This window comes from Saimiri boliviensis, chromosome 17, assembly GCF_048565385.1.
Source record: "Saimiri boliviensis isolate mSaiBol1 chromosome 17, mSaiBol1.pri, whole genome shotgun sequence".
Lineage (NCBI taxonomy): Eukaryota > Metazoa > Chordata > Mammalia > Primates > Cebidae > Saimiri > Saimiri boliviensis.
In genome coordinates, this window is record NC_133465.1 from 72,050,632 (window position 1) to 72,120,210 (window position 69,579).

The 69,579-nt window shown below is 55.0% G+C and overlaps 2 protein-coding genes across 7 annotated transcripts in view; one reads left to right on the top strand and one right to left on the bottom strand.

Moving 5' to 3' along the window:
• Nucleotides 1–729: 729 nt before the first annotated feature.
• On the bottom strand, nucleotides 730–38,018 carry RAB40B (RAB40B, member RAS oncogene family). Of its 5 annotated transcripts, XR_012514751.1 has the most exons (8): nucleotides 37,761–38,018; nucleotides 15,298–15,358; nucleotides 10,290–10,350; nucleotides 8,425–8,502; nucleotides 7,169–7,391; nucleotides 6,504–6,844; nucleotides 5,290–5,467; nucleotides 738–4,415 (listed from the first exon to the last, which is right to left on the bottom strand). XR_012514751.1 is itself a non-coding variant. In XM_039476751.2 (6 exons), exons 1-6 carry the CDS (start codon nucleotides 37,900–37,902, stop codon nucleotides 6,573–6,575), a joined length of 837 nt encoding a protein of 278 aa, XP_039332685.1. In that variant the 5' UTR covers nucleotides 37,903–38,018; the 3' UTR covers nucleotides 5,807–6,572. The 5 variants fall into 5 exon arrangements, 3 of the variants coding, with proteins under 3 accessions (XP_039332685.1, XP_074245191.1, XP_010340551.1); XR_005581402.2 differs by having other exon boundaries at nucleotides 730–5,467; XM_039476751.2 differs by lacking the exons at nucleotides 738–4,415; nucleotides 5,290–5,467 and having other exon boundaries at nucleotides 5,807–6,844.
• A 17,697-nt stretch (nucleotides 38,019–55,715) lies between these two features.
• The window catches only part of FN3KRP (fructosamine 3 kinase related protein), a 14,803-nt gene continuing 939 nt past the window's right edge, over nucleotides 55,716–69,579 (top strand). The window contains exons 1-6 of one of the 2 annotated variants that reach the window (XM_039476716.2): nucleotides 55,716–55,927; nucleotides 60,444–60,595; nucleotides 62,003–62,094; nucleotides 63,721–63,803; nucleotides 65,617–65,739; nucleotides 65,984–66,318. In XM_039476716.2, the coding sequence (XP_039332650.1) occupies nucleotides 55,787–55,927; nucleotides 60,444–60,595; nucleotides 62,003–62,094; nucleotides 63,721–63,803; nucleotides 65,617–65,739; nucleotides 65,984–66,318 (926 nt within the window). In that variant the 5' untranslated portion in view covers nucleotides 55,716–55,786. Of the gene's footprint in view, nucleotides 55,928–60,443; nucleotides 60,596–62,002; nucleotides 62,095–63,720; nucleotides 63,804–65,616; nucleotides 65,740–65,983; nucleotides 67,074–69,579 lie in introns of those variants that run through there. The other variant, XM_039476717.2, reaches the window with a different exon arrangement.

The window sequence follows — 69,579 nt, forward strand, 5'->3', positions numbered from 1 at the left end:
TTTACATTCGGAACAGTGCTGTTGATCGTTAAAATGGACATACGTGAGCTCTGTGGTGTGTAGGATCCGCTTCACAATAAAACTGTTAGAGAACCTTTGAAGAAAGCCATCACCTCGTCCCGTTTCTGCAGTGGAACGTGGAGCAATGATAAGATTTCAGCCTGGGCGCTGCGGCTCACGCCTGCCATCCCAGCCCTTTGGGAGGCTGAGGTGGGAGGATCACTTGAGCCCGGAAGTTCGAGAGCAGCCTGGGCACCTTATCAAGACCCTGTGTTGTGTGGTGCACACCGGCAGTCAGCTCCTCCAGAGGGTGCGGTGGAGGGACCTCTGAGCCCAGGAGTTCAAGGCTGCGGTGAACAGTGACTGCCTGCTGCACTCCAGCCTGAGCAGCAGAGTGAGACCCTGTCTCTGTAAGAAAACAAGAAGCTTCGGGCCGGGCGCGGTGGCTCAAGCCTGTAATCCCAGCACTTTGGGAGGCCGAGGCGGGTGGATCATGAGGTCGAGAGATCGAGACCATCCTGGTCAACATGGTGAAACCCCGTCTCTACTAAAAATACAAAAATGAGCTGGGCATGGTGGCACGTGCCTGTAATCCCAGCTACTCGGGAGGCTGAGGCAGGAGAATTGCTTGAACCCAGGAGGCGGAGGTTGCGGTGAGCCAAGATCGCGCCATTGCACTCCAGCCTGGGTAACAAGAGCGAAACTCCGTCTCAAAAAAAAAAAAAAAAGAAAAAGAAAACAAGAAGCTTCAAGGCAAGGAGTCAAGAAGCCAGCAGATGACGGCGATGGGCTTTGAGCAACACAGGAGCCTTCCTCCGGCAGAATCGGACAGGAAGGAGCCTTCCTCCGGCAGAACTGGAAGGTCAGCACCTGCCTGGTGAAAGGCATCGAGGCTGCACGCCTGCCTCACCCTGGCTACACGGCACCGAGAAAGAGCAGGGGGTGCTGACCAGCTTCTTTGGACCTGACGGCCCCATGGACAAGGCCACCCTGTGGCTGAGGACCAGGACAAGAGCAGGCCCCCTCGGCACACAGGTGGGAGCAGCGCCCACAACCCCCAGACAACCAGCACCCCCCTCCTGCTGGATGTGACTGTCACTGTTTACCAATGACACCTTGCACCTTGCTCTGTTTTCTTACCTTTAGATAAGAAATATTGAGACAGCAGGTCTCAGAGTCACCCCGATTCCTGACAGCATTGAGCAGAGTTGCCTTGCACACTCCCCCAAAGCCTCCATGAAGTTGCCCTCTCCCACACATCCTCCCCGACATGCTCTCCGTGGTGGGGGGTCTCTGTGCTGCAGCAAATCGGGGTGTTCTCGGTGGGTTGGACCACCAGCGGGTGTTGGCGAACAGCTTGGACGGCACCTCTGGGCTCCTGGAAGCGGCCAGTCACCTCGCCTAGAAGAGGGTGAAGGCTGGAGCAACAGCAACCGCTTTGAGACCAGGAGGAGTTTGGAATCCCTCTTTCTGCGACCGTCTCCCTCTGCACAGTGGCTCAGGGCCTCTGTGCCCAGGCAGGGTTTGATCGTTGTCATGGGAGCGTAGAGGAAAAAAACTGTATCAGCTTGAGATCTACACTGTGGCAGGGTAGGGACAGTGGTCTTATTTTTAGTTAATTATGTATTTATTTAGAAACAGAGCCTCACCCAAGCTGGAGTGCAGTGGTGTGATCACAGTTCACTGTAACCTCCACTTCCCGGGTCCAAGCCACTCTCGTGCTTCAGCCTCCTGAGTAGCTGGGACGATAGGCATGCACCACCGTGCTCGGCTCATTTTTTCTACTCTTAGTAGAGACGGAGTTTCGTCATATTGCCCGAGCTGGTCTTGAACTCCTAAGTTCAGACAGTCTGCCCGCCTCGGCCTCCCGAAGTGTTGGGATTACAGGCCTGAGCCACTGAACCTGGCCGGGACAGTGGGTTTGAAAGGCAGGCACAGCCGGGCGTGGTGGCTCACGCCTGTAATCCCAGCACTTCGGGAGGCCAAGGCGGGTGGATCACGAGGTCAGGAGTTCAAGACCAGCCTGGCCAAGATGGTGAAACCCCGTCTCTAGTAAAAATAAATAAAAGACACCAGCCCTTCTTGATAAAGAAAGGTGTGTACGAATCCATAGATCTAAAGCAACAGGCCGTAGCTCTGAACGTTCCATGCAGGAGCCAGAGTCCCAGTCCCCAGCTGAGCTAGGTGGGGGCAGAGGGCAGGGTTTGCACGGGAGGTGGCTCAGCCTCTGCCCCTGGAGTGCCTGGCCTTCACCAGGGCAGGGAGGCGCAGACAGCGCCCAGCGATTGGTGCCTCCCTGCCCCAGCCCTCACTGCTGTCCACCCCCTGCCCACAGGCCCACAGCTGCCACGGTCCTCTGCAGAGACTGCGCAGTTTCATCCAGTGCCCTTCAACAGCTGAGGAGATAGGAAAGGCTCCCCTGGCAGAGGTGGGGGCCCTGTGGGGCCGGGGAGAAGGTCCCCACGGCACACATGGGCGGGAGTGGAGAGTGGAGCACAGGGCTGCTGTGGTCTGAACGGCCTCTCCGTAACTCACGCGTTGCAACTTAGTCGCCAACGTGACAGCGTGAGGCGGTCGGGCCTTTGGGCGGTGGCAGACCCTCGAGAATGGGCTCCGTGACCTCACGAGAGGTGTGAGGGAGCTGCCTCCCTTTGCTTGGTCCTCCCACGACCCCTCCGGCCACTGAGGATGCAGCAACAGGTGCCATCTTGGGAGCAGAGGCTGGGCCTCCCCAGACACAAACCTGCTGGTGCCTTTATCTTGGACTTCCAGCCCAAAGACCCGTTCGAAATCCGCGTCTGCTGTCTGTGCATCACCCGCTCTCAGGTGCTTGGTACGGCGGCCAGCATGCACGGACTCGGAATCTCCTGCTCCCTCCACACCCAGGTCCACTCACCGCCCCGCCCTCCAGGCAGCCACCCGGTGTCAGCTGTGAAGGACACCTGTCCTCCACTGTCCCCAGGTAAAACACCTTGTTCATTTCCCCTAAGACAAGCAGCTTCCATTTTGCTTCTGAAATCCACATCTGACGAAGCTGTTCTCCTGCAAAGGGCAGACCCGGCATCTCTGTCTCTGTGAAAACAAATGTTATCAAGCCTGTAATAGGCATTTTTTCTAGCTTCATTGTTTTGCCTAAATAATTCCTCATCGAAATTGCAAGCTCTCTAAGAAATTATTCTTTTTTTTTTTTTTTTGAGACGGAGTTTCGCTCTTGTTACCCAGGCTGGAGTGCAATGGCGCGATCTCGGCTCACCGCAACCTCCGCCTCCTGGGTTCAGGCAATTCTCCTGCCTCAGCCTCCTGAGTAGCTGGGATTACAGGCACGCGCCACCATGCCCAGCTAATGTTTTGTATTTTTAGTAGAGACGGGGTTTCACCATGTTGACCAGGATGGTCTCGATCTCTTGACCTCGTGATCCACCCGCCTCGGCCTCCCAAGTGCTGGGATTACAGGCTTGAGCCACCGCGCCCGGCAGAAATTATTCTTTACTGCAGTGATTTTCACAGGGCAACTGAAGACATCATGGTGCCGAACACATGCCGAGTCTCAATGTTTGGAAGGAGGATCGCAGACATCTGGGACACAGCCCGGTGCCCATGTTTATATGTGACGGAGAAAGGGACAAAGTTTCTCTGAGGTTTCATTTACGTTCACGTTTTCTGGGTATTCACTACCCAAACACAGTCTCCCGCTTCATACAGTCTGCGCTAGGCTTCGTCTGTGTTTGTCCCACCTTGGTTTGCTGTAGAGCTTTCTGCCGTGAGCATGACTCACCTCCTCGTTGGAGGAGTTTCCTGAGCCTACCGTAACAGATCGCCACAATCTTGGTGGCTTAAAATAACAAATATTTATGTTCTGTTATTCGGGAAGCCGGAAGTCCAGAACCGATACACTGGCCGGGCCATGTCCCTGGGGGCATCTCAGGAGGCTTCTTCCTGCCGTCCCGCCTCTGTGGACTTCTGGTGCCGTTTTCCTGGAGGGCCGGGGGATCCGGGCGGCCTGTGTATTCCGTGAACACCTCCACAGGGCTCTGGGTCACAAAGCCTTGGGAAACTTTATTATTTTATTTATTTTATTTTTTTGAGACAGAATTTTGCTCTTGTTGCCCAGGCTGGAATGCAATGCACAATCTCGGCTCACCACAAACCTCCACCTCCTGGGTTCAAGCGATTTTCCTGCCTCAGCCTCCCAAGCAGCTGGGATTACAGGCGCCTGCCACCACGCCCGGCTAATTTTGTGTTTTTAGTAGAGATGGGGTTTCTCCATCTTGGCCAGGCCGGTCTTGAACTCCCAACCTCAGGTGATCTGCCCACCTTGGCCTCCCAAAGTGCTGAGATTACAGGCATGAGCTACCTTGCCCACCGGGAAACTTTGTTTTATTCCTTCTAGTACATTATTGGTAGTCCTAAGGAGCCTGTCAATTAAAAAACAAGAAAGGGAAGGGAAGAGAAAAATACATGTTTGGCCAGGTTTAATGTGACCAGGGGATCCATTTCCTGACCATCCACCGCCCCTGAGCTGGGAGCAGAGGGAGAAGAGGCCCCGGCTGGGCTTTCTCTACGTGGACTCTGCCTTCCTTGCAGCTGGGGGGTCAGCCCTGACGTCCTCACCTCCACCCGTGGTGAGATGGATGCAAGGGTCCTGGCAGTGTGTCTGCACAAGGCTGCCACGCTCCCTGAGGCACTGTCACCTCAGGGTTCACTTCCCTCCGCAGACCACGTCCCTGCCTCCCCATGGACTTTGTCCCTGTGGCCGCCAGACACCCCCAAGCCTGGCCCCACTTGCAGGGACCAGTGCTCCTGTCTCCTGTCTGGGCCTCGGTTCTACCATCTCTGAATACAGGCATTGTCCCTGATTCTTTCCAGGGTTCTTTAAATTTATTTTTATTTTATTTTTTTTAATTTTTGAGATGGAGTTTCGCTCTTGTTTGCCAGGCAGGAGTGCAATGGCACAATCTCAGCTCACCACAACCTCCGCCTTCCAGGTTCAACTGATTCTCCTGCCTCAGCCTCCCAGGTAGCTCAGATTACAGGCACACGCTGCCACGCCCTGCTAATTTTTGTATTTTCTTTTTTTTGAGGCAGAGTCTTGCTCTGTAGCCAGGCTGGAGTGCAGTGATTTGATCTCTGCTCACTGCAGCCTCCGCCTCCCGGGTTCAAGCGATTCTCCTGCCTCAGCCTCCTGAGTAGCTGGGACTACAGGCGTGTGCCACCACGCCCAGCTAATTTTTGTATTTTTAGTAGAGACGGGGTTTCCCATGTTGTCCAGGATGGTCTTGATCTCTTCACCTCATGATCCGCCTGCCTCATCCTCCCAGGGTGCTGGGGTTACAGGCGTGAGCCACCGCGCTGGGCCCAGAATCCTTTCTCAGCAGGCGCCACAGTTCGAGGATTCAGCCTTGTTCCAAAAGTCACGTGTTACTGGCTGCGATGTCCACACCAGGCAGTGGTGCCGTGAAGTAAAGGCCTATAATAAACATACAAAATTCAGCAGGGTGCAATGGCTCACACCTGTAATCCGAGCACTTTGGGAGGCCAAGGTGGGTGGATCACGAGGCCAGGAGGTCAAGACCAGCCTGGCCAACGTGGTGAAATCCCATCTGTACTAAAAATACAAAAAGCTGGCACTTGTGGTCCCAGCTACTGGGAGGCTGAGGCAGGAGAATCCCTTGAACCCGTGAGGCGGAGGTTGCGGTGAGCAGAGATTTCTCCATCACACTCCAGCCTGGGTGACAAGAGCAAAACTCATCTCAAAAATAAGTAAGTAAATAAATACACAAAATTCAAAAGACCCAGCCACCAACTCTACCAAGAGAGAAACAACTATACATTTTATTGTGGAGAAACATTTTCTTAAATAAGTGTTTTCACTTCGTTCCTTACTGAAGCAGCTCTTCCTTGGCCTGCTGAAATGGTGTTGGCTAAAACATTCAACGTAACTAGAGGTATCTTTGGCATTTTCTTCCCTTAGCTTCATAACTTGTAGAACATCTCGTACAAAAAAAGGTAGATTCACAGAAAAATATGCATATAAATCACTTATTAATCCCAAAATGTAGTAAATAACTAGCAAAAACGTTATCAAATCCGGACACACAGACCGGACAATCTGCCTGCACGGGACCCCTACATCTGCAGCGTTTTATAAATTGGTGCTTTGACGTTAAAAAGGACTTTTACAAAAAGACCCCTCTCGCAATATCGATGGCTCTCAATTCTCGCCACCATTGCCTCTCAAATTTGAACCACTCGAATATTATGCTCTTACAAAAGCAGTTATTTTAAGGAAAAAGTTGCAGCACAATCATCGTGTAAGTAACATTCGACATTTCACGTTACCGAGAGTCGAGCAGAGTACTAATCTTCCCTTTATACACACACATCAAAAACAAGCTTCATGCACACCCACGTGGAAATCCCAAGTCCGACAGCGGCGTGTGTCTCCACCGCCCAGGAGGCCCCGCACGCGCTCCCAAGCGGCGACATTCACGGAGAGGACGCACCGGAATCCACGACGCAGCCGCCCGCTGCCTGGGTGCCACTGAGTTTCTCCCGGAGAGATCGAGCCTTCCTTAGGAAATTTTGCAGCTGTTTCTGGTGCAGTGTTTGGGTGGGCTCTGCGGCGGACGGACGAGCTTCACTTTGTGGAGGCCGCTCCTTTTGTGGGTGGGGCTGGTGGTGAGGGAGTAGGACCGTCCGTGCATCATCCTGGCGTTCAGGCCGTTGGCCATGGAGAAGGACTTGAGGTGGCTTCGTAAGGCGATGGGCAGCGGCAGCTTGTCCACCAGGTGCACCGGCGTGCAGGACACGACCGCCCGGCAGCAGAGGTCTTGCAAGCTCAGCACTTGGGAGAGAAAAGGAAACCACACCTAGTGCATGTGCCTGCTGGGGCTGGAACGAGGGCGGTTCCCACACCTGTCCTCCCGCCTTCGGACTCGGACACCCACGGCCCTGGCCTGTAAATGCAGCAAACCCTGCCTAGATGTCGCCTCTGCCCACGCACAGATTCCAGCAGTTCCTGCGTAAGCTCTCTGACAGAGCTGCAGTCATGACCTGTCAAATGCCCAGCTCTCAGACAGGATGCAGTGGCCTCGAGTCGGGTCCCGGGGGCCGCAGAACCACCCCGGCATCTGGAGGGCAGGCGCACCCGGAATCGCCCCAGGCCTACCCTTGCTCGGCCGCCAGAGCCGGTCCATCCCATGCCGCAGCAGCACGATCCTGGCCAGCTCCGTGAACGACTCCGTGATGTTGAAATTGCACAGAGGGCTGACCTCAAAGAAGGTCACGCCCAGACGCTCGGCATAGGCCCGGGCCTGCTCCGTGGGTACCTGCCGCTTGAACGCCAGGTGCAGGCGATTCCCCACCAGGATCCTGGGGACTCCGGGAGCGTGCTAGCGGGCAGGAGAAAGGCCAGGGTTACCTGAGCAAGACGCTGCTGTCCCTGCAACGTGGGTGCCCTGGGTTGAGGAACCCCCACAAGTTCACTTCCACCCAGAACCTCAGCATGGGACCCTGTGTGGAAAGAGTCTTTGAAGATGTGAATAGTCATGGTGCAGCCACGCTGAATTCGGGCAGGCCTTCATCTAACGACTGGCACACACACACGCACACACATGCACGCACATGCACACACAGGTGCACACACACATGCACGCAGACACGCACACACACGTGCACACACACGCAGATGCAGACACACGCACACACGCACACACAGACGCTCGAACGCACACACGTGCACATGCACATGCAGACGCACACACGCACATGCACACACGCACACACACACGGAGGAGGCCACGTGATGCAAAGGCAGAGACTGGAGCAGAGTGGCACAGGCCACGGGGGGCCCAGGGTTGCTGGCACCTCCAAGGGCCGGGTGAGGCCGCTGGGGGAATCGGTCCTGCCAACACTTTGGTTTTGGGCTCTGGCCTCCAGATCGGCGGGAGAACGCGTTTCTGTTTAGGACGCTGGCCTGCGGTCGTTAGTTATAGCAGCCCTGAGACACTCACACAGTGGGCTTGGTGCTGACCACACCACATCGCCATTGCCAGGTGGGCTGGTCTGCGTGCCCCCAGGCACAAGCCCTGGTCACTGCTTGTCAGCCCAGCCTCACCACAGCAGGGAGGGAAGCAGGCCGCCCAGGGGTCCTGACCCCACGCACAGCGGAGCCACGTCACGGGCGCTTGTTTCATCTGGGCCAGCCTCCTGCGCCTCGGTGAGTCTCTGTGGCTGTACTCACGAGCCCGGTAGAATGCAGGGCTGTGCAGAGGTGAGGCACCCTCCTGGCTGCTGCAGCCCCATCCAGTGCCGTGGCCCAAGCTCCATGGGGACCATGAGCCCTGCAGGGCCTGACCCTGATTCCTCACCTGACATCCTCCCAAGCCCACAGGGACCGTGGACAGTGGCGTTGCTATGCCATACCTCATCGATCTCCTTGATCCATCGATCGATCCCATCGAAAGACCAGCGGTTCGCAATGTCATAGACCAGGATCACACCCTGGGGGAAAGACCACAGGCTCAGCACGCAGAACACAGATGCAGGAATAGCTGCGGCCACTCAGGCAAATACACAACTAGCTCAATAACCACTTTCCTTACGTTAACACAAGATTTATCAACTGAACGTAGCAGTTTTATGATCATTTCCAACGATATCTCATGAGCCCAGTGATAAAGCCTCAACTGTCAAGGTGAGCTGCGGACTAGAACTCACACCCACCGGCCACTCCAGGAACACAGGACGCAAGGGCACCACAGTAATCACCGCCTCTCAAGGAGTGCGGCCCCAGCCACCTGGATAGCCCACGTGCATACACCTGCACACACACACAGGCACTCCTGCACACATCTGCACACAAGTGCACACATGAAGGCACTGATGCACATACACACACAGTGCATGTATTTGCACATGTTACATACACACATGTATGCATTCACACACAGATGCATGCATGCACAGTGCACGTATCTGCACACATGCACACACACAGGCACTCATGCACAGAAGCACACATGCACAGTGCATGTATCTGCACACACACATGTACACACACAGGCACTCATGCAGAGGCATGTCCACACAGTGCACATACCTGCATACAAGTTGCATACACATACCCACAGGCACTCATGCACACACGCATGCACAGTGCACACACACACAGTTTATGTGTTCAGATTCAGGCACATATACAGGGAAGCACACACATACACATTACACACACAGGCACTAATGCACAGATGCACACATACACCGTGCAAGTACCTGCACACACATTGTGTACACACATACATGCAGGCACTCATGCACAGACACACACATATCCAGGAAAGCACACACACATATATATTACAGACACATGCACTCATGCAGATGCACATACATGGTGCAAGTACCTGCACACACGTTGTGTACACACATACACGCAGGCACTCATGCACACACGCATGCACAGTGCACACACACACAGTTTATGTGTTCAGATTCACGCACATATACAGGGAAGCACACACATACACATTACACACACAGGCACTCATGCACAGATGCACACATATACTGTGCAAGTACCCGCACACACATTGTGTACACACATACACGCAGGCACTCATGCACAGACACACATGCACAGTGCACACACATGCACAGTGCACACACATACAGCTCATGTGTTCACACACATATACAGGGAAGCACACACGTACACATTACACACACACAGGCATTCATGCACAGACACATGCACATACCTGCACACACATTGTACGTGCACACACACTGTAAATGCAGGCTTACATCCCTAATGCTGATGAAGGCTTTCAAGCAACCACCCACTCTACAGCACCTGTTTGTTTTGAGACAGAGTCTCCCACTGTTGCTCAGGCAGGAGTGCCGTGATGCGATCTTGGCTCACTGCAATCTCTGCCTCCTGGGTTCAAGCAATTCTCCTGCCTCAGCCTCCTGAGTAGCTGGGACTACAGGTGTGCACCACCACGTCCAGCTAATTGTTTTGTATTTTTAGTAGAGACGGGGTTTCACCATGTTGGCCAGGATGGTCTTGATCTCCTGACCTCATGATCCGCCTGCCTCGGCCTCCCAAAGTGCTGGGATTACAGGTGTGAGCCACCGCGCCCGGCCCATATTTTTAGACTCTTGGCACCAATTTATACATAAGCTTAACTGCTTTATCCTCCAATTACCCATTAAAGGATGGTTAGTTAAGCATTGTAAATGCTATTCAAAGTCAGTTTGATCTCCCAGCTCAGGGGATGCTGTGTTACCTGTGCACCCCGAGAGTAGGAGCGGAATATGGTGCAGAATCTTCCCTGCCCCGAAGTATCCCTGGAAAAGATGTTGGAGACCATTAAGAAGAAATCAGTGCTTCTTCCTGACAACTGGTTCTCGAGCTTCAGAGCCACGGGAAATGCACCACACAGCCGCTGGTCAGTGGCCACTGCGCTGCTGTGCAGACCCCCAACAAAACTGTCCCATGTCCTCAATGTGATCCGGGTAACAAAACTGTCCCATGTCCCTCACATGGTCCAGGAAACAAAACTGTGCCACGCCCCCGATGTGGCCCAGGTAACAAAACTGTCCCATGTCCCTCACGTGGTCCAGGTAACAAAACTGTGCCACGCCCCTGATGTGGTCCAGGTAACAAAACTGTCCCATGTCCCCAATGTGATCCGGGTAACAAAACTGTCCCATGTCCCTCACGTGGTCCAGGTAACAAAACTGTGCCACGCCCCCGATGTGGCCCAGGTAACAAAACTGTCCCATGTCCCCAGTGTGATCCGGGTAACAAAACTGTCCCATGTCCCTCACGTGGTCCAGGTAACAAAACTGTGCCACGCCCCCGATGTGGTCCAGGTAACAAAACTGTCCCATGTCCCCAATGTGATCCGGGTAACAAAACTGTCCCATGTCCCTCACGTGGTCCAGGTAACAAAACTGTGCCACGCCCTCGACGTGGTCCAGGTAACACAACTGTGCCACGCCCCCAATGTGGTCCTGGTAACAAAACTGTGCCATGCCCCCGACATGGTCCAGGTAACAAAACTGTCCCATGCCCCCATTGTGATCCAGCGTGCCACGCTCCCAACATGGTTTGGGTAACAAAACTGTCCCACGCCCCTGACGTGGTCCGGGTAACAAAACTGTCCCACATCCCCGACGTGATCCAGGTGTCGGGATGTCCTTCCAGGCTCATGCTCTTCTCTGTCACTTAAAAAGTCAGACTAGAAAAAACAGTGATGGTTTTAACAGAATTCTCAGACATTTAAATACATTTAATATAGAGTTTTAAAAATTGGTTGGATTTGGGGATAAAGCTATGTAGAAATGAGCGTGGGTCTACACCACGGGAGAGAGGCCAGTGGGATCCCTGTTCTTCTGGTTAGACTGTAACAGCTCACACGAGTCAGCCCTTCAGATGCGCCCTAAAGCGTAGGAAGGAATACAGGGAACTGACTGGCATGGACTGAGGGCAGGGCTTAGTTCTTAGGTGATGGCACGCACAGCAGGCACCGGGACCCAGAGAGACCAGAAGGGAGCTCCAAGAAACAAATGAAAGACTGGGTGCAGTGGTTCACCCCCATAATCCCAGCGCTTTGGGAGGCTGAGGTGGGTGGATCACCCCCATAATCCCAGAGCTTTGGGAGGCTGAGGCGGACGGATCACCCAAGGTCAGGAGGTGGAGACCAGCCTGGCCAACATAGTAAGACCCTGTGTCTACTAAAAATAGAAAAATCAGCCATGCGTGGTGCCATGCTCCTGTAGTCTCAGCTACTCAGGAGACTGAGGCGGGAAAATTGCTTGAACCCAGGAGGTGGAAGTCATAGTAAGCTGAGATCGTGCCACTGCACTCCAGCCTGGGGGACAGAGCCAGACTGCGGCTCAAAAAAGGGAAAGAAATGAGCACGGAAAGCGCACTCCGACGGGTCAGTCTCCGGAGGCGGCGGCCTCAGGGGCAGCCCACTCTGTTTCCTGGAGTCTGCAGGTGCAGCCAACACACCCACACACACTCGAGACACGGCCTCACAGATGCACCGTGGCCGCGGCATGGTGCTGCTGTTTTTGTTACAAGCACCCGTGGGCAGTGCCACCCTCGGCACCAGAGAGAAGGGCCTGGGGCTCCAGGGGGCCCAGAGACATTGGCCACTGCTGAAGCCTGGGAGTGGGCGCCTCTGTTCGTGAGAAACAGATTGATGCAGAATTCAAGCCCCAGCAGGACCTCAGGTGCTCAGGCTTCACACGCAGTGGGAGCTGCCCAAAAGCTCAAGGTGGAGGCCACAGCAGGCCAGGTGACCCGCCAGCTTCTCAGGGAGGCCAAAGGGCCAGCACATGCAGTCAGAGTGCGGCACAGCCTGGCGTGCAGTGGGAGCTCTCCCTCTCACCTGGGACAGCCCTGAAGGAGGAGAGCACCACCTCCAGCCAGGGGCGCGGTGCTGGGAGGCGAGGGGAGGTGCGGCCAGGCAGGAGACACAGCTGTGGGCATCAGGAAGGATCCCATCTGGAGTCCATGTGCAGATGAGACCGTGCTCAGAGGACAGTGTGGACGGAGCTGGAAGGTGCAGTGTGAGTGTCTCAGGGGTCAGTGTGGACGGAGCTGAAAGGTGGAGTGTGAGTGTTTCAGGGGACAGTGTGGACGGGGCTGGAAGGTGCAGTGTGAGTGTCTCGGGTCAGTGTGGACGGAGCTGGAAGGTGCAGTGTGAGTGTCTCAGGGGTCAGTGTGGACGGAGCTGGAAGGTGCAGTGTGAGTGTCTCAGGGGTCAGTGTGGACGGAGCTCGAAGGTGCAGTGTGAGTGTCTCGGGTCAGTGTGGACGGAGCTAGAAGGTGCAGTGTGAGTGTCTCAGGGGTCAGCATGGACGGAGCTGGAAGGTGCAGTGTGAGTGTCTCAGGGGACAGTGTTGACGGAGCTGAAAGGTGCAGTGTGAGTGTCTCGGGTCAGTGTGGACGGAGCTGGAAGGTGCAGTGTGAGTGTCTCAGGGGTCAGTGTGGACGGAGCTGGAAGGTGCAGTGTGAGTGTCTCAGGGGTCAGTGTGGACGGAGCTGGAAGGTGCCGTGTGAGTGTTTCAGGGAACAGTGTGGACGGAGCTGGAAGGTGCAGTGTGAGTATCTCAGGGGACAGTGTGGACGGAGCTGGAAGGTGGAGTGTGAGTGTCTCAGGGGACAGTGTGGATGGAGCTGGAAGGTGCAGTGTGAGTGTCTCGGGTCAGTGTGGACGGAGCTGGAAGGTGCAGTCTGAGTGTCAAAGGACAGTGTGGACGGAGCTGACACTGTGCCAAGTGTGAGCAGTTAGGGTCCTTCTGGGCCTGGGGTGATTGTTCACTGGCAGGAGCCCCCTGGCATCTCACCCCGGAGGTGACAGAGAAACATGCTGAGGTGACTCTGCTGATCAGTGGGGTTCAGGGAGGCGTTTGGTAATGTGGACAGCCGGGGCCGGGGTGGAGCTAGGGAGGCTGCAAGCCAGCCCTGATGCCAGGCAGATCCTCAGCAGAACACTGAGCTTGGGACAGGCGTGGGGCTGAGTGGGTCCTTCTGATGGCCGGGGGTCTGCAGGAACGTGTGGTCTTGCGGAGGGAGAGGAGCCCTGAGAACAAAGCTCCGGGCCTGCAGGCCTCAGGGCCGGGAGGGGACAGCAGATGCCCAGCTGGCGGAGGGTGGCATGGGACGGGGGCTGATGGCGACCCCAATGGCCGCCCAGAGAGGGCATGGCCCTGGAGGAGTGGGGGCTTGAAGCCAGGCCGGGCAGGGGGCCCAAAGCTCTGCAGCCAGAAGGGCCATGGTGCTGGGGTACGTTGTGGAGAGAGGCTCCCTGGGACTGGCCACGCTGGACGGGGCAGGGCGGGGGTACTGGTCAGAGAAGGTCCTGAAACTGGAGGTGTATGTGGCTTGGGAGAGGCCCAGGAGGCCCTGGCGAGGGTCACACAGGCTGGCAGTGGTGGGGAAGGGATGCCCGGGAGGGAGCCCCAGGAGGAAGTACCACAGAAGCCCCCTCATCCCCACTGCCCCACGGAGCAGAAACCGCAGGAGCCCCGTCCAGAGCCGGGAGTGTGGAGGGAGAGGCCTGGGCTTGCCCCAGGAGGGAGCGGGGTTCAAACATCTGAGACAGCAGAGCCAACGGTCCTGGCTGGCCGGCAAGTCCTCACCTCCGCACGTCTGGCTCACCTGCTGGCTGGATCACAGCCCCCCTGGCACCAGGACGCTCCGGCTTCCTACTGGGCGTGCAGTAGCATTGCTGGGTGAGGCGTGGGGGACCCAGGAGTGCTGGCTGCCTCAACCACACTGCACTGGTCCCTGCCTGGCACCTTCCCACAAACACCAGGCCACAGGTTCTGACCCCAAAAGCCCTTTCCCAGCCACAGCGCTATGTCCATCATGGGGTCCCCTACTCTGGATGATGGGGACCCAGACAACCAGACCACCGCCTCCTTCAGAGAAGTCCTGCTTCAGTGGGGCTGGGGCTGTGGCTCCTGGAGTGCTCTGCCGGCCGGGGGTGCCCCCCAGGATGCTATCCTGGCTAGGGGTGCTCCATGGGATGCTGTGCCTGCTGGAGGTGCCCCCTGGGGTGCTGTGCTGGCTGGGGGTGCTCCCTGGGACACTGTGACAACGGTGGTAGGGGGAGGTTGCTCCCTGGGGTGCTATGCCGGCTGGGGATGCCCCCTGGGGTGCTGTGCTGGCTGGGGGTGCCCCCTGGGGTGCTATGCCGGCTAGGGATGCCCCCTGGGGTGCTTTGCTGGCTGGGGGTGCCCCTGGAGTGCTGTGCTGGCTGGAGGTACCCCTGGGGTGCTGTGCTGGCTGGGGGTGCTCCCTGGGACGCTGTGACAATGGTGGTAGGGGGAGGTTTTTCCCTAGGGTGCTGTGCTGATGGGGGGTGCCCCCCGGGGCGCTATGCCAGCTGGGGGTATCCATGGGGTGCTTTGCTGGCTGGGGATGCCCCCGGAGTGCTATGCCGGCTGGGGGTGCCCCCTGGGGTGCTGTGCCAGCTGGGGGTGATCCCTGGGGTGCTATCCTGGCTGGGGGTGCCCCCTGGGGTGCTATGCCAGCTGGGGGTGTCCCTGGGGTGCTTTGCTGGCTGAGGGTGCCCCCGGGGTGCTGTGTCAGCTGGGGGTGCCCCCCGGGGTGCTGTGCCGGCTGGAGGTGCCCCTGGGGTGCTGTGCCAGCTGGGGGTGCTCCCTGGGGTGCTGTGACAATGGTGGTAGGGGGAGGTTGCTCCCTGGGGTGCTGTGCCAACCAGGGGGGTTACTCCTGGGAGTGTGGGACGCTCGCGCCTCCTCCAGACTCACCAGAGCTGCAGTTTCACCCGCCGCCCGTCCAGCAGGATGGTGGTCGACTTGTAGTCAATGCCTGTGGAAGGGTGAGAGACGGTGTCAGCCTGAGGCTGCCGCTAAACAACGGGCGCTGGAAGTCAGGACACGCTCACTTCAGGGGAGAAACGCGTTTCTCATCAGCGCGACTTCCAGGTTTACAAGGCAGGTGCCCACCTGCAGGGAAGCCCCCCGGCCTCTGCTGTCCTCAGCCGCCTCGGCCTCTGTGGGGGTCAGGCTCCATCGCCCTGGTGCTTGGGCGCCCCGAAGGGCACTGCAGAGCCCACACGTGACCTGGAGGCCTGTGGGTTTGCTGCCCTGGTCTGGGCTGGTCGCTGCTGCCCACGTCCTCCTGAGCCTGCAGGCCCCAGAGCTCCAACTCAGCTCTGCTTCCGAGGGAACCAGGCGAGGGCGGCAGGTCTGGGAACGCCGAGACCGCGATGCCACACCGGGACAGGGCAGTGAGCAGAGGCGTGGCACCGCACAGGACGCCCGCTCTCGCTGTGTGAGTGCACCAGCCGCTAGGTGCAGGCTCAGGGAGGGGCCTGCATGGCCGTCCAGGGACCCCCATGGCGCAGATTATGGGCTGGCTGGAACCTTCTGTCAACAAGGTAAAAAAAAAAAAAAGAGAGAATGCCTTTCTTCTTCTTTTATTTTTCCGAGACAGGGTTTCTCTCTGCTGTCCAGACTGGAGTGTGGTGGCGTGACCCAGGCTCACTGCAGCCTCCACAGCCCAGCTCAAGGGATCCTTCCACCTCAGCCTCCTAAGGAGCTGTGACTACAGGCTTGTGCCACTGTGGCCAGATAATTTTTGTATTTTTTTGTAGAGACAGGGTTTTGCTATGTTGCCCAGGCTGGTCTCGAACTCCTGAGTTTACATGATCTGCCCAGCTCAGCCTCCCAGTGCCCGCAGTGCAGGCATGAGCCATCATACCAGGAACATTTCTTCTAAAATAAAAACTATAATAAAGGCTGGGCACAGTGGCTCACGCCTGTAATCTCAGCACTTTGGGAGGCTGAGGCAGGTGGATCACTTGAGGTCAGAAGTTTGAGACCAGCCTGGTTAACATGGTGAAACCCCATCTCTACTAAAAATTCAAAAATTAGCCAGGCATGTTGGCTGGCACCTATAATTCCAGCTACGTGAGAGGCTGAGGCAGATGAATCGCTTGAACCTGGGAGGTGGAGGTTGCAGTGAGCTGAGATCGCTCCACAGCACTCCAGCCTGGACTGCAGAGTGAGACGCTGCCTCAAAAAAAAAAAAAAAAAAAAAAAAACACACACACACACACAAAACCACACAAAAAACTACAATTAAAAAAAAACTTTTTGAGATGGGGTCTCTCTTGAAGTGCAGTAGTGAGACCACAGCTCACCACAGCCCCCTCGCCCCCCGGGCTCACAGTCACGCTGGCACACCTGGCTAATTGACAGAGCCCTGCTGTGTTGCCCAGGCTGGCCAGCCTCCTGGGCTGAAGCAATCCTCCCACTTCGGCCTCCCAAAGTGCTGGGATTACAGGCATGAGCCGTGGCACCTGGCCGCGGTAAATAAATATCTTTCCCCATCCCCCCAGACACCAATGCTCCGCTTCTTTGAGAAAAAGCTCCTGTGTTCCCTTCTAGCACTTCTGGACAAGCGCCGGGTCTGTCACCGAGAACGTGGAACGAGAGGGTTTTGGTTGAGGGGCTGGAGAATGCCAGGTAGGAACACTGCCTTCCTAGAAATAGGTACGATGGCACGGATAATCCCAGGAACCCAAACTGCTTAGGAACGAGACATGGCAAGCCTTTGAGGATTTGCTTGATTTACCTCATTTATAGGATCTACTTGAGAGCATCCCTCAGAGCACTAAACCTGGAAGAGACAAGCCCTGGCATCACCCTCGGGTGTGGTCAGACCCTGAGTGTGATGACGCGTGTGGCTGAACGGGGCGTTAGAATTCTGAAGGGATGCCGGGCACGGTGGCTCAAGCCTGTAATCCCAGCACTTTGGGAGGCCGAGGCGGGTGGATCACGGGGTCAAGAGTTCGAGACCTTCCTGGTCAACATGGTAAAACCCCGTCTCTACTAAAAATACAAAAAAATTAGCTGGGCATGGTGGCGCGTGCCTGAAATCCCAGCTACTCAGGAGGCTGAGGCAGGAGAATTGCCTGAACCCAGGAGGCGGAGGTTGCGGTGAGCCGAGATTGTGCCATTGCACTCCAGCCTGGGTGACAAGAGCAAAACTCCATCTCAAAAAAAAAAAAAAAAAAGAATGCCCGAAGCGCCCGCTCTGCAGATGCCACCTGCCCCGTCGATGAGGCTCAGACAGACCCCCAAACAGGCCTCTGACCCTCACAGTATGAGGCTCTCCTGGGTTGGCCACATGTCTGCTGCCAGGCCCAGTGGGCATACTGAGCGAGCTTCCCGTCTCTGCCTTTTCTCTCCTGGGCACAGGCACTGATATGGCACTGTTACGGGACCTTTGGGATATTGCTTTTCTGGCTGGAAACCTGTGGCTGCTGAATTCTTGTCCCTCGTCCAGGAAGAATGAGGTCTGCAGACAAGTGGAGGCTGAGCTCAACGAAGAGGAGCTTTACTGAATGTGAGAACAGCTCGGAGGAGGTCCGTGCTGGGTCGCTGCTCTCCACAGGCAGGGCATCCCGGCCAGTGCTCAGCTCTCGGCAGAGAGGGTAGCTCTCTGCAGCGTCCGGACGTCTGAGCTGCCCCAGCTGAGTCTGGGGTTTTTATGGTCTTCGGGTGTGAAGTGCATGCTGATTGGTCCACAGGCAGCCTGGACTCCTTCCCCACTCTGACAGGAAAAGCACCATGAGTTCCCCTTACAGTCACAGGACTGGCAGCCCGGGCCCCAGGCCCCCTCCAAGGGGTGGCTTCCCTGAGAACCTGCCCCCTTTCTGCCTAGGAACCCGTCTGCCTCCCCCTGCCATTCACGGCACCCAGCCTTGTTCATGCCAAGGGCTGCCCACAGACACCCTCAGCCCCCTCGCCTTCCTTCCCATGTTCAACAATGCCCAAAGTCCAGAGGGGGCTGAGGCCAGGGGGCTGGCGTGTCAGGGCTGCCCCAAGTGTGCACCCACATAGCAGTCTGCAACAGCACCTGGGCTTGGCCCCAACCTTGCTCTGTGACAGGAGCGGGTGCGGGGAGCGAGGAGGAGCGAGGTGGCAGGCACTTCCAACCCCACGAAGGGCAGGGGGCTTCCCAGGCCCCCAGGGGCACAGATGCGTCCGCGTCTGGAGCTGTGCCAGGGAAGCTGCAGTGGCACCCAGGGAGGGCTGAGCTCCCGCCTGCCCCGTGGAGTGGGAGGCCCAGCCACGCCTCCCTGCTGCCGCCAGCATCCTGGCAGAAGCCACTCTAGATGGGCCACTGCCATCAGCATCTTAGCACCGTGAGCTTGACCTCACTGCTGTGGTGGATGGGACATAGCCGCCATTGCTCTCAAACCAAAACATATCCTTACGGCTTTCTCAAGTGACCAAGTCAGTACAGAGGAAATAATCCTTTTATAGAAAGGAAAATACTCAACCAGGCATGGTGGCTGCCTATAATCCCAGTTCTTTGGGAGGTCAAGGTGGGAGGATCGCTTGAGATCAGGAGTTCAAGACCAGCCTGGGCAACATGTTGAGACATCATCTCTACAAAAAATAAAAAAAATTGGCCAGGCACAGTGGCTCATGCCTGTAATCCTAGCACTTTGAGAAGCCGAGGCGGGAGGATCACGAGGTCAGGAGCTTGAGACCAGCCTGGCCAACATGGTGAAACCCCATCTCTACTAAAAATACCAAAATTAGCTGGGTGTGGTGGTGTGTGCCTCTAATCCCAGCTCCTCGGGAGTCTGAAGCAGGAGAATTGCTTGAACCCAGGAGGCGCAGGTTGGGTGAGCCGAGATCGAGCCACTGCACTTCAGCCTGGTGACAGAGCAAGACTCCATCTCAAAAATAAATAAATAAACAAATAAATAAATTAAATTATATAAAAATTAGCCAGTCATGGAGGCACTACCTGCAGTCCCAGCTGCCCAGGAGTTGGAGACCTCAGTGAGCTAGGATCGCGCCCCTGCACTCCAGCCTGGGTCACAGGGTGAGACCCTGCTCTTTAAAAAACCGTAAAAGGAGACAAAAACACTCTTCTGAAGGTCACAACTAGATGTTTCTACTAGTGCCAGCTTCAGGCCCTGTGGAATTACGCTGTGAGCGACGAGGAAAAATCTCTTCAGTCTTTAAAATGCTGCTAAGCGCTCAAGATGGACTGTCACTCGTCAGGTCCGCAGCCATCAGCCCTGAGCGCACGAAACGCACACGGTAAATTAACAGAACAGACATGTTTGCTCTGTAATAGCAACCTCGAAGCTAATTTTGGAAATATTTTCCCTTGGCAGGCACGAGGCAATGAATGCAGACACTCAGGAATCTTATTTTTGAACGCGTAGAGACTCCGGCCTTGAGTGCCTGTCTCCAGACAGAAGGGACGCTCACCCCCACAGGCTGAGAGGCTCATTTTTGTCTTTCTGGAGATTAATCCACTGCCTGAGCTTGGCTGGCTCCTCAGACTTAGAAAGTGTCCTCTTGTCTTTGAGGGCCCAATGATTTATTTATTTATTTTTTTTGAGACGGAGTCTTGCTCTGTCGCCCAGGCTGGAGTGCAGTGATATGATCTTGGCTCATTGCAACCTCCACCTCCCGGATTCAAGCAATTCTCATGCTTCAGCCTCCTGAGTAGCTGGGATTTCAGGCACAGGCACCAACCACCACATCCAGCTAATTTCTGTATTTTTAGTAGAGATGGGGTTTCACCATGTTGGTCAAGTCGTCTTTCCTGACCTCAGATGATCCACCTGCCTTGGCCTCCCACAATGCTGGGATTACAGGCGTGAGTCACCATGCCCAGCTGAGAGTCAAACCACTTTAAAATACTCCTCATGTTTTTTGTTTTTTGTTTTTTTTTTTGAGGTGGAGTCTCACTCTGTCACCCAGGCTGGAGAGCAATGGTGTAATCTTGGCTCACTGCAACCTCTGCCTCCTGGGCTTAAGTGATTCTCCTGCTTCAGCCTCCCAAGTAGCTGGGACTACAGGTGCCCACCACCACACCTGGCTAATTTTTGTAGTTTTATTAGAGATGGGGTTTCACTATATTGGCTGGGCTAGTCTTGAACTCCTGACCTTGTGTTCCACCAGCCCTGGCCTCCCAAAGTGCTGGGATTACAGGGGTGAGCCGCTGCACCCAGCATCCCGAAGGTCTTTTGAAGTGCCCCATAAGTTTCAAAACCATCTTTGCCTTTTGTTTTCAGAGTCAAGGATGCTCGTGGTCTCAAGTGCTGTCACGCTGCAAGACCTCAGGCCTGGCCCACTCCCACGGTGCCCTCCCCATTTTAATCCTTTAAAATAATTTCTTTTGCTATCCACCTCCAAATTTATAAACAACATACTTATATTCCTGCTTCCTGCCTTTCAGTTTTGGGCATCCATTGACTGTCCACTACAGAAGGCGTGAAAACACGGCTCTCTGTCATTGACTCACCCCACACCGGTAACTCTAACACAAACACTCATAGGCATCCACGGACTTTGTACCACGAAGTGGTGAAAACGTGGCTCTGCCATTCACACACCCACCCCCATAACTCTCACACACACACTCCCTGCACAGCTTTGTTGCTTTTTAAGCTAGATCAATATTCTGTTCTCCATCATCATGAGCAGGTGCTACGGTTTGAATGTGTCCCCTAAATCTCACATGTTTGAAACATCAACTCCCAGCTGATATGCTGACTGAAGGCTGGGCCTTCGGGAAGTAATTAGGATTAGACAGGCTCTTCGGGGCGGGGCCCTGACGACGACCCCACAGGAGCCGCTCTGCGATGGTGTGGACCTGTGCCTGCCCCACCTCCACAGCTGGCCTGGGGCCCCTTCTCCAACCTGCCCGGAACACCTGGACGCCGGCCCAGCGAGCACGGCCAATCTCACAGCAAGTCTTTATTTTTTCTCTAAAATCAACGTCTAACGCAGCCACATCTGCCGAGAGAAATCCTCCACCCACACCCTTCCTAGCTACTTTCAAACTCCACTTGTGAGAAGACTCTCCTTTCCACAGACCCACGGACTGAGCCACTTGACTTCATCCTCTGAGGGGTTTTATGTTACCTCCCATCTGCGTGTTTCTCCTTCTCTGTGTTACATTCGGGTCCACGAGAAGCTCATGTTTTTGATATCAGTAGTGTCAGCATTTGGATAATACAATTCCAGATTCACTTACCACGTCCTCTGTCCATCAAAATATGATACAGAAACACAGAGCTTCTAGAACAAAGGCCATGAGTTCACTGAGTGAGTCAGAACACGGCTCAAAAAGAGGTCATTTTAACCTTCTTAAAAACACAGCAAAAAGGGGGAGTCAGACGCCACGCCATTTTCTACACTGCAGCTGCACAATGAGTAAGTACTTTCGGCATCTGTTTTAAGTCATTTACCACCTGCTTAATTCTATTTTAGTGAGTGACGTGGCCGCCTTCACAGGAGAGGATCTCTTGATGGCGCAAATATTGAGTCAACACCATTTACAGGCACATTCATCTCTGGGCCCAGCTTTTGAGAAATCCTTCTTGCACTGAGCTAAAATGCCAGAAAGCAGACGGGTGGTCACCGGGGCAGAAGGGTGGGGAGGGGAGGGGTGTGCAGGCGCCCGCCGGATGGCACGGGGCCCCTGGAGTGGCCGGTGGTGACACCGCACAGTTGGCATGTGATTAAATGCCACTGTCATGCCTGCGCTGTCAGTGCTCACGTCTGACTTTAAGCGTGTGGTTTCCGTGAACGCGGCGCCTCTCTGCACAGTCGGGAGCAGCTCCTGCCGCTGGCTCCCGCAGGCCCGGGTCAGTTTCAAAGCCCTCACAGCCGGATGGCCCGTCTCGGGGCCTGCGCTCAGCTCTCTGCCACCCTCGGTCCAGGACGTGCCGCTCACTTTCGGGGCTCTCCCAGGCCAGCGGCCAGGAAGCCGGGTTTTATTTTTGGCAGAAATCCTGCTCTCGATAGCGCCCCGAGGCCCGTAGGTCTCAGAAGGAACCCTGCGCCCTTGGGGACCGAGCTTCGTTTTTATCTTTTCTGGAACAGGAGAAGCTGCCTCTGGGGAGGAAGGAAAGGCCCTCCCTGGGACCAGACATACGGGAAGCCCGTGGCTGTGGCACAGAGGCCCGAGGGGGCTCCCATCCCAGAGCCCACCAGCAACCACCTTCTCCAGGCGCCTGAAGGGCTCCACAGCCCTACTTTATGTTAAATTCCCTTTGTCTCAGGACACCAAACTCCCAAAGGGTGAAGCCTGGGACCAGCATCAGGCTGGACACGTGCTGCAGAGGCCACGCTAACCCTGCATGGCCACTGAGCACGTGCAGGTCACCGAGCACAGGGCAGGGGCGGCCTCCACAGAGCTGTCACCTCCACAGAGCTGTCATCACGTGTTTCACTTCGTGAAAACACGAAGGAACAGGGCCCAGAAGCGATGTCCTGGAGTGTGGCAGCTGCTGCCCCAGCAGGCTGGGGGTGAACACAGCCGTGGAGGCCCATGAAGGGACGTTGTCTTGGGGAAGAGGGATTGAGGCAGCCACGGTGGCCCCGGGAGGAACAGAGGGGCCAGAGCCCAGAGCTCCCCGCTATGCTCAGCCTGCCCCTCACCACCCCTCGGAGTGGGGGATTCCCTGAGGCTGGTCACGGGGCTAGACATCTTGTGACCACAACCCCCGGAGCCTAAGAGAAGGGAGCAGCTGTCCTCAGGTGGCCCATCCTGCTCAGACAGGAGGCCTGGCGGGACTCGTGGGCTCAGCTCAGGCAGGCCAGGCTCTCAGGGTGGGGTGCCCTCTTTCACAGACCTCTCGTACGGCCCTGCACCCCATACTAGGGCCTGGGTCTCTCCCAGGTTCCCACACACCTACGGGAGCGGCCATGGGTCCCAGGCAGAAGCCCCACCCTCCATGGCCACCGCCTGCCAAAGCAGGTGGGGGCTGTGGGCGGGGCTGCCCAGGGAACAGCACGGCAGGTCCCACCATGTGCAAGCTTCTCAGCTCAAAGGCCTGGCTGGAGGCTGGGGAGGGAGGTTTCCAGGAGGCCCCTCACCCAAGGCTGCCTGACGCTCTTTGCTTCCAAAGTTGAAACATATTGCATATGAAAAAGTTTATTTAAAATCAAGTCATTCATGGTCGGCACTAAACATTTACCACCACAATCTCACCACCCACAGACAACCACTAGCATTTCAGTTAGTCAATATTTCGTTGTAATTCATTTCACTGTTTATGTATACACGGTTTTCTTTCTGCATAGCAGCAATATTATAATGTATGCAATTTTAACATTTCTCATATGAAATATTGATACAAACTTTTAATTCTAAAATATAATTTCTGGGCTGAGCACCAAATATAATTTCTGGGCTGGGCACAAATCCTGCCTGTGATCCCAGCACTTTGGGTGGATCATGAGGTCAGGATTTCAAAACCAGCCTGACCAACTTGGTAAACCACCATCTCTACTAAAAATACAAAAAAATTGGCCGGGCGCGGTGGCTCAAGCCTGTAATCCCAGCACTTTGGGAGGCCGAGGCGGGTGGATCACGAGGTCAAGAGATCGAGACCATCTTGGTCAACATGGTGAAACCCCATCTCTACTAAAAATACAAAAAATTAGCTGGGCATGGTGGCGTGTGCCTGTAATCCCAGCTACTCAGGAGGCTGAAGCAGGAGAATTGCCCGAACCCAGGAGGCGGAGGTTGCAGTGAGCCGAGATCGCGCCATTGCACTCCAGCCTGGGTAACAAGAGCGAAACTCCGTCTCAAAAAAAAAAAGAAGTAAAAAAATTAAAAATAGTAGATAAAAACTACTTTCTTATTTATTTTCTTTTCTTCTCTAAAATTTCACAAATGATGTTTAAGAAAAAATTAGCTAAAAATGAAGATAAATGTATCTGCTTCACATACATTGAACACAGTTGCCAAAGCACTTCAGGTGGTAATATATTAACTCAAAAAACATGAGTCTTTGGTAGGTAAGCAATAAATGAGCTCTCCAACCCCCAACTCCTTAGTGAAGATTTGGCTAAAAATCAAGTTATATAACTCCATGACTGCTAGCTCTCCTAGGGAACATAACTTACGTAAGGTAGGAAATATTACATTTCCAGACAAAAAGGCAAAAGTAATAGCTCTGAACAGTTGGAAGCAGCCATGTGGGCGAACTCTCCTAATACAGGAAGCTGCAGCTAACCACCAAGGCAGCTGGACATCGTGTAGAGAAAAAAGCCCCTCTGCTTGGATGACCAGAGCCTCACCCAGTGACCCAGGCCCTCAAGGGTCACAAGCATCTCAAGGTTCTGTGTGGAGGCTTTGGAGCCACCAGAACTGGGTTAAGATGGGAGATTTCTCTAGTATTGTGATTCCAATCATTAAAAGAACTTACTACACAATAAATTAAAAGTAAAAATATAAAGTAAGAGAGATGAATCAATCAGTAAAAAAATATACCAAATTCAGCAATCTATTATCCCAGGAATGCAAGGTTGGTTTAACATTTGAAAATCTATCAGTGTAATTTATCATGTCAGTATATCAGAAAAGAAAAACCCATATGATCTCAGTGAGGCAGCATTTGACAAAATCCAGTGCCTGTTCACGAAAGAAGCTCTCAGCAAACTAGGAATAGAAAGGACCTTCCTTAACCTGATAAAGTACATCCTAAAAACAGAACTCCAAAGCTAACATTTTACTTAATTGTAAACACAGAATCCTTTCCCCAGGAAAATGAAAAAATATTTTCTCCATGAAAATATCCACTCTTACCATTCCCATTCAAACTTTTGGAAGTTCTAACCAGTGCAATAAGGCAACAAAAAGAAAGAAAAGGCATGCAGATTAAAACCATCTTGATTACCAGATGACATTACTGCACAGGCACACATGTGTCCACATACACCTCTCCAAAAAGCAGTAAGAAAGCTCTTAGAACTAATAAGTGAATCTGGTAAGATCACAATATACAAGGCCAACATGGAAAAAGCAGTTGTATTTTGATGTACTAGCAGTAAACAATCAGAAATTGAAATTAAGCAGCACTAGGTATAACAGCCCTCAAACCATGAAACACTTGAGTATAAACCTAAAAAAGAAAAAGTACAAGATCTGTACAGTAAAAGCTACAAACCACTGAAAAGAATCAAAGAAGACTTAAATAAATGGAGAAACATCCCAAGTTCGTGATGCACAGACTCAGTATTAAGATGACAAGTCTCCCCAAATTATGTATAGATTTAGTCCCAATCAAAAATCCTAGCAGGACTTTTTAATTTTTTTTTCCTCTTGAGACAGAGTCTTGCTCTGTCACCAGCCACCAGGCTGGAGCACAGTGGCACCGGCCTGACTCACTGCAACCTCCGCCTCCTGGGTTCAAGCAATTCTCCTGCCTCAGCCTCCCAAGCAGCCTGGATTACAGGCGTGTGCCACCACACCCAGCTAAGTTTTGTGTTTTTTAGTAGAGACGTGTTTTCACCATGTTTGCCAGGATGGTCTCAATCTCTTGACCTCGTGATCCGCCTGCCTTGGCCTCCCAAAGCGCTGGGATTACAGGCATGAGCCACCGCGCCTGGCCCCTAGCAGGACTTTTTGGGTAGAAATCAACAAAGCCAACATTTAAAAGGAAAAGTCAAATAAATCAGAATTGTAATTTTGAACAAAAGAGCAAAATGGGAAGACTCAGACTCCTCAATCTCAAGACTTACTATGTAACTAATCAACACAGTATGGTACCGAGAAAAAAATACATGACTAGCCGGGCGCGGTGGCTCAAGCCTGTAATCCCAGCACTTTGGGAGGCCAAGGCGGGCGGATCACGAGGTCAAGAGATCGAGACCATCCTGGTCAACATGGTGAAACCCCGTCTCTACTAAAAATACAAAAAGTAGCTGGGCATGGTGGCGCACGCCTGTAATCCCAGCTACTCAGGAGGCTGAGGCAGGAGAATTGCCTGAACTCAGGAGACGGAGGTTGCGGTGAGCCGAGATCGCGCCATTGCACTCCAGCCTGGGTAACAAGAGCGAAACTCCGTCTCAAAAAAAAAAAAAAAAAAAAAAAAAATACATGACTAGAAAAATGAAACAGAATTTAGAGCCTAGACACAGGCCCACACAAAAACGGCCAGTTGATGTTTGACCAAAGTGCAAAGGTCGCACGATAAAGAACAGTCTTTTCAATGAATGCTGCTGTAACAATTAGACATCCCTATGCAACAGTAATGAACCTCAATCCACACCTCATACTATATTAAAAAAAGAACCCAAAATGGACTGTAGTCCTAAATGTAAAATCTAAAATTATAAAATTTCTAGAAGAAAATCTTTGTAAATTTCAGTCAAAGTTTTCTTAGCTATAACATCAAAAGGATGGCCCACAAAAGAAAAAACACGGGTCAGCTGGACTTCTTCAAAAGCAAAAACGCTTACTCTTTGAAAGATAACTGAATGAAATGGAGAAAAAGGCACAGACTGGGTGAAAATATTTGAAAAACACATTTCTGATAAAGGACTTGTATCCAGAACATATTGAAACATTCTCAAAATTCAATAAAAAGAAAATAAACAATTCAGGTTTTTCAAAATAAGTGAAAGAGGCCAGACACGGTGGCTTACAGCTGTGACCCACCACTTTGGGAGGCCGAGGTGGGAGCTTCTCTTGATCCCAGGAGTTCAAGACCAGCCTGGACAATACAGTGAAACCCTCATTTCTACAAGAAAACCACTTTTTAAAATTAGCCAGGCCGGAGGGTGTGGACTTGGAGTCCAGCTACTCAGAAAACAGAAGTGGGAGGATCACTTAAGCCCAGGAGGCGGAGGCCACAGTGAGCTATGATTGCACCACTGCACTCCAGCCTGGGCAACACGGTAAGACCCTGTTTTCTTGTTGTTGTTTAAAAAATAAAAGAAAAACTGTATAAAAGATCTGAAAAGACACTTCACCAAAGAGAATACGAGGATGGTAATGAGCACGGGAAATGCAAATTAAAATTACAGCGAGATACCACTGCACACCCATGAGTGACTAACATGAAAAAAAAGCAAAACCAAAGAATATTGACAGTGGAAACACCCGCACGGCTGACAGGGAGGCAAACGGTGTGGTCCATGTGGGAACGGCTGGCACTTCCCTGTGAGGTTAATCGCCCACTTCTCATATGACCCAGCAACTCCACCCCTGGATACTGACCCAGGTGACACTCAGTGGCTCTCTTCGTAGACCGCCAAAAGCCGGAAACCAGTCGCACACTCCTCGACGGGTGGGTGGACAGGGGGCTGCAGTTCATCCCTGCTGTCCACGATCAAAAGCCATGAACGGTGCACACGGCCGGTCAGACGGCCTCCGTGGCTCAGGGTGACAGCAGCCAGATTCGAAGGCCTTGGGGACAGGAGCGCCCGGGAGACTGAGGGGCCGGGGCTGGGGAGGGGCCGCCTCCAAGCGGCCGTGGGAAACTCCTGCTACGGCGGCGGCGCTGTTCTCCATCCTGACGGTGATGGGGGTCACACGACTCTAAGTCTCGGTCAAATCTCAAGATGGGACCAGGCACAGTGGCTCAGGCCTGTAATCCCAGAACTTTGGGAGGTCAAGGCAGATGGATCACTCGAAGTCAGGAGTTTGAGGCCAGCCTGGCCAACACGGTGAAACCCCATCTCTACTAAAAATACAAAAAACCAGCTGGGCGTGGTGGCTTGCACCTGTAATCCCAGCTACTCAGGAGGCTGAGGCAGGAGAATCGCTTGCACCCGCAGGCGGAGGTTGCGGTGAGCTGAGATCACGCCATTTCGTGCCAGCCTGGGTGACAAGATTGAAACTCTGTCTCAAAAAAGGAAAAAAAAAAACCAAAAAACTCAAGAAGGGATAAATTTTTCTGTAAGCAAACTATGTCTCAATAAAACCAGAGGGGAAGGGTGAGTGGGCAGTAACGGGTAGGAGAAGGGAGACGGGAAGTGAGGGCGGGGAGGGAGAAGCAGAAACGCCGTGGAAAGACACAGCTCACAAAGTGGTTCTCAAACGTGGCTGTGACTTAAATGCAGGCTCCTGGGCCCCACTTGGAGTCACCAAGTCCTCTGCCTCTCACCAGGACGAAGCTTCAGTGCCCAACCCCGAGCATGGCTGTCCGGCAAAATGAGGTGCATGGCCCGCAGGGTCCCACAGACAGAGCCGAGCAGTGAGACACTCATGGGCCGGCCCCAGGCGCCGGGCCGGCCTCCAGAGCTCCAGCCAAGAGGAGCCAGCAGGGCCGGGGGTTCCAGCGCTGCAGCTGCACGAAGAGGGACCCACAGGTCCCTGGGTGCCCGCTTTTCCTCCTGAGACAGGAACATCCTCTCGGGCTTCACCATCTACATTGGGCTGAAGTGTTCAGGTTCACCCAGAACATCAGAATGTGACCCGATTTGGAAACAGGGTCTTTATTTTTTTACTTTTTTTTTTTTTTTTTTTTTTTTTTTTTTTTTTTTTTGAGACGGAGTTTCGCTCTTGCTACCCAGCCTGGAGTGCAATGGCGCGATCTCGGCTCACCGCAACCTCCGCCTCCTGGGTTCAGGCAATTCTCCTGCCTCAGCCTCCTGAGTAGCTGGGATTACAGGCACACGCCACCATGCACAGCTAATTTTTTGTATTTTTAGTAGAGACGGGGTTTCACCATGTTGACCAGGATGGTCTCGATCTCTTGACCTTGTGATCCACCCGCCTCAGCCTCCCAAAGTGCTGGGATTACAGGCTTGAGCCACCGCGCCCGGCTATTTTTTTACTTTTTGAGACAGAGTCTCTCTCTGTCACCCAGGCTGGAGTGCAGTGGTGCGATCTCGGCTCACTGCAACCTCCCACCCTTAGATTCAAACGATTCTCCTGCCTCAGCGCCCCCCAAGTAGCTGGGATTACAGGTGCCCGCCACCATTCCCAGCTAATTTTTGTATTTTTAGTAGAGACGGGGTTTCACCATGTCATGAACTCCTGATCTCGTGATCTGCCCGCCTCAGCCTCCCAATGTGCTGGGATGACAGGCGTGAGCCACTGTGCCCAGCCTGCTTTTATTTTTAATTAGTCCTATCACGAGTCACAAATATAAATAACACACCAGTTGATTCAAATTCAGGAGCAAACTTGCTGAGTCACATGTTGGGGAGGGTAATTAATTATTAGCTGCAGGAGGTTGGGATACACAGCCCACGTGAAGTGAAAACTACCCGAGGCTCACTCCTAGCTGAGAAAACCCCAAGACCTGTTACAATGGCCTGGCTGTTCTCCACTGACAGCTTTCTGTGGCTCTCTCTCCAGGGTATGGCTGCCAGCCTCCGTGAGAGGCACTGGGGTCCTCAGAGAGACTGAGAAACCCAGGGCAGGGCTCCTAAAAACGGCTGTTGCTGTTTTTAGGTTTTTGTTTGCATAGAGCTAATTACGCTGAAGAATCCTGGGAATAAAGTTTAAAATAAAGGTTAAAAAAATCTCTTGGCCGGGTGCAGTGGCTCACACCTGTAATCCCAGCACTTTGGGAGGCCGAGATGGGCAGATCACGAGGTCGGCAGTTTGAGCCCAGCCTGGCCAACATGGCGAAACCCCATCTCTACTAAAAACACAAGAGTTAGCCAGGCGCGGTGGTGGGCGCCTATGATCCTGGCTACTTGGGAGGCTGAGGCACAGAATTGCTTGAACCCGGGAGGCGTCGGTTGCCGTCAGCCGAGATTGTGCCATTGCACTGCAGCCTGGGCGACTGGAACAAGACTCTATCTCAAAAAGCAAAAAATCCCTCAATGTGACCAGTGCCCACGGCCAGCACACACCGGCTGATGCTGCCCTCTTCACTACGAACGCACCCACCGCTGAGCAGCCCGCATCCTGGGGCAGGAGGGCAGTGGGCAGGTGCGGCCGGCAGGGTGAGACTTGGGGTCTGCACCTGCTCAGCTGCGTTCCCTTGGCACCACGGCAGTGCCCGGTGCCAGGCTGGAGGACAGCCTGGTGACAGGGATTCAGGGTGACGGGTGCACCTCTGGTCCCCAGAGCTGACCCTTTCTCTGCCTGGGAGAAACCTGGCTGGCTTGTTTTGAGCCTGTCACTGGAAACCAGGTTCACTGGGGCTGGGGTTACGGAAGTTACCGCCGAGCTCAGGGATGGTCATCAGGCAGGGAGAGGACCCTGCATGACACCGGCGAGCTGGGGCAGAACTGGGGCTTCCGACGGGAAGTCCTGACCAGGATGCAATGGTTTCATTTTCAAATGCACAGAAACATTAATGACACCATTTTTAAAACTCAATGTATTGTAAAAATTAATTCGCTCACAAGTGGTGGCAGGCGGTAAAGAAGCAGAAAACTGTCTCCTCAGCCGGGCATGGCGCTCAGGCGTGTCGTCCCAGCACCCGGGAGGCTGAGGCAGGCGGATCACAAGGTCAGGAGTTTGAGACTAGCCTGACCAACATGGTGAGACCCCACCTTTAATAAAAATACAAAAGATGAGCCGGGCATGGTGGTGCACACCTGCAGTCCCAGCTACTCCGGAGGCTGAGGCAGGAGAATTGCTTGAACCCGGCAGGCAGAGGTTGCGGTGAGCTGAGATTGTGCCATTGCACTCCAGCCTGGGCAACAAAGCGAGACTTCCTTAAAAAAAGAAAAAAGAAAACCATCTCCTCCTTAAGGACTGCACTATAAGGAAGCAGGATAAAATGCGATTTGACTTTCAGTTCAAACTTGAAAATGACGACTTTGTAAATCGTGTTTTAAATTTCGAGGTGGTTGCCAAGGGAAACCGGCAGAGGAGCTGTGTCGAGCAGCACATCCACCGCTGGCTGCAGAATCGGAGGAGGGAGCACGGAGTGTACACGCGTCCCGGGGAGCACTGAGTGTGCACGCGTCCCGGGGAGCACGGAGTGTGCAGGCGTCCCGGGGAGCACGGAGTGTGCAGGCGTCCCGGGGAGCACGGAGTGTGCAGGCGTCCCGGGGAGCAGGGAGCGTACACGCGTCCCGGGGAGCACGGAGTGTACACGCGTCCCGGGGAGCACGGAGTGTACACGCGTCCCGGGGAGCAGGGAGTATGCACATGTGTACCGGGGAGCAGGGAATGTACCCGTGTGTCCCGGGGAGTAGAGTGTGCACGTGCGTCCCGGGGAGTAGAGAGTGTGCATGTGTGTCCCGGGGAGCAGAGAGTGCGCACGTGTGTCCCGGGGAGCAGGGAGTGTGCATGCGTGTCCCGGGGAGCAGGGAGTGTACACGCGTGTCCTGGGGAGTAGAGAGTGTACACGTGTGTCCTGGGGAGCAGGGAGTGTGCAGGCGTGTCCCGGGGAGCAGAGAGTGTACACGTGTGTCCCGGGGAGCAGGGAGTGTGCAGGCATGTCCTGGAATGCACCTGCAGAATCGGAGGAGGGAGCACGAACTGTGCACGTGTGTCCTGGGGAGCAGGGAGAGTGTGCAGGTGTGTCCCAGGGGACCACGGAGTGTGCATGCATGTTCTAGGGGAGCAGAGAGTGTGCACATGTGTTCCAGGGGAGCAGAGAGTGTGCATGCATGTCCCAGGGGCGCAGAAGGTATGCACATGTCCTGGGGAGCACGGAGTGTGCATTTGTGTCCCGAGGGAGCACCTGCAGAATCAGAAGAGGGAGCACGGAGTTTGCACGTGTGTCCTGGTGAAGCACGGAGTTTGCAGGTGTGTCTGGGGGAACATCTGTCCAAGGCAAAGAGGAAGGAGAAAACCCCAGCACTGGGTCACTTTCAGTAAAGGAGCTTTGACGCTCCTCTCCGGGAAGGAAAGCTGCCTCTCTGGAGCCTTTTCTCAACACTGAACATTGGGAACAGAGGGGCGGGCCGGGCCAGGCACCTGCATCCCGCACGTCCACACCGTGTGATCTGGAGGGGGGACTCAGGCTTTCCGGGCCTCACAGTACAACCTGTCTCATGAGATGATTCCTCCCACTCTAGTAAGTGAGGGTTGTTATTATTAGCTCTTAGCAGAAATGAAACAAGGAGAGAACAATGGGACTTTCATGCTGAGAAAAGGATGCTCAGGAGAAAGGACTTGGGGAAGACGCTGAGGCCCTTGTGCTGGGAAAGGGCAGGAGGCAGGAGGCGGTGGATCTGGCGCAATCTGCCTCCCTCCCCGTCACTAATAAACACGTGCAAAAGGCAGAAAGCTCAGCCCTCGGAGAAGAGTGACGACCTGGTGTTAGAAACCCCGGCTTCGGGGGGCAGAAAGCCAGGGCACTGCTGTGTCCCATCACATCCTGGGCCAGCCTGGTGACACCTTTTTCCTTCCACCCCTGCCTGGAGAGAAATGGAACTTCCAAGGGGAAAGAGCCTGAACCAGGGACTCAGCTGCCAGACAGAAACGGGGCCAGCAGGAACCAAGGGGACCAGCGTGTGTGAGGGGGGCCGCAGAATGGAAGATACTTCCCTGGGTAACAGGCAGAGCAGAGGGGGTCGGCACAGTCTGTGGACTCAGGTTGTGGACAGCGTCCAGGATCCAAGACCTCTGCCCTCCAACTACAGACCAAGAGGAAGACAAAACACCCAGGAGGAAGAATCCAGGCCTCGCTGACCATCAGACCAAAGACAATTCACAGACAGAGTTGCCTGAGCAAGGACAAGATGCATCTGACCACCCTGGTCGGCACAGGGTGCATCTGACAGCCCCGACCAGCACAGGGCGCGTCCATCTGCAGAGGACAGAGTCCAGCTGGGGCACTCGCTCAAGAGACGGGCAGGCCAACGGTGCAGACCCAGACCCACCAGCCGTCCCGGGTTCGGAGCCTGTGTAATTCAGGGGAGGGAGAGGCATCCAGCTGAAAAAAATGCATCTTGATCCCTGCCTCACGCCTCATCCCAGCTGGAGGCAGCCATTCATGGCAAAGGCAGAACAACACTTGTAGAGAACATTTTTGTTATCTAGGAGCAGCAAAGGTTCTTAAACAGGACCCAAAGGCCTAACCACAAAACACCAATAATTTGGATTATGTTAAAATTAAGAACTTCTGGCTGGGTGCAGTGGCTCACACCTGTAATCCTAGCACTTTGGGAGGCCAAGGTGGGTGGATCACCTGAGGTCAGGAGTTTAAGACCAGCCTGACCAACATGGTGAAACCGCATCTCTACTAAAAATACAAAAATTAGTCAGGCGTGGTGGCATGCACCTGTAGTGTCAGCTACTCAGGAGGCTGAGACAGGAGAATTGCTTGAACCTGAGAGGTGGAGGTTGTGGTGAGCTGAGATAGCACCAATGCACTCCAGCCTGAGCAACAGAGTGAGACTCCATCTCAAAAGAAAAAAAAAATGGAAAACTCAAAAACTAACAGAAAATAACATCATTACTGAACTAATCAATAAGTTAGAAACAGCTAGAACGGTTTACTGAAATCAAAATTACCAACAAATAGGAAAGGCTTGAGATAATCACAAAATTCAGGCCACATACTGTGGCTCACACCTGTAATCTCAGCACTTTGGAAGGCTGAGGTGGGTGGATCACCTGAGGTTAGGAGTTTGAGACCAGCCTGGCCAACATGGTGAAACCCTGTCTCTACTAAAAATACAAAAACAAAATAGCCAGGTGTGGTAGTGGGCACCTATAATCCCAGCTACTTGGGAGGTTGAGGCAGGAGATTTGTTTGAACCTGAGAGGCGGAGGCTGCAGTGACCTGAGATCATACCACTACCTACACTCCAGCCTGTGCAACAAAACAAGACTCAGTCTAAGAAAAAAAAAAAAGAAAAAAAATACACACACACACACCGGGAAACTCAAAGAATAAACAGCATACCAGAAGTTTAACACAAAATATTCAACTCTGAGACATAGTCTGGCTAAGCAGATAAACTATGAGAAAAAGAAAGAATTCCTCATAAATTCATGAAGGGAAGGCCAATCCTCCAAATGGGGAAAAATCAGCCAACCTCAGCCTTCACCACAACAACATGCAAGCCAGGCACAGTGGAATAATTGTTACAAAGTGCTGGAAAAGAAAATAAATGTAAGAGTATTATACCCAGCCAAGATATCTTCATATGGTCCAAAGATGACCACGGGGAGACATTCTCGGACATAAAACACTCAGGAAATACTCAAGTCCTTCTGAAAATACAACTGACAATGAAATCTAGCTAATTAAGAGGGACAGAAATGGTAAAAGGACTTTGGTGAGCACTGACTACATTTAAATGTTAAACTGATACTAAATTCTTGGGGGTACTATAGTCACAATGCAGAAGCAAGGGCTATAAACCTGGGCAATATAAAAATATCGGCCTGGGCTACAACTCAGGAGGAGGTGGGTGGTGGGGCAATGGAGTGTGCAGCTATAAGTGCTCTCACTTTTCTTTTCTTTCTTTTCTCTTCTCTCTTCTCTTCTCCTCTTTTTTCTTTTCTTTTCTTTGAGATGATAGTCTTGCTCTGCTGTCTACGCTGGAGTGCAGTGCAGTGATCTCAGCTCAATGCAACCTCCACCTCCTGAGTTCAAGCAATTCTCCTGCCTTAGCCTCCGGAGTAGCTAGGACTACAAGCACACACCACCACGCCCAGCTAATTTTTGTATTTTTAGTAGAGATGGGGTTTCACCATGTTGGCCAGAATGGTCTCAATCTCTTGACCTCATGATCTGCCCACTTGGCCTCCCAAAGTGGTGGGATTATAGGCGTGAGCCACCGTGCCCAATCGTCCTCACCTTTCAATAACAGAAGCACCTATACTGTTTCTCAATGTGACATGTCATTAAAAAATAAAAAATTAAAAAAAAAAAAAAACCAGCATGGCCAGGCGCTGTGGCTCAGGCCTGTAATCTCAGCCCTTGGGGAGGCCAAGACAGGAGGATGGCTTGAAACCAGGTGGTTCAAGGCCGCAGTGACCTGCAACCCCACCACTGCACTGCGGCCTGGGTGGCAGAGAAGACCGTGCCTCTAAAAAAATTAAAAATAAAACATCATGATCCCAACTTCTGACTATTTTTCAGACTCTTTACTTTTTTTTCTTTTTCTTTTTTTTTTTTGAGGTGGAGTCTAGCCCGGGCTGGAATGCAATGGTGTGATCTTGGCTCACCGCAACCACTGCCTCTTGGGTTCAAGCAATTCTCCTGCCTCAGTCTCCCGAGTAGCTGGGACTATAGGCGCACGCCACCATACCCGGCTAATTTTTTCCATCTTTAGTAGAGATGGGGTTTCACTAAGTTGGCCAAGCTGGCCTCGAACTCCTGACCTCATAATCTGCCTGCCTCAGCCTCCCAAAGTGCTGGGATTACAGGCATGAGCCACCATGCCCAGCCAAATTATCTTTTCTCAACCTTAAAACAAATATTTGGTAAAGAAAAACCCTGAGAGGGTACACCTGTGATACCAGTTTTTTCTACAGCAGCTCAGGCCCAGTGACAACAAAGCCCTTGGTGGGAGGTGTCTTTTTAGCCTGAACCCTCCCTCTGCATCAAGGGAAAGCCTTAGAAGAAATCATCAGTCCACTGTTTTTGATCGTCCTCGATTCAGCACACAACAACCCAAAGTCACGCAGCAGAAGCAGCCCTAAGCCTCGGTTCAAACCAGCCAGGAATTCCACAAACGTTCTGTGCGTGGCCCCCCTCACACATGCCCATGGCACTCACCTGCTATAACTCAACATCGTTCGCAGTTGGCGCCCCCAAAACACACACAGCTCTTAAAGCGCCACACCCATCTGGGCGACCACGCTGCTGAGCGCTTCATCCCTGTAGCTGTGGTAGGGTTCATCCCTCCCTGTGCCCAGACCCGAGGGCACCAAGCGGACAAAGCCCTGTCCTCCAGGCGCTTCATCTCCAGGGCAGCGCTGGCCCTGGGACTTTGCCACGGCGATGTCTGAGCTATCCAGGAACGTGGCTAACGGAAACTTTTTGTTTTGTTTTCTTCTAATTACTTTACTCTTGCACAGCCACACGTGGCTCACGGCAGGCTACTGGACACCACGGCCCTAGAGGCCTGCCACTGAGCCGCGGGTTAGAACAGGCGAGAGCAGCAGCGCACCGCTGAGCCTAGGTTCAGCAGCAGAGACCAGACTCCCCCCGACCCCACGGAGCACACTCTGCACCCACCGCACCCACCGGCTGCCAGAGACTCCCCGGTGTGCTGTAGCTTAAGGAGGCCTCTGGGTACTGGTCGCGAGCCCAAGCCCATCGGAGCTGCTCCCCCACACTCCACGCCCACTCCTCACCCCCACCCCCTCCCCTAAGCTGGGGTGCCAGAGCACCTGAGTCCGACCCCGCGCTCCACAGCTCAGGCCGCCCCTCCGGCCACGCCGCACTCCCCGGGCCCCCACGCAGCCTGCCTGGAGCTGCCCTTTGGGGGCGGCCTGCACCCCCCCCTCGCAGTCTCAGATCCCGCTTCTCCGACCCTCTCCTTTGTCTCTGGTAGGACCCTGACCCCGGGGCTTCCCCGCTCCCACCGACTCCAACGCCACGCCCTGGCTGCCCTCCTCCGCCCAGGACCCAGAGAAGCGCGGCCGCCAGGTGGGCCCAGGCGGGGCCCTTTCCGCAGCCGTAGGGTCGGCCCCATCTGGGCGGTTCGGGGAGCCGGGTGGGTGACGGCCCCGCGCCTGGCCGAGGTGAGGTGTCCGCCTCGGCGCGTTCCGGGCTTCTCCGCGGTTCCTGCCCCGCTCGCCAGCTGCCGGCTTTCAAGTCTCAAACTCCAGGGATCCCGGGCGGCCCTGCTGGGAGCTCCGGGTGCGGCGGCCTCCCCTCGCCCTGGAGACCCCTGTCCTGCCGCCGCCGTGGGCGGTCCCCTGTTCCGCGCACGAGTCACCTGCGCTCCTTCCTCGCGGGCCTGTCCGCCCGGGCGAAGCCCCGGACACGCGGGACCCCTGGGTTCGGGACCCGCCCTGGTCTCCCCGTCCTCCCTCCCCTCTGACCGACGCTCAGACCAGCACCTGGGCGCCCGGAGCTTGCATCCCGCCCACCCCGCCGCCCCGCGGCACGAACGCGCGCAGTGTGGACCCCAGTCCTCCCCAGTCCCCGCGGTGGCGGCCGCAGGTCAGGAGGAGCCCAGCGCCCGGTCCAGCCCCCGGCCCGGGCTGCGCGCAGACTGCGGAGAAAGATGGAGACGGCGCCGCACGGGCCTCGAGCGAAACCGGAGTGCACAGGGAAGCCGCCGCTCGAGGGCCGGGGCCGGGCGGAGCAAGGCCCACCCGCGAACCCCGCTCCTCCCCGACCCGCGCCCCCGGACCCGGACCCGGACCCCCGCCCCTCCCCGACCCGCGCCCCCGGACCCGGACCCGGACCCCCGCCCCTCCCCGACCCGCGCCCCCGGACCCGGACCCGGACCCCCGCCCCTCCCCTCCCCCACCCGCGCCCCCGGACCCGGACCCCCGCCCCTCCCCCACCCGCGCCCCCGGACCCGGACCCCCGCCCCTCCCCGACCCGCGCCCCCGGACCCGGACCTCCGCCCCTCCCCGGCCCCGCGCCCGCGCTCACCCGCCGGGTGGCCGTACGGGGACTCGGCCGCGCCGTCCTGCAGGCTCGCCAGGATCTCGCCCTTGCCCACGTCGCTGTCGCCCACCAGCAGGAACTTGAGCAGGAAGTCGTAGGCCCGCACCGGGCTGCCCAGGGCGCTCATCGTGCCGGCCCGGCGCCCCCGCCCATGCCCGGCCTGCGGGGCTGCGCGCAGAGGCGGCGGCCGAGCCCCGAGAGGCGCCGCGCGAGCCCCGAGTCCCCGCTCGCCGCCGGCCCCGCCCCGCCGCCCTGCCCTGACAGCGCGCGGCCCCGCCCGGCCCCGCCATTGGTGGACCGCAGTTGCTAGGGAGGACGCGCGTTTTCATTGGTGAGGCTGTCCGTCCATCTTACGCCCGTCACCGCCTCCGGGCGGACGCCCACCCGCCCCTTCGGAGAGGACGCTGTGGCCGCAGCCAATGGTGGCCCGGAGACGGGGTAGGGGCGGAGCCATAGCCGACAGGGGGCGGGGACTCTGCGCCCGCAGCGAATGGCGAGGCGGGGGCGAGCAGGGGGCGGGGCCGGGTGTTTACACTCTCGCATGCGCCGGTCCGCTCCGTGAACTCGCTCCCAGGGGCGTCGGGTCTGTGCGCTGCGAGCCGGGCGGGACCGGGCGGCGGGCGGTGCACGGTTCTGGCTTTGGGGCCTCCCCACGCATCCCCCAGGGAGAAGAAACCTCGGGTGCCGCGCCGCTGGGGCTCAAGGGGTCGGTCCAGTTTGCGGACGCGGCCCGAAGGCCCCCGCAGGCCGCCCTGGTGTCCAGGCTCGCGGCCTCTTACCACGGCTCATCCATGCCTCGTCCTTGCTCCATTTACGCGGCGTGCCTGAATGCCTGTGTGTGCACACGCGCCTGTGCACGTGTGCATGTGTTCGTGTGTGTGCATGTGTCTGTGCAGGTGTCTCTGCAGGTGTCTGTACGTGTCTGTGTCTGTGTGTGTACGTGTGTCTGCAGGTGTCTGCCCGTGTCTGTCTGTGTGTGTACGTGTGTCTGCAGGTGTCTGCACGTGTCCGTATGTGTACGTATGTCTGCAGGTGTATGCACGTGTCTGTGTGTACGTGTGTCTGCAGGTGTCTGCACGTGTATGTGTCTGTGTGTACGTGTGTCTGCAGGTGTCTGCACATGTATATCAATGTGTATACTTGTGTCTGCAGGTGCCTGCACACGTATGTGTGTGTATGTGTGTCTGCAGGTGCCTGCACGTGTCAGTGTGTGTATGTGTGTCTGCAGGTGCCTGCACATGTATGTGTCAGTCTGTGTACGTGTGTCTGCAGGTGCCTGCACATATATGTGTCAGTGTGTGTACGTGTGTCTGCAGGTGCCTGCACATGTATGTGTCAGTGTGTGTATGTGTGTCTGAAGGTGTCTGCACGTGTCTGTGTCTGTGTGTACGTGTGTCTGCAGGTGTCTGCACGTGTGTCTGTGTGCATGTGTGCTTTTGCAGGCATCTTTGCATGTCTGTGTCTGCACATGCTGCTTCTGTCTATGCATGCGCTGCTATGTACGCATGCACTTGCTTGTTTGTGCATTTATGCGTGTGTTTGCGCGGGTGCTGGAGGAAAGGATTGGGTGGGACCCTCCAGCCTCTGGGCTTCTCTTCTGGAGAGCAAGGGGTGCCAGGCCAAGACCTGTCTTCTGTACTGAGGGTCTCACCAGGTGCACGTTGAGGCGAGCTCCACCCACAAGGAAGGATGGTGCCCCCTCCACCCTGCGTTGTGTAGGGAACTGCTCTAGACTCCATTGGAAGTTTGTTGGCGGGGGACTGTGTGGGGGAGAGTAGAGGGAGTGGAAGAAGAATTTCAAAAGAGACTGAAGTCAAGGTTATTATATTTGTCATTTACGTTCATTTGGGCCTAGAACATGCTTACTTTGGAATGTCAATTTAGTTCGCAACACCTGTTGTTCATGGATTGATTAGTTGCTTTAGTTACCAACGCAGCCACTATTTTTTTTTTAAAGACAGAGTTTCGCTTTTGTTGCCCAGGCTGGAGTGCAATGGCACAATCTCGGCTCACTGCAGCCTCCAACTCCCATGTTCAAGCAATTATCCTACCTCAGCCTCCCAAGTAGCTGGGATTACAGGCATGTGCCACCATGCCCGGCTAATTTTTGTATTTTTAGTAGAGATATGGTTTCAGCACATTGGCCAGGCTGGTATTGAATTTCTGACCTCAAGTGATCTGCCCACCTCAGCCTCCCAAAGTGCTAGGATTACAGCACTATTTTTTTTTTTTAAAGGAAGGTCAGAGAAAGAGGATGGAAGGGGGACACTAGAAAACTATGACAGAGATGTCAGTTAGTCCCACCCTGACCGCACTGCCAAAAGCTGGAGGAATTCAGGGGAGTTTCCCTCCCATCCCTAATTCTCAGTCTCCATGTTCCAATCAGCTGTGGGTCATGTGCTGTTACCTAGTGAGGAAAGGGTACCGTCGTCTGCCTGCTTCCCCACCACACGTGCAGACTCACTGTGGGGTAGGGTCAGGAAGCCCTCAGCCCACCCTCGGGTCACACCCACCCGTCCAGCAGTGTTCTCAGTGGGGCACAGAGCGGGGTGGCCAGATCACTTCCTGCAGAGGACAGATGCTGGGGGAGCCCCTGCCTGCTTGTCTCCTGCCCCACCTCCTGGTTGTCACCTCCTCGGTGGCCTTAGCTGAGCTGGAACATGGCAACTCCCACTTGGAGAACCAGGTAAAATAACCACGTCTGAAGCAGGCTGTGTTCAGATATGGCTGTCCATCTTCTTGCCCCAAACATTGATTTCACCAAACGGAGATGTTCACTTCTCAAGCCAAAGCAGAAAGGCTTCCCCCTCCCCCGCCAGGGTCCCCAGCTTCCTGAGGGGCAGTCCTGTGGTGGGACACCTCTCCCTCCTCCCCAGTTTCAGCACATGTGTAAAGTCCAGGCAGAAGGTGGAGGTGTCTGGACGGCACTTGCCCACCTTCTGCCCGACTCAGAGCCAGGCTTGCAGACCTGTCTGTCATGGATCACGGCGGCATTCCTCCCTGTGACCAGGCTTCCTGTGGCCAGGCTGAAATCTCCTTGAACGCCCACCTGCCCGTGACCTGCGGCTGCTCTGGAGACCAGGCCTCAGCTGGCAAGAAGGAGTCTCGCTCTGTCACCCAGGCTGGAGTGCAATGGCGCAATCTCGGCTCACTGCAACCTCCATCTCTTGAGTTCAAGCAATTCTCCTGCCTCAGCTTCCCAAGTAGCTGGTACTACAGGCGCGGGCCATCATGCCCGGCTAATTTTTTGTAATTACTTTTAGTACAGACAGGGTTTCACCATGTTGGTCAGATTGGTCTCAAACTCCTGACCTCAAGTGATCCACCTGCCTTGGCCTCCTAGAATGCTGGGATTACAGGTGCGAGCCTACTTTTTTTGTGGCTGAATAATATTATTGTATAGAAGTGTCACATCGTGCCCATCCATTCATTCCTGATGGACACTGTTGCTTCCCCTCTTGGGGAGGAGGAACGCCGGCCACCTCCAGTCAATACACGAGGACTTTTTTTACATCATGTGAAATTTTTATGCCATCAGACTATTGGAAAGCATTTCTTTCTTAAGTTTCATTCTCTGATGCCTAGATAAAAATAGACTGAGGAACTGTGAAAAGACACTGACCACATTTCCCTCAAAGCCAGGCACTTGAGCATCGCAATTAACTTTTCTTTTTTTTTCTCTCCTCTGCTGTCAAGAAGTAAATAGAAACTAACAGCTGAGCAGTTTGGTTGTATGTTTGATGATGACTCACCAAGCATTCACAGCCAGGGGGCCAGTTGTTCTTCTGCTATAGAAAGAAAATCTATTTTGGCCGGGTGCAGTGGCTCACGCCTGTAATCCCAGCACTGTGGGAGGCGGGGGTGGGTGTATCACGAGGTCAGCAGTTCAAGACCAGCCTGTCCAAGATGGTGAAACCCTGTCTCCACTAAAAATGCAAAATTTAGCTGGGCGTGGTGGCGCGCACCTGTAGTCCCAGCTACTCGGGAGGCGGGAGAATCACTTGAACCCAGGGAGAGCTGAGATCGTGCCACTGCACTCCAGCCTGGACGGCAGAGTGAGACTCCGTCCAAAAAACAAAGAAACCAAAAAGAAAAATCTAACTGTGACCCATGGATGCCCCAAATGTACCAGAGCCTTGAAGACAAAATCAACATTCACGCAGGGTTCCTGCCGCTGCCCGTCCACCGCCCCACCCACTGCCCCGCCCACCTCCCCACGCCCCGCCCACCACCCCGCCCACAGCAGCCCCGCCCCGCCCCTTACCCACCCAGCCCACTGCCCCTATATCCCGCCTCCCTGCCACCCTGCCCGCACGCACTGCCCCCTGCTCCACCCACAACTCCACCCACTCTCCCGGTGCTCCACCGCCTGCCTCCTGTCTCCGTGCCCCGCCCATACTCCACCCACCCTGCTCGTGCCCCGCCCCCTGTACCCCCCGCCGCACCCACTGCCCCCATGCCCACTCTTGCCCCCCGTGTTCCAACCCTGTCCCCTGCCCCCGTGCCCGCCCCCTGCTCCACTCAGCCCACCCCTGCCCTCCTGCCCTGCTCTCCCTGTCCCTCTCTGCACATTCCACCTGCATCTGCTCATCCCCATCCTCAGCGGCCGGAGCTGCAGCTGCTGGACAGGTAGGGGAGGTCTGGGTGGACCTAGCTGAGCCCGCGGGAGGTGTGAGAGAGCGAGGAGACCCCTGGGGTGTGTGTTGTTCACAGACCCCAGGGCGACGAGGCTTCCACAGCCCAGGAAGGTGAGTCCTGCATGGCCAGAGGAGCTGATGGTGGGGGCCGGTGCAGACAGGGCTTCACACGAGGCTGGGCACAGCTCCCCTTGGCCTGCACGTGAGGAGGGCAGCGCCGATTCCCGGCAGGCTGTGGCTCAGGCCTGCCCAGCTCCACGTGGCTGCTGTCTGTCCTGGACCCCCGGCGTCCACACTGCAGGCCAGGTGTTCTCCCGACTCCAAGACTTGGACCCCCGGCGTCCACACCGCAGGCCAGGTGTTCTCCCGACTCCAAGGCTTGGACCCCCGGCGTCCACACCGCAGGCCAGGTGTTCTCCCGACTCCAAGGCTTGGAACTCAGGCGTCCACACCGCAGGCCAGGTGTTCTCCAGCCTCCAAGGCTTGGACCCCCGGCGTCCACACCGCAGGCCAGGTGTCCTCCCGACTCCAAGGCTTGGAACTCAGGCGTCCACACCGCAGGCCAGGTGTTCTCCCGACTCCAAGGCCTGGACCCCCGGCGTCCACACCGCAGGCCAGGTGTTCTCCAGCCTCCAAGGCCTGGACCCCCGGCGTCCACACCGCAGGCCAGGTGTTCTCCCGACTCCAAGGCCTGGACCCCCGGCGTCCACACCGCAGGCCAGGTGTTCTCCAGCCTCCAAGGCCTGGACCCCCGGCGTCCACACCGCAGGCCAGGTGTTCTCCCGACTCCAAGGCCTGGACCCCCGGCGTCCACACCGCAGGCCAGGTGTTCTCCAGCCTCCAAGGCCTGGACCCCCGGCGTCCACACCGCAGGCCAGGTGTTCTCCCGACTCCAAGGCCTGGACCCCCGGCGTCCACACCGCAGGCCAGGTGTTCTCCAGCCTCCAAGGCCTGGACCCCCGGCGTCCACACCGCAGGCCAGGTGTTCTCCCGACTCCAAGGCCTGGACCCCCGGCGTCCACACCGCAGGCCAGGTGTTCTCCCGACTCCAAGGCCTGGACCCCCGGCGTCCACACCGCAGGCCAGGTGTTCTCCAGCCTCCAAGGCCTGGACCCCCGGCGTCCACACCGCAGGCCAGGTGTTCTCCCGACTCCAAGGCCTGGACCCCCGGCGTCCACACCGCAGGCCAGGTGTTCTCCAGCCTCCAAGGCCTGGACCCCCGGCGTCCACACCGCAGGCCAGGTGTTCTCCCGACTCCAAGGCCTGGACCCCCGGCGTCCACACCGCAGGCCAGGTGTTCTCCAGCCTCCAAGGCCTGGACCCCCGGCGTCCACACCGCAGGCCAGGTGTTCTCCCGACTCCAAGGCCTGGACCCCCGGCGTCCACACCGCAGGCCAGGTGTTCTCCCGACTCCAAGGCCTGGACCCCCGGCGTCCACACCGCAGGCCAGGTGTTCTCCCGACTCCAAGGCCTGGACCCCCGGCGTCCACACCGCAGGCCAGGTGTTCTCCAGCCTCCAAGGCCTGGACCCCCGGCGTCCACACCGCAGGCCAGGTGTTCTCCCGACTCCAAGGCCTGGACCCCCGGCGTCCACACCGCAGGCCAGGTGTTCTCCAGCCTCCAAGGCCTGGACCCCCGGCGTCCACACCGCAGGCCAGGTGTTCTCCCGACTCCAAGGCCTGGACCCCCGGCGTCCACACCGCAGGCCAGGTGTTCTCCCGACTCCAAGGCCTGGACCCCCGGCGTCCACACCGCAGGCCAGGTGTTCTCCCGACTCCAAGGCCTGGACCCCCGGCGTCCACACCGCAGGCCAGGTGTTCTCCCGACTCCAAGGCCTGGACCCCCGGCGTCCACACCACAGGCCAGGTGTTCTCCCGACTCCAAGGCTTGTGTCCTCCTGTTCTTGCCCTACCTCCTGCCGGGCTTCTGCCCCTGATGGTTCACAGCAGGTGGACCCAAGCAGACGACGGGATGGGTCTGGGCTCACATGGGTGCCCTATCGTTTCTGTTTTGGAAAGTTCCAGCAGACTCCCCCGCCCCCTGTTCCCACCTGGCTCTACAGTTCAGAGCCACCAGGGTCCCACTCAGGCTCTGGGGAGGTGGAAAACTCCTCAGTTGTCTGGGAAGGGGTGCAGGCTGAACATACTGTTGTACCCAAGTCAGTCAAGGAACGTGCCACACTGAGAATGAACTCTGAGTGCTCTATTGAGCCGGCGACCGAGGGTGGCTAACGCCCCAAATTCTCTCGGCCCTGAAGAAAAGGTTAGGCGGTCTTTTATACCTCAGCTTTAAAAGGGAGGCAGTATCTAGCTGAAGCAAACTTTTCACAAAAGCCCAGTACGCAAAAACTTAAAAGATAAACTGATACATGAGAAATAAAACGTACCAGCTGCAAGGGATGAAGTTGTCATAAAAGACAGACAACTTATAGATAACGCAGGCTCGGGTGCTTGACGGCACCTGCATGCACGCTGTGCTGGTATCACTTAACTCAGCCTCTTACCAACCAACGCATTCCTGGAGGTGCCCGGTGTCAGCCTGCCCCAGCTACGTACTACAGTTACATATTCAATGGTGGGAAAATAACTAAAATGAAGCAGCTAAGATGGAGTCTGTCTGGCTCAAGAAGCTAACATAAAGGCTAAACAGCTTTTAGTCTGAGAAACAGAGTTCATTTCAGCTGGCAGAAAGCAGGTTATCACAATACAAACTGCAATTGGAGCTGGTGCTGCCGTTGTGAGTGGCCAGAGGCTACCCGCTCTGAGCCACGTGGCAGCTCCTAAGCTGGTCACAGCCCCTGCAGCAGCCTCCCCAGTGCCAGTGACTGCTGTGGGGAGAATCCTGGGTTTTGAGTGGGTCAAGCAGGACCAGCTTCAAGGAGGGTGGGGGAGCATTGCTCCCTGGTCTCAGCCCTGGCCCCTGCCTGGGGAGGTGAGTAGCTGCGCCTGAGGGTGATGGGGGCTACCAGAGGGAGCAGGATGCTGGAGGGGAGGACAGGAAGGAAGTGTGACAGATAAGGACCCTTCAAAAAGTGCCACCTTCAAAGCCAGAGCAGGCACGGCCGTTTCCCAGGGAACGAGGGGGGACCCATCTGCTCTTCCCGGCACCACGGCACCCTCACTTTAAGATGGAAGTGATGCCACAGGCCGGTGGGAAGAGATGACCCCAGGCCCTGCAGAGGCTCCACCAGCTGTGGGCAGCCCTGAGGCGGCTGGACCCCACATAGGCCTCCAGGAGCCATGTGGAGACAGAGGGGCTCCTGCAGGCTCAGCTACGGCCCCTAGTTAGGCCGCTGCCTCCTGGGAACATTTGTTTCTGTCTGTTCATGTCTTTAATCCACATCCCACCTGGCGAGTATTGTGAGCTTCGTTTTGCAAATGAAGAAATTGGCTGTGGCGGAAGCCTGGCCCCACTGCCTCATAGCCAGGTCGCCAGGTTGTTTGCACAGCACTACCCCTCTGGGCCTCAGTTTCCCCGTGTCTTGAGTGGAAATGGCTCCTCGTGCATTGCAGTGTTTAGGAGCTGCTTCACACAGGAGCTGCCCAGTTACTAACATCAGGTGACATCGGCTGCTGGGTGGAGCCTCAGTTCTGCGCCCTTTACCCTCTGATACCCAGGGATGCACGTTACCTGAGTCCAGCAGAGTCTGGTTTAATCTTTGGTGATTGTAGCACCACAGCCCAACTCATCCTACTCATTAGCTTATCCTGGCACCTCAGGGAACCATGAGATGAAAATGTGCCACAAGCCCCACTACCACCCGGGTCTTCCTGGCCACGGCAGACACTATCTTCTTTTTTTTTTTTTTTTGAGATGGAGTCTCGCTCTATCGCCCAGGCTGGAGAGCAGTGGCACCACCTCAGCTCACTACAGCCTCTGCCTCCCAGGTTCAAGTGATTCTCCTGCCTCAGCCGCTTGAGTAGCTGGGATTTCAGCCATGCGTCACCACTCCTGGCTAATTTTTGTATTTTTAGTAGAGATAGGGTTTCATGACATTGGCCAGGCTGGTCTCAAACTCCTGACCTCAGGTGATCCACCCGCCTCAGCCTCCCGAAGTGCTAGGATTACAGGCGTGAGCCACCGCCCCTGGCCAGCAGCACTTCCTGAGTGCACCGTGCACCAGGCTCTGTGGTAGTGTCACGGGATCCTTGGCGTGTTCCTTCACCAGCTGGAAACCTCTGTGACCAGCTGCACCTTTGCCCAAGTTTTTACTCTGGCCCACGGGGCTTCTTCTGTCACTTGGCCTGGCAGGCTGCACTCAGCTCACGCTACTGGCCTGAATCTCACAGCTGCCAAGCATGGAGCTGTGAGGGGTGTGTGAGCGAGAAGCCATGAGGTCTGGCCACTGCACACAGCCAGACACACTGGCTGGGCACACTGGCTGAGCATGCTGGCTGGGCACACAGCCAGACACAGTGGCTGGGCACGCTGGCTGGGCACAGAGCCAGACACAGTGGCTGGGCACGCTGGCTGGGCACAGAGCCAGACACAGTGGCTGGGCATGCTGGCTGGGCATACAGCCAAACACACTGGTTGGGCACACTGGCTGGGCACACAGTCGGGCACACTGGCTGAGCTGGAGCCAGCCGTTTCAGGCATCACTGGGGGTGATGGCTCCTTGCGAGGTTGCAGCTGGACCAGGCGTGCCACAAGCAGCGTCCATGGCTGGCACTGGAGAATGCGGTGGCACCCAGAAACTTGGAGACGCCAGGAACGGCAGAGCCCCGGAGATGGTGTCCAGCCCTGGCTCAGGGCCTAGATCTGGGGTCCCTGAAGTGCTGTGGCTCTTCTCTCCCTCTCTCCTCTCCCCTTCTTGTCACTCAGAATATCGTGAGCAAGGGACACGTTTCAGCCCTGCCTGTGTGATAGCTCTTTCAGCCCTGCCATGTGGCGGGTCACAGGTTGTTGTCCTGCGTCCAGGAAGAATCAGGTATGCAGACAAGTGGAGGGTGAGCAAGGGTAAGAGGAGATTTACCGAGCAACACACCGCTCCGAGGAGACCCGCAATGGGTAGGTCCTCTCCACAGGCAGCGCGTCCCAACTAGTGCTCAGCTCTCAGCAGAGGGGGACCTGGGTGGGTAGCTCCCCTCTGCAGCTGGCAGCCCCAGTGCTCAGCTCTCAGCAGAGTGGGACCTGGGGCGGGCAGCTCCTCTCTGCAGGCAGGTTATCCTGTCATCTCCTCAAGCCTGGCTGAGTCTGGGTTTTTCTGGGCTTTGGAGGGGAGGAAGTACATGCTCACTGGTTCGTGAGTGGCCATGGGTGAGCCTGGAGAAAGCACCCTAAGTTCCCACTGTGGTCCGTCAGCCCAGCCCCCAGGTGTCAGGCCGTCCCTGGCTTGAGGGTGGGCCTTCACTGTGGACCCGTCCTTCTCCACCCAGAAGCCTCTCTGCCTCTGCATCATCTATGGTGCCCAGGCTGATTGTGCCAAGGGGCTGCCCTGAGCCCCTCCTCACCCACAGCTAGGAGGCTGCCGCTGTGCGGGGGAGGGTGGGGTTCCTGCCTGCTCCCACCCCCAAGAGCACAGGGATGCCTGGGTCTGGAGCCATGGCCGGGCAGCTGCCGCTGAGCCTGGGGAGCATGAGGCTTTCTCCCTGCTGGCTTGGAAGATGGGGTGGCTTCTGCCTGTTCCCGGCTCCCACCAGCTCCATGGAGCACATAGCCCCGGCTGTAACTCCCCACTGCAGCTGGCATCTCGACAGTGACTGCTCCAGACAGGCCGCTGCTGCCATCAGTAGGTGCCACAGGCCTATGCAGAGTGACCCAGGGACTGGCCAGCAAGGGGGATAGTGAGGCGGGGACACCACATGTGCACACACCCAAGCACAAGGCAGGTGCGGACAGAGAAGCAAGATGGAGCCGTCCTCAGGTGGAGGGAATGACGGGGGGTGTTGACCTTAGGACACCAGGAAGAGAATCCCATTTGCAGAAGAGGAAAAAGCTGCAGGGACAGAAAGCCTAAGACAGCGCAGGCCGCAGCAAAGCAGGAGGCTGGGGCGAAGGTTTGCAGTGCAGGTGCACATGCAAGACGCAGAACACGGAGAACACACAGATGTGAGGGGCCACAGCCACAGAACAGGCAGAATACGCAGATGTGTGGGGCCACAGGCTCAGATACGCAGAACAAGCAGATGTGTGGGGCCACAGGCTCAGACACGCAGAACACGTAGATGTGTGGGGCCATAGCCTCAGAACACGGAGAATACGCAGACGTGAGGGGCCACAGCCACAGAACAGGCAGAACACGCAGATGTGTGGGGCTACAGGCTCAGACACGCAGAACACGCAGATGTGTGGGGCCACAGCCTCAGAACACATAGAACACGCAGATGTGTGGGGCCACAGCCACAGAACAGGCAGAACACGCAGATGTGTGGGGCTACAGGCTCAGACACGCAGAACATGCAGATGTGAGGGGCCACAGCCTCAGAACACGGAGAACACGCAGATGTGAGGGGCCACAGCCACCGAACAGGCAGAACACGCAGATGTGTGGGGCCACAGCCACAGAACAGGCAGAACACGCAGCTGTGTGGGGCCACAGCCACAGAACAGGCAGAACATGCAGATATGTGGGGCCACGGGCTCAGAACACGGAGAACACGCAGATGTGAGGGGCCACAGCCACAGAACAGGCAGAACACGCAGATGTGTGGGGCCACAGCCACAGAACAGGCAGAACATGCAGATGTGTGGGGCCACAGGCTCAGAACACGGAGAACACGCAGATGTGAGGGGCCACAGGTTCAGAACACGCAGAGTATGTCTTTGAGGATGAAACAGTAAACACATGAATGCTTAGTCTCTCTAATAAATGACGCGGCCGGGCGCAGTGGCTCACACCTGTAATCCCAGCACTTTGGGAGGCTGAGGCGGGTGGATCACAAGGTCAAGAGATGGAGACCATCCTGGTCAACATGGTGAAACCCCGTCTCTACTAAAAATACAAAAAATTAGCTGGGCATGGTGGCACGTGCCTGTAATCCCAGCTACTCGGGAGGCTGAGACAGGAGAATTGCCTGAACCCAGGAGGCGGAGGTTGCGGTGAGCCGAGATCGCGCCATTGCACTCCAGCCTGGGTAACAAGAGCGAAACTCCGTCTCAAATAAATAAATAAATAAATATAAATGAATAAATAAATAACACATATCCCGGTTTACAAATAGTCAACACAGATTTTTAAATGATCTTTAGTGTAAAGCACGTGGTGAAACTGACAGCTCTACATTTGATTCAGGAAAGTGGGACTCCGTGGAAGACGGCTGAGGTGGGAGAATCGCTTGAACCGGGAGGCGGAGGTTGCAGTGAGGAAGATCGCACCACTGCACTCCAGCCTGGGTGACAGAGCAAGACTCTGTCTCAGGAAAAAAATAACTTTCTTTTTTTTTTTTTGAGACGGAGTCTCACTCTTATTGCCCAGGCTGGAGTGCAATGGCGCCATCTCGGCTCACCGCAACCTCCGCCTCCCAGGTTCAAGTGATTATCCTGCCTCTGCCTTCCGAGTACCTGCGATTACAGGGGCCTGCTACAATGCCCGGCTATATTTTTAATATTTTGAGTAGAGACGGGGTTTCACTATGTTGGTCAGGCTAATCATGAACTCCTGACCTCAGGCGATCCACCCGCCTCTACTTCCCAAAGTGCTGGGATTACTGGCGTGAGCTACTGCACCCAACCAAAAAAAAACTTTCTCAACAAAACTTAATGGTGGTATGGTTTTTTTTTTTTTGAGACGGTGTTTCGCTCTTGTTACCCAGGCTGGAGTGCAATGGCGCGATCTCGGCTCACCGCAACCTCCGCCTCCTGGGTTCAGGCAATTCTCCTGCCTCAGCCTCCTGAGTAGCTGGGATTACAGGCACGCGCCACCATGCCCAGCTAATGTTTTGTATTTTTAGTAGAGACGGGGTTTCACCATGTTGACCAGGATGCTCTCGATCTCTCGACCTCGTGATCCACCCGCCTCGGCCTCCCAAAGTGCTGGGATTACAGGCTTGAGCCACCGCGCCCGGCCGGTGGGATGGTTTTGATGAAAATGTTAATGTTCATGACACAGAGTTAAATGTCCAAACGGTTAAGACCACAGATTAAAAACACGCACATCCACAGGCCTGACCACGTGGAGGATGCACAGTGAGTGGCTCGCCCACCCATGGTCTCCAGAGTATCTTTTCATTCTCTCCGTTCTTTTGGTTTCTCTACCACCATTTGTAGATTTCCCTCTGTTCTTTTTTCTGTCTTTTTTTTTTTTTTTTTTTTGAGACAGAATCTGGTGGCTCACGCCTGCAATCCCAGCACTGGGAGACTAAGGCGGGCAGATCACGAGGTCAGGAGTTCGAGACCAGCCTGGCCAACATGGTGAAAACCCGTCTCTACTAAAAATACAAAAATTAGCCAGGCCTGGCGGTGCATCCCACTACCTGTCATCCCAGCTACCTACTTGGGAGGCTGGGGCAGGAGAATCGCTTGAACCTGTGGGGTCCAGCCCTACTGGGGTCGTGGGGTGTCCCCTGTCTCTGTGCCGAGGTTCTGGATCCGAGACATAAGGAGACAAAACACCAAAGGACTGGATAAGAGCGGCTGGGTTCGAGGGGGCCGGGGGGCAATGCCACTTACAGGGGGAGACAGGCGAGGCCCCGAGCGTCCAGGCACGTCTGTATTTATCAGGTATAGGTTGGGGGCGGGTGGTGAGTGAGGTCATCTCAAGGACAGTGATGGGGTCAAGACAATCACATGAGTAAGAAACAAGCGGCCGACCCCCATTAGGTCACCTAGGCTAGGAGGCAGGCCGTGCGTGGCGAGGAGGGCACGGTGTGCCACATCTCCCACCTAGGGGCAGGCAGCTTCTAAGGTTTTCTGCAGGAGGGTGCTCTGAGTCAGCACAGTAGCCAGAGAGCCAACAGGGTATACAGCCACCGAGGCGCGATTATACCGGAGGGGTTTTAAGCCCTCAGACGCTTACGGGATTGCCGGCCTGAGGCCAGCTTTCCACAAGAATAGGAAGCAAAATACCGCAGCTCCCTTACGGGAGAAGTGGCCCTTGCTCCAAGCCTGCCACACAGCGGTATCTTTTCAACACTGAACGCTGCCGCCTGGGCTGACCTGCCACGTAGCACATGTTCTTTCAGGCAGGGGCACTGCCGTCTGGGCCACGGATTTTTGCCCTGGGGTGGCCGTTTCTCCTTGGTTCATGCTCTGTACCGTGTCTGCTCTCAACACTCCTCCAACTACAAACTAAGACATGATTGTATAAAAGGGTTATACAGAAGGAAATAAATGAGCAGTAGTTATTCTTCAGGCACTACTTGTGTCAGGGGTCTGCTTAGCTCTCCTTCCTTGGTGCCCAGAAGGTGGGTTACCCAGAGAACCCAGCAGGCAGAGGTTGCCATGAGCCGAGATTGCACCACTGCACTCCAGCATGGGTGACATGCAGTATACACACAGAGAAGTGTGTGAAGACACACACAGGTACCATTTAGTAAATAACTATAAAGTGAACACTTGAGGCCTGAACCACCTCCCCAGGTCAAGAAACACAACCTGGCTGATGCTCCAGAGACCTCCCCTGGGCCTACCCAGGGCTGCCGTTCCCTGCAAACACTTTCCCCTGACCAGCGGATCAGGAACAAGTGTGAGCAGTTTACCTGGGAGTGACCCCAGGGAGCCCTGCGGGGTCGGGGAAGTGAGGCTGGAAGCCCATGAAGGCTGTGTAGCTGCCTTGGCCTCAATCCTGTGGGGGATTCTGGAGGCAGAACTTGCCTCAGAGGCTGCTGTTCCTGGGGCCGCCAGCACCTCATTCCTGCCCTGCACTGTGTAGGGACCAGAGGCAGAGGAAACCCTTTTCAAGTCCTGGGAGCCAGAGCCTGGAGCCACCTGGGTTGGCCCTGGGAATCAAGGGTCTGTGGGCAAGGCGGCAACAGCGTCCACACCAACCACATCCTGCCTTTTGCAAAATCACTGTCACGGGCTGAGCCATGTCCTGCAAAATTGAAGCTGAAGCCTGAACCACCACTGTGACTGTATTTGGAGACAGGGCCTTTAGGGAGGTAATTAAGGTTACGTGAGGGTGTGGCGTGGGGCTCTAATTCAGTAGAACTGGTGTTACCTATAAGAAGAGGAAGAGCCCCCATATCTGTCTGTCCCTCAACCCCTGCACACAGAGGAAAGGACGTGTGAGGACCCAGTGAGAAGGTGGCTGTCTGCAAGCCAGGAAGGGAGGCCTCACCAGAATCCGGCCCTGACAACACCTTGACCTTGGACTTTCAGCCTCCTTCCAGCACTGTGGAAAGAACTTTCCGTCTCGAAAGCCACCCTGTCAATGGTATCTTTCTACGGCAGCCCTAGCAGACTAAAACAGCCACGGGCTTGCTTTGCTTTATTGTACTGCCAAATATGAACTCCTAAATACTAGAATTTTGTCAGGTTTTTAAATTCATAAATTGGAATCACACTGCAGGTGTTGTTTTTCTTTGGTAATTGACATATATAACTCTTTTCTTTTTTTGAGGCCCAGTCTTACTCTCTCGCCAGGCTGGAGTGCAGTGGCGTGATCTTGGCTCACTGCAACCTCCAGCTCTCAGATTCAAACGATTCTCCTGCCTCAGCCTCCCGAGTAGCTGGGACTACAGGTGCACACCACCACGCCCAGCTAATTTTTGTATTTTTAGTGGAGACAGGGTTCACCATGTTGGCCGGGATGGTCTCCATCTATTGACCTCGCGATTCACCTGCCTTGGCCTCCCAAAGTGCTGGGATTACGGGTGTGAGCCACCATGCCTAACACTGGCACATAGAACTCTTTAAGTCTAACTGTAGTTTGTTTATATCATTGCTGGGTTGCATCCATTTATGAATAGGGTCCAGTCTATAGATGATGAATATTTGTACATTGTTTTTCTGCTGTTGCAGAACAAATTGCTACAACTTAGCAGCTTAAAATAGCAACATTCAGGATCTCACAGTTTCCACTGCCCAGAGCTGGGCATGGCTTGGCTCCCCTCCAGGTGTTGGCTGGGCTGTGTTCTCATCTGGCGGCCCTAGGAAAGAATCTACTTCTGAGGTGATGCGGATTGTTGGCTGCATTGACTTTCCTGTGTTTGTGTGCTTGAGGGCCCCTGCATCCCATTGGCTGTTGGCTGGGTGCACACTCGGTCGAGAGGAAGCCTCCATTCCCTGCTGAGAGGCTGCTCTGGCTCCAGTTCACAGCCTGGCTGTTTCCTGCTTCAAAGGCAGCAGGAGCTGGGCGTGGTGGCTCACGCCTGTAATCCCAGCACTTTGGGAAGCTGAGGCAGGTGGATCACCTGAAGTCAGGAGTTCGAGACCAGCCTGACCAACATAAAGAAACCCTGTCTCTACTAAAAATATAAAATCAGCCAGATGTGGTGGTGAATAGCTGTAATCCCAGCTATTCGGGAGGCTGAGGCAGGAGAATCCCTTGAACCCAGGAGGCAGAGGTTGCAGTCAGCCAAGATTGCACCACTGCACTCCAACCTGGGCAAGAAGAGCAAAACTCCATCTCAAAAAAAAAAAAAAAAAAAAAAAAGCAGCAGGAAAACCTCTCATCTGGACAGCTAATGCAGAGTCTCACGCAACAGTATCATTCCGGGAGTGTTGACCTTTGCCATGTTCAGAGGCAAGGCACAGCCCCACCTGCACTGGAGGAGCACGTGCCGGATGTCCCCTCCTTGGGGTGACTGTAGGGTGTGCTCACCACAGGGGATTTATATATACATATTTTTTGTATTTTTTGAGATGGAGTTTTGCTCTGTCACCCAGGCTGGAGTACAGTGGTGTAACCTTGGCTCACTGAAACTTCTGCCTCCTGGGTCCAACGATTCTGCCTTAGCCTCCCAAGTAGCTGGGATTGCAGGCGCTCAGCTGATTTTTGTTTTTTTTAGTAGAGATGGGGTTTCTCCATGTTGGCCAGGTTGCTCTTGAACTCCAGACTTCAGGTGATCCGCCTGCCCCCCCAAAGTGCTAGGATTACAGGTGTAATCCACCGTGGCTGGCCTGATTTACATTCTTGAGGCTATGATGAGTCCCACTGCTCTAAACATTTTTATTTATTTCTTTTTTTAGATGGAGTCTTGCTCTGTCTCTCAGGCTGGAATGCAGTGGGGTGACTTCGGCTCACTGCAACCTTCACCTCCTGGGATCAAACGATTCTCCTACCTCAGACTCCCAAGTAGCTGGGATGACAGGTGTGCACCACTGCACCCGGCTGATTTTTGTACTTTTAGTAGAGATGGGGTTTCACCATGTTGGCCAGGCTGGCCTCAAAGTCCTGACCTCAGGTGATCCACCCGCCTCAGCCTCCCAAAGTGCTGGGATTACAGGTTCGAGCCACCCCGCCCGGCCTCAGGAGAGGATTTGTGTTCGCTTCTCTCCATGTCCGGGGAAGCGACATTTCCTGTTTGCTTTAGACTAAAGTAAATACTCGAATTCTTGTTCACGGTAGGTAACGTTAACTTGGGTTGCGGACCCGCGCAAGGGCGGCCTATGGGAGTGACGTCTGCGAACACCGCCGTCCTCCGCTGGGACAGCTCCTCCTCCGCAGTCCACCCCGCGCCGAGCGCGCAGCTGCGTTACGGTTCTCCGGGAGATCGGCCCGGGGAACGCGCCTGCGACGACGGAGGCCGAGAGGTCCGTGAGCGGGAGACCCCGGGATCCGGCAGCCCGGCTCGGCCCGGGGCGGAAGGCCTCAGACCAGGGAAGCCGGCGGCGCGAGCCTCAGCACGACCCCCCGGAGTCAGGCCTCGCCAGGCGTCCGGGAGCCGACAGTGACGTCAGCCGTCAGCGGGGCGGCCGGGCCGGGGGGCGGGCGCCTCCACTGCGCGTGCGCCCCAGCCGCCCGCCACGCCCCACGCCGGGGGCTCCGTTCCTCGGGGTCTTCGCATTCCGGGCTCCGGTTACCCAGCCCTTGGGCTGAGGTCCCTTGCTACTGGGTCGGCGCTTTAGAAAACAGACTTTTAACTACTTGCATCAGCATTTCCACTTGTTTTCTGCGGGAGAGCTGAGTTCACACCGTCGCGGTGCGGACGCCGACGCAGCCCGAGCGACCCCGTGGGCGGCGAGACCCCGCCCCCCGACGTCAGCTCTCCCCCACCCAATCCCCGCGCCTGCCCGCTTCCCGGCCCCACCCCTTCCCGCCCCTCAATCCCGCGCTCGTCCTTGCGGCCAGGCCCCGCCCCTTCGCGCCACCCAATCCCTGTGCTCGTCTTTGCGGCCACGCTCCGCTCCTGCCCGCTTTTCACCCAATCCTAGCGCTCGTTTCCGCTGCCAGGCCCGCCCCCGCCCGCCCGTCGCCCAATCCCAGCGCGGACTCTCGTCCGCCCGCTCCGCCGCCGCCTCTCCCGTCTCTGCCAGGCCCGGGGCGGGAACATGGAGGCGCTGCTGAGGCGCGAGCTGGGCTGCGACTCCGTCCGGGCCACGGGCCACACGGGGGGCGGCTGCATCAGCCAGGGCCGGAGCTACGACACGGACCGAGGACGCGTATTCGTGAAAGTGAACTCCAAGGCGGAGGTGAGGCCGCGCGGCGGGCGCGGCCGGGGCGGGGCGCGGGGCGCGGCCGCCGTTTCCCCCGCCGGAGGCCGGGGTGGCTCTCCCGGGACCGCCGCGCGCCGCTCGGGGGAGGACGCTTCGCGCGGGGCGCGCGGTGGACGGGGCCGGGGGCGGCGGAAGCGTCGGGGAGCCGTCCCGAGGGGCGCGCGGCCGCCCCGCCCCTGCTGCGCGGGAACGGACGTTCTCCCGGGGCCCCCGGGGCGGGGGGCGCGTCCGGCTGCTGCGGCCCCGGGCCCGGCGCGCTCGGCCCCTCGCAGGCCTCCTCCCGGGGCCGGACCCCACCCCCCGGGACGGGGTCCCCTTACTCGGGAGCACGGATGCGCTTCCCCTTCGAACCTCGTTCTGGGAGATCAGCTGCGTGTGCACGTGGTTTTCCCAGGGGTCCGCCGACTGTGCGGTTTCTGTTTTTTCTTTCTTACTTTATTTTATTTTATTTTATTTTTTGAGACGGAGTTTCGCTCTTGTTACCCAGGCTGGAGTGCAATGGCGCGATCTCGGCTCACCGCAACCTCCGCCTCCCGGGTTCAGGCAATTCTCCTGCCTCAGCCTCCTGAGTAGCTGGGATTACAGGCACGCGCCACCATGCCCAGCTAATGTTTTGTATTTTTAGTAGAGACGGGGTTTCACCGTGTTGACCAGGATGGTCTCGATCTCTTGGCCTCGTGATCCACCCTCCCAAAGTGCTGGGATGACAGGCGTGAGCCACCGCGCCCGGCCTACTTTTTCTTTCTTGATACAGAGCCTGGCTCAGCCTCCCAGGCCTGAGTGCAGCGGTGCGACCTGTCAGCCTCTGCCTCCCTGGCACAAGTGATTCTCCTGCCGCAGCCTCCTGAGTGGCTGGGACTACAGGTCGCCACCACGCCCAGCTGATTTTTATATTTTTAGTAGAGATGCGGTTTCACCACGTTGGCCAGGCTGGCCTTGAACTCCTGACCTCAGGTGATCCGCCCACCTCGGCCTCCTGAAGTGCCGGGATTACAGGCGTGAGACACCGCACCCGGCCCATGCCTGGTTATTCTTAAATTTTTTGTAGACACAGGGTCTCACTGTGTTGCCCAGGCTGATCCCAAATTCTTGCCTCAAGCAATCCCATCTGCCTCAGCCTCCCAAAGTGCTGGGATTACAGGCGTGGAGCCACCTCATCCAGCACGCAGTCCGTTCCAAACACTTTATAAATATTAATATCACTCCCTAAGACAGACAAAGTTAGGGGGAAGGAAGATAACCGTTTTGTAAGCATAATTTTTGAAGTATCATCTCTAGAAGAGAAAGGAAAAACTGGGTCCTGGCTATACTTTACTAGAGTTGGGGAGAAAATAAGGAGGAACAGGAGAAACTAAATGCGAAGAGGGGAAGGAGGATCTGTGAGCCAGCTGGCGGCTAAGGCTCCTCCACAGAAATATCCACCTATGTGTGGCCCTAGGTTTCTAGCTAAAGCTAAGAACACTGATACTCCAGAGTAGCCCCAAAATAAAATTAAGCCTAAATTGGGATGTAGAGGTACAGGAGATTAACTTAAGAGAGGAGTACGAGAGAAAACCAGTTACCCAGGCTGCAAAGGACAGATAAGAATAATCAAAGGAGGCCAGGCACAGCGGCTCACACTGCCACTGTAATCCCAGCACTTTGGGAGGCTGAGGCAGGCGGATCACCTGAGGTCAGGAGTTCGAGACCAGCCTGGCCAACGTGATGAAACCCTGTCTCTACTAAAAATACAAAAGTTAGCCAGGGTTGGTGGTAGGCACCTGTAATCCCAGCTACTCGTGAGGCTGAGGTAGGACAATCGCTTGAACCTGGGAGGTGGAGGTTGCAGTGAGCTGAGAGAGATCGTGCCTTGCACTGCAGCCTGGGCAACAAACCGAGACTCTGTCTCAAGAAAGGGGGAAAAAATTAGCCAGGTCTGGTGGCATCGTGTGCCTGTAGTCCTAGCTACTCAGGAGGCTAAGGCAAGAGGATCTCTTGAGCCCAGGAATTCGAGATTGCGGTGAGCTGTAATCACACCACTGCACTCCAGCTTCGGTGACAGAGCGAGACCCTGTCCAGACAAAATTGAAAAACCAAACTAAAGCAACCCAGAATGGACTGTGGAAGTTAGTTGCTAACTCAGCTGACAGCAAGCCTGTGAAACCGGTACTATTCCTGGCTCCGTTTTGCAGATGAAGTTGAGGCACAGAGGGCTGAAGCTGCTGTCTCGGGCCATAGCATCAGTGGTTGTGAGAATGAGTAGAAGGATATCAGAGGCAGCTCTGCTTGTGGTTGTCTGTTGTAGGTGGTAGAGTGAACGAATAGAGCACCATACCTTGGCCACAGCCCAGAGACCACGGGACTCGGTGCAGAATAATGACAAAGTAGGCAAAATATCTCTTATGTTGTGGAGGGCTGGGCACAGTGGCTCATGCCTGTAATCCCAGCACTTTGGGAGGCTGAGGCAGATGAATCACGAGGTCAGGAGATCGAGACCATCCTGGCTAACATGGTGAAACCCCATCTCTACTAAAAATAAAGAAAATTAGCTGGGCATGGTAGCATGTGCCTGTAGTCCTAGCTACTCGGGAGGCCGAGGCAGGAGAATCGCTTGAACCTGAGAGGTGGAGGTTGCAGTGAGCTGAGATCACACCACTGCACCCCAGCCTGGGCAACAGAGTGAGACTCCATCTCAAAAAAAAAAAAAAAAAGCTATGCTCTGGAAAGTCACGATAGAGGTTGCCTTTGGGGAACAGGATGGTGGGCGGTGGAGAGAAGAGGTGTTTTGGATTGCAGTAAATCCAGTCTTGATCTGGGCGATACTCACATATTGAGGAACATATTGAGTTGGACTCTGGAGCTGTGCACTTTTCTGCGTGTTCTTCAGTGACAGTTTTCCTTGAAAAGAAAGAAGGTATTTTAAAGGTGAAGAATTACCTACTATGGGAAGTTAGGGAAGATTTCTTTGAGACATGGAAACAGATACAAAGTTGAAATCTGAAGGGTGGCTAGGAAGGCGCTGAGGTGGCGAAAGATGGAGGAAGAGTGATCTAGCCGGGCGCGGTGGCTCACGCCTGTAATCCCAGCACTGTGGGAGGCTGAGGCGGGTGGATCGCCAGGTCAAGAGATCGAGACCATCCTGGTCAACATGGTGAAACCCCGTCTCTACTAAAAATACTAAAAATTAGCTGGGCATGGTGGTGCGTGCCTGTAATCTCAGCTACTCAGGAGGCTGAGGCAGGAGAATTGCCTGAGCCCAGGAGGCGGAGGTTGCGGTGAGCCGAGATCGCGCCATTGCACTCCAGCCTGGGTAACAAGAGCGAAACTCCGTCTCAAAAAAAAAAAAAAATACAAAAATTAGCCAGGCGTGATGACGCGCACACCTATAATCTTAGCTACTCCAGAGGCTGAGGCAGGAGAATCACTTGAACTCCAGAGGCGAGGTGGAGCTTGCACCGAGATCACACCACTGCACTCCAGCCTGGTGACAGAGTAAGACTCCGTCTCAAAAAAAAAAAAAAAAATGTTCCAAGCAGTGGTGACAGGGCAGCAGCTGTGGGGTTCTGAGGCTGAGGAGGTAGGGACTCTGAGGAACTGAAGGAAGGCTGAAGAAAGCTGGAAGACAGGAACACGAGGAGAGAAAGAGAGAGAGACTGTGTGTGTGTGTGTGTGTGTGTGTGTGTGTGTGTGTGTGTGTATGTTGTGTCTGTGAGTATGGTGTATCTGTGTATGTCGTGTGTTTGTGTCTGTATATATGTTGTGTGTGTCTGTGTCTGTGTGTATGGTGTATCCATGTCTGTATGTCGTGTGTGTGTGTCTGTGTGTAAGGGTGGAGACCCAGGTGAGGATGGGGAAGCGGGCAGGGCAGTGGTGTGTGTAGCAGGAGGAAAGGAAAGGCCGCTGGCCCTGACCTCTTTCTTTAGGGATCACTGCCGTGTGGTGAGCAGGGGGACCCCTGTAGTCCTGGGGAGTCAGATGGAAAGGACGTCTCAAGATGAGGTGGTTTCCAGTGCTAGGCAGGAGGTGGCATAGGACTTGGTGGTCTGTTCAGGTGAAAAGTGACCCCAGGTCACTGGCATACGCAGTCAGGGTGCTGCCTGCACCTGAGAGGCCAGGTGAGCATGTGTCCTATAGGTAGAACAGGACTGGAGCTGAGGTGTTGTATGAGGATACTGACTGGTAATTCACATTCACAGTCCGCTGTTTGCCAGATCTTAGTGGATTAGTGCCTTCGACTTCCCTCTCTCCAGAGAACCTCCGATTCAACCACAGCACTGTAGGAGTCCAGTCCAGTACCAGAAAGCACAAGCCCTCTTCTTCCAGTGCAGCGTCTGACCCTGCAGCCTATCCTGTGGACCAGTGCCTTTGAAAGCATCGTCCATGTCTATGGAATCCTCAGTCAGGAGAGCTTTGGTGTGAAGTTGTAATGCTAGAGGAAAACGTATCTACAGAGCCTTTCCAGAACTAACCTTGCCTCCCTTCATTTCCCCTGCTTCTGTTATTTTTCTCACAGGCCAGAAGAATGTTTGAAGGTGAGATGGCAAGTTTAACTGCCATCCTGAAAACAAACACAGTGAGAGTGCCCAAGCCCATCAAGGTTCTGGATGCCCCAGGCGGCGGAAGCGTGCTGGTGATGGAGCACGTGGACATGAGGCATCTGAGCAGGTGGGTCTTCATATCACCCCACTGCTGGCTTCATACCATCCCCCCCACCCCTGCTGACTTTATTATGTGAGCCGGCGCGTCTTCACACCAGCCCCGGCTGGCTTTATTTTCCAACAAGTGGTTCTCTGATAACTGAAGCTTGCACTGGGGGCACCATTTTGAGGAGTGTGACGCAAAGAACCCTGTGACTCCATGTGTCATGAGTTCCGCAGAATGAACAGCAGGCCCTGCAACCAAGGGCAGTAGCAAGAGGAATCTCCCAAAGTGAGATACTGACCAAAACCCTGCTGAGGGCTGGGTGCTGCGGCTCATGCCTGTAATCCCAGCACTTTGGGTGGCTGAGGCAGGTGAATCACTTGAGGTCAGGAGTTTGAGACCAACCTGGGCAACATGGTGAAACCTGTCTCTAGTAAAAATAAAAAATTAGCTGGGCACGGTGGCTCTTCCCTGTAATCCCAGCACTTTGGGAGGCTGAGGCAGGCAGATCACTTGAGGTCAGCAGTTTGAGACCAGTCTGGCCAACACAGTAAAACCCCACTGCTATTAAAAATACGAAAAATTAGCCAGGCGTGGTGGTGGGTGCTTGTAATCCCAGCTACTCTGGAGGCCGAGGTAGGAGAATGGTTTGAACTCTGGAGGTGGAGGTTGTAGTGAGCTGAGATCATGCCACTGCACTCTAGCCTGGGCAACAGCGAGACTCTGTCTCAAAAAAACCCGGAACGTTTGGCTGGGCAGGGTGGCTTATGCTTGTAATCCTAACACTTTGGGGGGCAGAGGTGGGTGGATTACGAGTTCAAGAGATTGAGCAACATGGTGAAACCCTGTGTCTACTAAAAATACAAAAATTAGCTTGGCGTGGTGGTACACACCTATAGTCTCAGCTACTTGGGAGGCCTAGGCAGGAGAATGGCTTGAACCCAGGAGGCGGAAGTTGCAGTGAGCCAAGATCACACCACTGCACTCTAGCCTGGCCTGTGGATCGAGACTCCATCTCAATAAAACAAACAAAAAAAACCAGGCTAGGTGCGGTGGCTTATGCCTGTAATCCCAGCACTTTGGGAGGCTGAGGCAGGTGGATCATGAGGTCAAGAGTTCAAGACCAGCCTGTCCAATGTTGTGGAACCCTGTCTCTACTAAAAAGAAATACAAAAATCAGTCAGGCATGGTGGTGTGCACCTGTAGTCCCAGCTACTCGAGAGGTTGAGGCATGAGAATCATTTAAACCCAGGAGGCAGAGGTTGCAGTGAGCCGAGATCCTGCCACTGCACTCCAGCCTGAGTGACAGAGTGAGACTCCGTCTCAAAAAATAAAAGTTTTCTCCCCCTTTATGTGCCCTGAGTCTGAGTGGTGGGTGTGTCTCACCTTTCTGCGTGTCATCTGTTCAGTCGCTGCCTTTTGATTTGACAGTCACGCTGCAAAGCTTGGAGCCCAGCTGGCCGACTTACACCTCGAGAACAAGAAGCATGGAGAGACGCTCCTGAGAGAGGCGGGCACAGTGGGTATGGTGCTGCGCAGGCCGTGGTGCTCCTGCCGAGGGGAGAACGTTGAGCCGGCGTGGGCTCAGAGGTGGGGCGGTGCAGCGGCCATGGGAGGGTCAGATGCGTGATGGTGCCAGGGCAAAGGAACGTCAGCCCTGAGCCACATCTCACAGTGCACTGAACACTGTGAACGTGATGAGTGTGTGTCCTAAATGCATTCGAAACACGGAAAACGTTTGCTGGACATGAGACCTCCCCTGGCGTTACAGTCGCTTTTACCTCTCCTTCCCCAGATGAGTCTAAGCAGAGGTCCTCTGGCTGTGGTTAAAGAGCAAGACCTTTAAGCACAGGGTCTCTCCTTGTAAAACAGTCCTACTCGAGGCTCAGAATTACAGCTGTCCTGTCTGACCTTTCCGGAGTGTAACGTGCTGTCAGGATTGAGCGAGTTTTTAATCTGCTGACATTTAGACTCTGCGGCCCATGTGGTAGATGTGAGGCAGACGAGCTGCCAATCAGAGCAGATAACTAAGGATCTGCCGTATGAGGCATGCGGCTGGACAGTCTGTTCTGTGAGGGTCCGTGACGGGCGCCCCCAGGCCACCTGTCTGGTGACATCACTGAGAGGCCCCCAGGCTCCCTGTCAGGGGTTTAGTCCATTGGGATTTCCCTTGAGTTAGGGAGACTGCAGAGCAGTGAGATGATTTCTTTTTTTCTGAGACGGAGTTTTGCTCTTATTGCCAGGCTGGATTGCAGGGGCGTGATCTCCACTCACTGCCACCTCCGCCTCTTGGTTGTTTTTTTTGTTTGTTTGTTTTTTTCTGAGACGGAGTTTCGCTCTTGTTACCCAGGCTGGAGTGCAATGGCGCGATCTCGGCTCACCGCAACCTCCGCCTCCTGGGTTCAGGCAATTCTCCTGCCTCAGCCTCCTGAGTAGCTGGGATTACAGGCACGCGCCACCATGCCCAGCTGATTTTTTTTGTATTTTTAGTAGAGACAGGGTTTCACCAGGTTGACCAGGATGGTCTTGATCTCTTGACCTCGTGATCCACCCGCCTCGGCCTCCCAAAGTGCTGGGATTACAGGCGTGAGCCACCGCGCCCGGCCCACCTCTTGGTTTTAAGCGATTTTCCTGCCTTGGCCTCCTGAGTAGCTGGGATTACAGGTATCCGCCACCAGGCCAGCTAACTAGAGATGGGGTTTTGCCGTGTTGGCCAGGCTGGTCTTGAACTCCTGACCTCAGGTGATCCGCCCACCTCAGTCTCCCAGAGTATCTTTTTCCTCTTTAAGAGGGTCTTCCTCTTTTTTTTTCCCGACAGTGTGTGGCCCTCCGCCTTGGCGCCACGTGTCCTGTTGGGACGTGAGGCGGGTCCCCTGCGAGGTTCCTGTGGGCTCCCTGTGCTGCCCGTGTCCTCTGGTGCCGCTCCTCGGGAGCTGCTAGTGTCTTTGATGCCAACATGTGCTGGAGCAGGCTGTGTTTGGGGTGTTCTGTCGGTCGGTGGAGACCCAGGCCTTGTTTGTCTCTGGTGGGGGCATAAGCTTGTAGGAGCTCGCTGAGGTTGTGTCTGAAGGTGACTCAGTTTCGAGAGTGGGGCTGGGATCCCTTGGAACTAACTCATTTTCCTTCTTTTGTTTTCTTTTGCCTGCAAGGGAGAGGAGGTGGGCAGGAGGAACGGCCCTTTGTGGACCGGTTTGGATTTGACGTGGTGACGTGCTGTGGGTACCTTCCCCAGGTGAGTGTATTTCAGTCAGGTCAGCTGTTCAGACACGGGGTGGGAGGCACACCCCCTTCCTTTTTATGTGAGCTTTAGTAAAATTATTTGCACCGTTTTTTGGTTCGCTGATGTTTAAGAGGTTGTCATGAGGTTGACCCACCTAATGTGCTAGGTGAGCATGAAGAAACCAAGGAGGACCAGCAAGTTAGATGCTGAATTTCAAGGTGGGTAAAAATGAGGGACTGTAACAGGTGTTTTCTTTTAAATATACTAAACTCTCAAGGGGAGTGGAATGACAAGGGTCTGTAACTTGGTTGTATGATTTTATGGTTGCTTCCTTCTGCATTTCAGCCTGGGGAATTCTGCTTGATGCCCAGCACGTGTGGAGTGGACAGGGTGGTAGCTCCTTGGGAGGGGTATACAGATGAACCTAGAAAACTTTCTGGGGTTTGCTGGCAGACACAGGGGCAGTAGAAAGACGTGGAAATGTAGGAGGTTGTCCAGAAACCTGCCGAGGGGCCAGGAGTGGCCCGCTCTGGTCCTGCCTGCTCCGGGGGGTTTTGTAGCCAGGTCTGCCCCTTCCTGTCGTGGCTGTCCTCACACTGTGTGTGTGCATATGTGTACGTGTGTGTGCATGCATGTGTGCGATGCATGATGCTGGCACTCTGCCTGCTCCATGTGCTGCTCCAGCCTTGTGTGTCTGTCTTGCTTCCCCTGGGTGGTGAGTCCTCTCTTGGGGTCCTTCTCAGCAGGGCTCCATGTGACCTCCTATCATCACTGTCTGGGGAGGGGCTGTCTGAGCAGATGTCAGAAGTGAGCCCTGGGGTCAGGCAGGTCAGCCAGCTATGGCCTTCATACTTCACTGTGAGCGTAAATTACGAGGAAATGTTAGCCACTTGCTTTAGCAGCAAAAAAAAAACCCAATTTTAAAATTTTAAATAAAAAGGTGAGGCTGGGCACGGTGGCTCATACCTGTAATCCCAGCGCTCTGGGAGGCCGAGGTGGGCGGATCATAAGAGATCCAGACCATCCTGGCCAACATGGCGAAACCCTGTCTCTACTAAAAATACAAAAATGAGCCAGGCATGGTGGCATGTGCCCCTAGACCCAGCTACTCAAGAGGCTGAGGCAGGAGAAGCCCTTGAACCCAGGAGGCGGAGGTTGTAGTGAGCTGAGATTGTGCCACTGCGCTCCAGCCTGGTGACAGAGTGAGACTCCATTTCAAATAATAATAATAAAATATAATAAAAACAACTTAAAAAGCCCTGGTGCCTCATGCCTGTAATCCCGCACTTTGGGAGGCCGAGGTGGGAGGATCGCTTGAGCCTGGGAGTTTGAGACCCCCTCTTGAGTAAAAATACACAACATGAGCAGTTGTGTGCCTTTACACAACTACTTGGGAGGCCGAGGTGGGAGGATTGCTTAAGCCTGGGAGTTCAAGGCTGCAGTGAGCTGTCATCGTGCCACTGCATTCCAGCCTGGGTAATAGAGCAAGACCTTGTCTCACAAAAAGAGAGAGAGAGAGAAAGAGAAAAAGGAAGGGAGGCAGGGAGGGAATATTCTAGAAGACTTCGTTCTCGGAAGGCTGCAGAGTGGATCCTGAAGCATCCCCATGCTTCCCACTGCTCTTGGAATAGGATCTGAGGTCTCAGCATGTGCGTGAGACTCGGGTTCCCCCGGGATGTGGTTCCCCCCAGCCTGCTGTGACTGCCACCCTTTCCACGTGTCGCCCCTGCAGCCCTCCACTTAGATGCCTCTGGGTAGCCGAGCTCTCCCTGAGTCCTGGCATTTCCCAGTGAACTCTGCTTTCAGTTTTGCTGTTATTGTGCAGGTGAATGACTGGCAGGAGGACTGGGTTGTGTTCTTTGCCAGGCAGCGCATTCAGCCCCAGATGGACATGGTGGAGAAGGCGTCGGGGGACAGGGAGGCCCTCCAGCTTTGGTCTGCTCTGCAGGTGAGCGGGGCCCCACCGCACGCCCAACACCTGCCACACGCCCCACTCGCCTGAGGTGCGGAGGCGCCAAGGCATGTGAGGCTACCTTGGAGTCTGGTTCTGGGTGGGAGGTGGGTGCCTGGTGGTGTCCCATCTGCTGCTGCCTGGGGTGGGGACGGGTGTGTGGAGCGGAGCTCAGGGAAACCTCAGCACCTCTCACGCACGCTGTGCTCAGTTGGCTGAGGCTCCATTTTCCTCCCTGCAGTTGAAGATCCCTGACCTGTTCCGCGACTTGGAGATCACCCCGGCCTTACTCCACGGAGACCTCTGGGGCGGAAACGTAGCAGAGGATGCCTCCGGGCCGGTCATTTTTGACCCAGCTTCTTTCTATGGCCACTCGGAATATGAGCTGGCCATTGCCGGCATGTTTGGGGGCTTTAGCAACTCCTTTTATTCCGCCTACCACGGTAAAATCCCCAGGGCCCCAGGATTCGAGAAGCGGCTTCAGTTGTATCAGCTCTTCCACTACTTGAACCACTGGAATCATTTTGGATCGGGGTACAGAGGATCCTCCCTGAGCATCATGAGGAATCTCGTCAAGTGAGTGTGCTTTGCTCTGGAGGGAGCCTTCAAGGTTTCTCCACAGTCCTCTTTAGGATAAACTCTTGTTTCTCACATGGCCAGAGTGGGTTAAGACCAACTCAGTGGCTTATTTCCAAGCCTTGCAAAGTATAGAGTATCTCCGAAGAAAGGTTTTGTCGTTACAGCTTTGTGGGGTTTGTAGGTAGATGGAGCCATGCTAGAGGCAGGGTATGAACCGAGGGCTGGATGAAGCAAGGTGGCTCTGAGCCACACTGCTGCTCCGAGGCGGAGGGACTGGGTGATCTCAGGTGGGTGCCGGGAGGATCCAGTGTGTGGGGAGGTGGTCAGCGCACCCGGGCACTGCTGCTCGGAGGGCACCTTTCCGCCACCTCCTCCCTGCTCTCCTGTGCAGGGACGTCTGGCAAGACTTGGGTCTAGACATGAAACCGTGTCACTAAAAGCTTAAAATGATCAGTTCCAAAATCAGGCACATTCCTCTTCTTCCTGCATGATCTCTGGACCCTGCTGCAGGCTGAGCAGGTCTGTAAACCGATTCTGGGAGTGACCACGCTGCCGGCCTTAGGGTGTCCTTGGGTAAATACAGGAGCCTTCTGTCATTACCCCACCTTCTCTGTCATTTTCTAAAGCTTGCTAAGTTGTCATTCCTTTGCAACTTTACACACTGAGCGAACATCTTTCCCTCCTTCAGTATTGTAGTGATGAGAAGTATTTCATGAATGACATTGATGCTAATAAATCACTTTGCATAAAAATTTGAATAAACTGTTAGTGTTTTCAGTAATGTACAAGATTGTATATTTCCTTCATTTATTGTAATTCAGTATTTATCTTAGTTGTTTGCTGAAAAACTTTTGTAATATTTTGTGACAAGAAACAGGTACAACTAGTGTTTTTGTTTTTTGTTTTTAGAGACAGGTCTTGCCCTGTTGCGTAGGCTGGAGTGCAGTGGTGTGGTCATAGCTCACTGCAACCTCAGACTCCCAGGTTCAAGCAATCCTCCCATCTCGCCTCTTGAGTAGCTGGAACTACAGGCGTGAACCACCATACCTAGCTAATTTTTGTATTTTTAGTAGAGACAAGGTTTTGCCGTGTTGCCCAGGCTGGTCTCAAACTCCTGAGCTCAAGCATTCCTCCCTCCTCAGCTTCCCGAGTGCTAGGATTACAGGCCTGAGCCACCATGCCTGACCTAACTATTATTTCTTTCATTTTTTTTTTTTTCTCTCTTTTTAAATTTTTTTAACCTCTTTTTTTTTTAAATAAAGACAAGGTTTCACCATGTTGGCCAGGCTGGTCTCAAACTGCTGACCTCAGATGATCCACCTGCCTCGGCCTTCCAAAGTGCGGGGATTACAGGCTTGAGTCATTGTGATTGTGACTGGCCTCTTTTTTTTGGAGACTGTTTCCAAGCTGGAGTGCAGTGGTGCCATCTCGGCTCACTGCAGCTTCTGCCCTCTACCTTCTGGGCACAAGCGATTCTCATGTCTCAGCCTCCCGAGCAGCTGGAGTAGCTGGTATGCTACCACGCCAGCTAATTTCTGTGTTTTTAGTAGAGATGGGGTTTCACCACGTTGCCCAGGCTGGTCTTGAATTCCTGAGTTCAAGCAGCCGACCTGCCTCAGCCTCCCAAATGTTTCTTCTTTTTTAGTTGGAGTCTCGTTCTCTCGCTCAGGCTGGAGTGTAGTGGTGCGATAGCTCCCTGTAACCTCTGCCTGCTGGGTTCAAGTGATTCTCCTGCCTCAGCCTTTCAGTGTAGCTGGGATTACAGGTGTGCACCACCATACCTAGCTAATTTTTGTATTTTTAGTAGAGATGGGGTTTTGCAATGTTGGCCAGGCTGGTCTTGAACTCCTGGCCTCAAGGAATCTACCTGCCCTGGCCTCCCAAAGTGCTGGGATTACAGGCCTGAGCCACCATCCCTGGCCCAACTGTTGTTTCTTTAAAACCTCTGTAGTCTTGTCTTTTTGTGAGGATAAAAGGATAGCTCAGAGCTTCAGAGTAAAAGCAGGAATAGCCCAAGAACTGTCTGCGATATGTGACTCGCAGTGATACTCTACTGCCTTTCGTATTCGCCCTGTGAGCTCCGGAAAACGTTGAAGGAGAGTGAAAGGCGCTGTAGAGTGACCTCGGGGGAAGAAGCCACTTGGCGAAACGGCAAACACCGTGTTTGGGGGGTCACCCAGCGTTGTCATGGCTGGGCTGAAGGGGATGGACTGAAGACTTGTGTTTGCTTGTTCTGTTGTAAGTCGGACTCCTCAGCAGAATGCAGAACAGAACGCAGTTCCTTTAGAATGCCGGCTTTTGTGTGGACAACAAAGGACCCTGAGCCTGGTGGTCAGTTTGCAGCCTGGCAGTTCCTAGACGACCATTTGCCAGGATTTCAGCTCGTTTACTCTGACCCTGGGAAACTGCTAACTTCCCAAGGAAAACGGTGCCTTGCCTGGGCGTGGTGGCTCACGCCTGTAATCCCAACACTTTGTGGGGCCGAGGAGGGTGGATCACAAAGTCCAGAGATCGAGACCATCCTGGCCAACATACTGAAATTCCATCTCTACTAACCACAAAATTAGCTGGGTGTGGTGACGCACGTCTGTAGTGGGAGGAATGTTTGAGCTGCTTGGGAGGCTGATGCCGGAGAATCACTTGAACCCGGGAGACAGGCCGAGCTCAGATTGTGCCATTGCACTCCAGCCTGGCGACAAAGCGAGACTCGGTCTCAAAAAAAAAGTGATGCCTTGGCCGGGCAGCGTCCTGACGGCAGGCATGCTGCTTGACCCCCCACTGGGTGGGTCCTACCGAGCGATGCCCTCGGTTTCCAGGAGGGTTTGGTTTTGGCGGCTGCCAGGCCTGAGGCCTTCCACAGAGACAGTGAGTCTACAACGGACACCGTCTGGGAAGCACAGCCCAGGCTCCTGTGGTTAGTCATGTGTGAAGAAAGTGGCCCAGGTGCCACGGCAAGAGACTGAGGCACAATCTGTCCCAGCATAATAACTGAAGACTCATAGACATGACACCAAATAGATATTAGATTCAATCATATTCAATTATATAATCTTATTACATCATCATTCTCCATTAGTCTTTAGTATTATAGTGTAGGAATGTTTGAGTCTTACAGTACAGACATAATCGGGTGAAATATAATCTGGAACTGAAGGGACATTGTGAGAAGTGATTGGGAGGGGAGAGTAAATGCCTTGCGGTAATGCCAGTGCCTGGGAAGGTGTCCGTTGCTTAGCAGGCAGGACTTGCAGTAACACC

Coding starts and splice junctions, on each gene's coding strand:
- RAB40B (XM_039476751.2), bottom strand. CDS start 37,902: ATGAGCGCCCTGGGCAGCCCGGTGCGGGCCTACGACTTCCTGCTCAAG. Junction 10,351..15,297: donor CGGGTGAAACTGCAGCTCTG/GTGAGTCTGGAG, acceptor CATCTTTTCCAG/GGATACTTCGGGGCAGGGAA. Junction 8,503..10,289: donor CCTACTCTCGGGGTGCACAG/GTAACACAGCAT, acceptor TCTTTCCCCCAG/GGTGTGATCCTGGTCTATGA.